The following is a 69756-nucleotide window of genomic DNA, read 5'->3' on the forward strand; positions in this document are numbered from 1 at the left end:
GACAAGAAGAACTTGACTGGCCGACATAGAGCCCTGACATCTACCCCATCCAACACCTTTGGGATCATTTGGAAAGCCAACTGTGAGCCTGGCCAAATCACCCAATCAGTGCCTGACCTCATTAATGCTCTTCTGGCTGTATGGAAGCAAATCCCTGCAGCAATGTTCCAACATCTATTATAAAACCTTCCCAGAAGAGTGGAGGTTGTTATAGTAGAAAAGGGTGGACCAACTCCATACTAATGGCCATAATTTTGGATGAGATGTTGAATGTCAGGTGTCCACATGCTTTTGGCCATATAGTATATTTCAAAACATTTCCTATAAAATACCAGCGAGATCAAACACCTGCTGGGATCACTAGCTGTCTAAAAGTATGTGTAAGAGATGGAAATATGCAATCCTCCACTCACTGTGGCAAACGGAGGGGAAAAATCCAGTAAAAACATTCAATTTTAGATCAATGCTCTGCGTGTAATGCAAGATTTGTGTCATATTGAATTATTTTCCTTGCTTCCAGTATTGAGGCTTTCGACATTCTTTAAAATCATCATTTCAATGCTTTTAATGTTCACTCACAGGAGCTACATTTTCAGAAATTGCAAAGGCACTAATGGCAGCAGGCTTCCAATTGATTAATATTGAATCTTCTCCCCCCAAACACCTTATTACAGAGACAACAGGCTGTCTTTGTTTCTGCTTTGATTCCCTGGAGGGGATTTGCTTTGTGAAGATCTCTGTGGACATGTCATTTTGTAAAAAATTTCAAATATAAATAATCACATTGATTGCTTTGTTATCATTATTATTGCGATGGTGTGTTTGTGTGTGCACATGCACATGTGTGCCTCTGAATGAGCGTGTGTTTCAACAGCTCGATAAAGGCAGACAGGTAGTTTGGTGCTCCACCGAGAGCAGTGAATCTTTATGACATACACACAAATCGGGGAACGTGCAGAGACGAAGGGCATGTGTGTGTGAGTGTGTGCGTGCATGCATGTGTTGTTTGTGTGGTTGTGTCCGTATGTGTTTTGCGATTGGTTCTACAGAATAGCCCACCTGTACACATGCAAGAGCTTAATACAAACAGAGGGGTCAACTCACATCTATGAGTGCCAGGACACAGACAGGACAACAAAGATCCATCCAACTTCTTTTTTTTCCCATCTTTCTGCTCTTCCTCCTCCTCCACCCCCTCCTCTTTCTCTCTGTTCTCCATCCAACACATTACCCGTATGTTACATGTACATATTCTTGGTCCCATGTTATTCAATTAGCACATGCTTCCACCAGGCACCATCATCCGCAAACATGGCATTAATTTCCATTTGTAATTAGATGATACCCAATTGTACTTATCCATTACCCTAGATGATGTTCGCCCCATTGACACGCTTGTGGACTGCATCAATGATATTGACACATGGATGGCTCATAAATTCCTCTAATTGAACAAAGATAAAACAGAGATCTTGGTCCTCAGGAATAAGAAAATGAGAAAGAAAGTCATCTCTTATTTAAGCTCACACTCTTTCAGGGTTACATCCCAGGCTAAGAACCTGGGTGTTATTCTTTACAGACTTGAACTTTGAGACCCACATTAGGAATACTATCAAAACTGCTTTTTATCATCTTAGGAATGTTGCCAAGGCAAGACCCTTTCTCTCAAAGGGAGCCACGGAGAAATCAAAGCATGTCTTTACTTCCAGTCGTCTCGATTACTGTAATGCACGACTGTCTGGATTCCCCCAAAAAAATTATTGATTATTCAGTCCGTACAAAACGTTGCTGCTAGGGTGCTACCCAAAACCAAGAAGAGTGCACATATTACCCCTATATAAAATCTTTACGCTTGTTACCAGTTGCTTTTAGAATTGACTTTAAAGTGCTCTTATTTTTTTACCTCTTTGTGGGCTAGCACCAGAGTGCATCGATGATCTTCTTATCACATATGTTCCATGGAGAACCCTCAGATCCACTGACTCCCTCTTACTAATGATACCGAGATATAGAACAAAAGCCTATGGGAATGCTGCTTTTAGTTTAAATACCCCTGGACTTTGGAACAGCCTCCCACAGGATATGATGGGTTGTGAAACAGTAAATCAGTAAATTCAAAAGGAACCTCAAAACATTTGAACTAAGAACTGCTTTTATTAACGTTGTGCTATATAATTTTATTTCTTAATTTGTTTTCTTCAGTATTTTTATTGTCCTGTCTTTTTCATTGTGTTTATTCTTTCTTAACTTTATCTTAGAGGGACATTGTATTCACTGTGATAAACTATACCCTTTATGTATTATTCCATATCTCTTTTTTATCTGAGAACTTTTACTTATTTTATCCAATTTTATTTTATTATTATTTTAATTTATTTTAGCATTTTTATTTAGCAAAATTTCATCAAATTCTGGCATGCGCTAGTCTCCGTCGTCTCATTCTTTTACGTTTCTATTCTTGTTTTATATTGTTTCTTATCAATCACATTTTCATTTCTATGGGAAGTACTTTGAAATGCATTTACTTGTATGACAGGTGCTGTATAAATGAAGTTTGATTGATTGATTGATTCCTGGCTACCTGCATTTTGTCTTCACAGACCACGGTCCTCACAGATTTCGGATTGTATTTGGGCGACGCCTTGGGTGGTATGTGCGACACGACAGCACACTAGGGATTCTAATGCTTGTGCCAGCGTGGAACCCAGCATAGTAAGCGCGACAGACCCCCCTGAAACGAAAACATGTCACCCGCATTTCAGGATATGGCTGTCAAAACAATCACCAGGGTTGCAGCAATTTTTCAAAGCTCTGATCATGTCTAAAAAGTTCAACAGTAAATGATTCTGCACACTCATATTCACTGTATTATTACCACATGTTGTTGTGCTCCGAGTATTTTCTGAATTGTTCTGGTACCTCCACCCCCCACGTCTACAAAATGAAATATGGCGCCAAATATCTGAAAATAATGGCGGAAGTCTGACTGCACCAAAAATTGAAGTCTGTGCTGTAATTTCCACCTCGCTCACCTCTCTCTCTCTCTCTGCCCAACCCACCCCCCATACACACCTTTCAACCTTTCTCTCTCTCACTCTCCTTCCCCTCTCTGCTTTTATCTATATCTCAAAAGAGGGAGGGACAGAGAGCAGCTGAGGGATTAGGAAAAGTGAGAGGGAGAAAGAGACCTAGAGAGGACAAAAAAATTAAGGTTGGGGGGAGAATATTATAGAGGGAATCAGAAGGACAGTCCTTGTAAGGGAGGGTGGGAGGGAGTGAGAGAGAAAGAGAGAGAGATCATTCATACCCTGTCACTAGATTGTGACTCACTGGTATTGCTCCACAGCCTTGATCCTGATTGGCTCCTTTCATGCTTGAATATCTGATCAGCCATAACCCCTGGAAGCCAGCTCAACACTGCCTCTGTCTGACAGAAATGACACAGCACACACACGTGCACACACGCACATGTGCACACAAACACGCACGCACACAAACACGCACACGTGCACACAAACACGCACGCACGCACGCACACACGCATGCACACATGCAGGAATGTTCACACACATACACATGCACACACAAACACACAGGAATACACACACAAATACACAAAAATACTCAAAATATGCACAAAATATCTGAGTTACCAGAGCAACAACACATCTCTAAACAAAGTGAATTCTCCCACATCGTGTTTCCTTTCTATAATTATCACTGCATGGGGGGGGGGGTTCAGACATGGCAGCCCAAGCTGTTCACACATGAGCTCTGCCAAAGAGGGGTGTACACCTTCCTACAGAATCTTGATGGGAGGGGGCAGTCAGAGCCAGAATACGAGTGCGCCCCCAGCACAGAGCTGTGTGTCCCTCACAAGCATCCTTCTGCATTCACAGCACCGCTAGATCCATAAATCAGAGGGGGGGGGGGGTTGAAGGAGGTGGAGCAATGTGCATTCAAACACTCATACACACACACAAAATCTGCATACAAACTCCCACTGCCATACACACATCCACAAACTCTCACACAACATAAAACTGCAATTTGTTTACATGAAAGCAGGAATTACTGTACATCAAATGATTAATTCATTAATTTGCTGTTGTCAACCTAATTAAAGTGTTTACATGAAGTTTAATCATTGTTTGCCTACTTATTTATATTTTCCGTCCATGAACTGAGTGCAGGCATTCAGGGTTGTCTTCCTCCATGCTCAAATGTGATTATTGTCACATTAATTATGTTACAGTATTTGCTGCCATGAAATGACCTGATTGTCATTTGTGATACCAATGGTTGTTTTCAGAAGAAAAAAAAAAAAACGCCAATCATCCAACCCTGGTCCCCCAGAGATACAGAGCTGCTGGGCCTCGCCATTGGATGTGCCATCCCAGATGACTGGTCTGGTGTACTTACCCAGAGGGCCTCAGCGCAAGTTGACCTTTACGAAGATGAGAAAACGCCAGTTGGACATCAAAATTCACAGCACTGAGCCAAACAGACTCTGTGCACAAAGACATCTCGCCCACCTGAGAGAGAAGGAGAGAGGGAGGGAGTAGGAGAGAGAGAGAGAGAGAGAGAGAGGAGGGGGGAGAGGGGAGAGACGGATGTGTTTGCAGGCAGTGAGAGGATGTCAGGGGCCCTGCAGAGTGCATTATGTAGGGCTGTGTGCTGGATGAATACCAACATCACCTTGTGTGTGTCTTATTGTGTGTATTCCTTCCCCCTATTGAGTAAGGAATAGGAAAGGTCCAGCTCTTTCTGTGTCAGAAACACACACACACACACACACACACACACTCACACACACAGCAACTCCTCTGAAGCAACCCCATTGAAAATTATCTGATAAATTAATAACGTGAAAATATTCTTAATGAAAAACTTTTTGACTGATTGTCAGATAGGGGAGCCTCCATTTGGATTATGGTTATCAGAGTGCATTTCTTTTCACCTAAAAACAGAGGCAAATAGATAGAGAGAAAGAGTGAACCACTAAGTTCTACCCGTAGCTGCATCAGTGTCCACTGGGTAGAGGATCAGATTGCAAACATCCATGTGTGGGTGATGGGCGCGCGTGCGTGTGTGTGTATACACACACACACAGTCAGAAGATCAGATCTCACTTGCTAAACCTGAGAAGCACAAAGCAAACAAACTCACAGCCAATGGCCATGGCTCTTCACCTGTTACACAAACCTGCATCTACAGTATGTGAGACACTGAGAGAGAGAGAGAGAGAGAGAGAAGTAAGGAGATGAGGTGAGAAACAAACTGGAGAGCAAAAAAGACAGGAAAATAGGGAAAGAAGCTAAATTTAAAAACAAAAAGGCAGAAAAGTCATGCAGACTTAGTACAAAGGAGTAGAGAAGTGAAGGGGCAGACAGGGGGGAAAGGAAATAGTGAGGAACGGAGTGATGAGGTGGAGGAATGTAATCCTCGGGTGCCCAGCCCCACCTCAGTGACCTTACAGCTGCTCCAGGAGTGGAGCCATCATGATGTGAGGGAGCGAGAGGACTACGCCGGAGCAGAGACACCAGGAGAGACCTCCACACAGCCCCTCGCTAAGGAGGTCCTCAGGAGGAGGGAGGAGGTGCGGTCAGGGAGGTTTGCGCGCTAGGCTCGTCCTCTGAACACAGCCAGGATGATGCAGCAGATCCTGAGGGACATGTTCATCGAGCCGGATCTGTTGGCAGAACTCAACGAGGAACAGAAGCACATCCTGTTCTACAAGATCCGGGAGGAGCAGGTCCGGCGCTGGACGGAGCGGGAGAGCCAGAGCGCGGTTCCGCCGGGCCCGCCACGGGGAGGTAGGCACTACCGGCGGGCGCCATGGAGACCAGAGGGGAGGGAAGACTGGGGGAGATAAAGGGGGAACTACAAGCCATGAGGACGAGAGAAAAATGTAGAGCGTTAATTGGGCATGAAAGTATTTTTGGTTGTTACTTTCCTTTAAAAAAAAACAACAACCTGGAAATGTGTTTGGTTTATTTTTAACTTTTTAAAAAATGGTAGAAAATTGGTTCAAAAAAACATGCAAAAATCCAGGTTTATTTAGAACATTTGGGACACTGCTTGTATGACAACTTAGAGCGAGTCAAGTCGAAATAATTAATTCTAGATTGATAGGAAATTACTTCAATATCCATCAAATACAAGTATAAGGCTTTAAATTGACTGGGAATTTCAGTGTACAAACTTAGTGCAGCTGGGCCAAGTATTCATTTTAATTATGTAATATGACCATTTAGAGGTAAAAAGAAATATGTATTGGGATAGTGATGATGATGTTGTCTTGGCTCTGAGTCTATGAACCATAGATATCACCAGATACTGCGTAGGTTCCCTGATGATGCTCTGCCAGGCCTGCACTGCCGCCAACTTAATTTCCTGTTTGTTTCTGGGGCATTTTGCCTTCAATCTTTTGTTCAGCAAGTGAAACACATGTTCAGCTGGATTCAATGATTGATTTGGCCAGTCAAGAACGTTCCACTTTTTGGCCCTGAAAAACTCCAACTTGGTTGCTTTAGCAGTGTGTTTAGGATCCTTGCAAGGTGAAGCACCACCAAATGAGTTTTGATGCGGTTGGCTGGACCTGAGCAGACACAATATTTCTGTTCACTTGAGAATTCATCCTGCTGTAAGCCAGTTCCAGTGGCAGCCATACACACACAAGTCATAACACTACGATGGTACAGATTACTGTTCTGTTCTTAGGGCTTACTAGTGGTTTGCAGCTTGTGTGGAACCCTCTGAGGTTGTGCTGGTGTAATCTTCTCTCTACGGTAGTCTTTGATGCATCTATCCCTACATCCTGAAGAGTGTTCTTGATCTACCAGACCGTTGCAAAGGGGTTTTTCTTCACAATTTAAAGTATTCTTCAGTCATCCACTTCAGGGGTATGACGTGGTCTTCCAGGTCATTTGCTATTGCTGTTTAACCTCCTAATAAGGTATCAAAAAGTTTATTTAGGCATTCCCAATGTTTTATGTCTCTGATCAATTGATTTTGATTTCTCAGCTTCACGATTGCCTGCATTATTGGAAAGGACACTTCTTTGGTCCTCATATCGAGAGACAAGAGCAAAAGACTCCAAATTTAAATTCCACACCTCTAGAATCAGTTCTAGACCTTTTAGCTTTCTTGTGCATGAACTAATGAGGTAATGACCCACAACTAGCCAAGAAATAGCTGAGCAGCCAACTGTCCAATTATTTTGCTCCCCTACACGGATCACCCAAATTCCCTCCAATTAAACCTGGCAGTCTGCACATAACCCCATATTTATTGTTTTATTTCTAATCCGACATTCTGGAATAGAGAGCCAAAACAGCAAAAATTGTTTCACTGCACAAATACTTACAGACTGCACTGTATATATAAACACGCCTGTGGATGCCAGAGGCTTTTTAGACACCTGCTACTTATTAACATAATGGTATTATGAATATTTGTGAATCCTGATGCTTTTTAAAAAAAGATTTCAGGAAACTGCATGACAGAAAATAACTTTTTTGGCACAAGACCAAGCCAGGGCTTTCCAAATGGGAATCTGGGGTTGACGAAAGCATTTGGGTTATATTCCGCCCCTTGCAGGTGGTGGTAAAGGGGTCCAGTGGCTGCTGGGCAGTGATGGGGACGTGTGGGTGTGGGTGATGGGCGAAGCTGCTGGAGACACGCCCTACGAGGAGATTGTGACGGAGCTGATGGAGGAGAGGGCCAGGAAACAGGCCCAGCAGGAGGCCCGGGAACTGTGGTCAGTACAGTGCTATGTGTATCTGTGTGTATGAGAGGGTAGTGAGGGGTGAGTGTGTGTGTGTGTGTGTGCGGGGGGGGTGTAGGGATAAGAAAGATGAGATTCGATTATAAGCATCTTGCTAATAATTTGAGCTGGTTGTGAAGGGGATGCATGTGGGCAGTGCTTGTTTTGGAAATGTTTATTATATGCACTTGGTTAGGTGAGGAGGACAGAAGCCGTGTGGGGATGTGTGAGGGTTTGTTGGGGTGTGGTCTGCCACTCTCCCTGTTCCCTCCTGCCATACCCAGGAAAGCGAAGGAGGCGGAAATAGAGAGGAAGTTCCGGGATGCAATGGCCAAGGAGAAAGCCCGCTTTGTGGCAGGAAAATGGAGGGAAGAGACAGAGGACAGGAAGGCAGCCAAACAAGAGGAAGAAGGCATCCAAGCGGAGCTAAAGGTGGGCTTGGCACCAGCGCCTGCGAGACAGAGTTTATCCTCCTTTCTAGTTCTGTTTCAACAATTGTGTATGAAACACAAATACTGATCCCAGATCAGGGCTTGGGGAAGAAGCTTCCAAGTCTTGAGATGGCCAGGACTGAACAGACAGCCTGGTCTATCTGATCCTGGATCAGCTATTGAGGACACTGTTTATCTGGAATGACAAAAAGTATCCTCTGGATAGAGATCTGGCATTGTGTGTGTGTGTGTGTGTGTGTGTGCATGTGTGTGAGCGTGTGCGTGTGCGCATGCATGCTTTTAGAATAGCAGTGTAGGGAAAAGGTATCCTCAGGAGCTTCAATGCCATACCTCTTTAGAGCTGTGGCAGTCCTAAATGATTTAGGACCCCTTAATGAGACCTCCTTAAGAAACTTGTCAGCTATTAAAGACCTAATTTATTTTCAAAGTACCCTCCTATTCAGCCAAGGTACAGATTCATTTTCCTGAATTCTGTTAATTCAGTTAGTTTGGGAGAAAAAAGGATGACACTATCAGACTCGATCCCGCTCGGTTCTATCTGGTTCTCCCACCTCAGTCTCATTCAGCCACAGCAGAGAGAGCAGGCTGATGTCCAGGAGCCACTGAGCACTCACTGACTCATACACAAATGCCATTAATCACAATCCTACAACAGCAAGTGCTGAAGGAGGCCACCAGGTAGAGAAAGAGGAGGGCAGTACAGCAGTAATGGGGGAAGAGGGGGGGAGAGAGAGAGGGCAGAGAGAGAGAAAGGTTGGGCATAGCTGTGAGAGGGAGAGGGGGTGGCGTATATGTGAGATACTTCATTTCTAAAATGTTATTAAAACAATAAGAAAATATGATTATCTTGCAGTTGATAACATAATTACTGTTGATTTACATTTTAAGTAAATGATGCTTTAGCAATACTGTGTCCATGCAAGGCAAGGTCATGCCAAAAGCTTATTTGAATTTGAAAAAAAGGGGAAATAAACACCTCGAAGACTGACTCACTCCCCACGCACACACACACACACACACACACACACACACACGTACACACACAGTGTGCCCGGTCAGCGCTGACAGTGCAGTCCCATACTCCACGGTGACCCCGGCCGCCTCCATTCTAATAAAGGAGAGTGATTATGTTTAACCTTTTCAGTGAGACGTGGGCACTGAGGAGCCTGACGTTAGCCCAGCTCATAAACGTCAGACTGCACCAGCAGCAGCCTTCAGACTTCGTGGTCCCACGGCGTTGTCTGTTTTCTGCTTCAGCTACTGCCTCCGCAGTTCTGTGATTAATCAGCTGGCTTCATGAGTCCAAATGATCATGCATGCCATGTGTTTAATGTCCCCGGAAGTAAGTGATTTAGCAGGACCTGTGACACAGTGTAACTGCAGGGTCCCCAAGCAGCTAGCCAGCACGCTGTTTAAGTGCGATACTGAACAGGAACCTCATGCAGTGTAGATACAGAAAAAATGATTATGTGTTTGTGTGTGTATATGCATATGTATATGAGTGTAAAAGCATGCGTGTGCATGTGTTTGTGTGTGTAAATGTATTTGTGTGTGTGTGTGTGTGTGTGTTTGTGTGTCTGCATGTTTATGTATGTAAATGTGTGTGTGCATGTGTATGCATGTGTGTATGTATGTAAATGTGTGTGTGTGCATGCATGCATGTATGTATGTAAATGTGTGTGTGCATGTGTATGCATGTGTGTGTGTATGTAAATGTGCGTGTGCATATTCATGTGTGTATGTGTGTAAATGTGTGAGACCCCCACTCAGCTATGTCATGCTCTCCCCTCAGAAGTGGGAGGTGGAGGAGAGGCAGAGAGAGGAAAAAGAGATCAGACGCAGGGAGGAGTGCAGAGCCAAGGAGCTGTACCTCTCCCTGAGAGAGGAGGAGAAGAGCGACGAGCAGGAGGACAAGGAGTGGCAGGAGCAGCGTGAGTGACTGCGGGATGAAAAGAGGAGTGGAGATTTCACTCAGATCTTAGTGTTGGTCTAGTCATGCTCCTTTCCAAATACACACCCCACCTCTTCTCCACCCCCGCCCCCCAGTGCGCCGCTCCAAGGCTGCGGACGAGGAGAAGCAGCGGAAGGCCCGCTGGGCGCGGGACGAGTACAGGCGCCAGTCCCTGCGGGCCGTGGAGAAGGGGCGGGGCGCCGGGCTTGGCGAGCCCTTCCAGAAGACGCAGGGCAACGGGCCGGGCCAGAACCGGAGACACAGCGATGTCATCGCTGCTCCCCCCGCTGGATCCGCCCAGGCTCACCACCACAGGGGCCTGCAGCCAGCCGCCCCCCCACTTTACCGCCGCCGTCACAATCGCAGGCACAGCAGTGTGGGAGTGCTGCCCCCTACAGACAGGTACTGTACATACAGACACACAGCTACAGACACACAGACAAGTACTGTACATACATACACAGAGGTACAGACACACAGCCAGGTACTGTACATACATACACAGAGGTACAGACACACAGCAAGGTACTGTACATACACACAGCTACAGTCACACAGACAGGTACTATACATACATACACACAGCTACACATACAGACAGGTATATATATACATACTCATAACCCTATACCTCTTTTATTCGGCCAGCCCAGCCTGGGTGAGACCAGCCCGACCCAGCTCACGCGAGTCCATTCTACTGTGGTTCCGAGAAGAACAGCGACCCAAACGGGCCGGGTACGAGCGCAACAGCAGCAGCATCGCCCCCTGGTTCCACGGTCGGTACTGCAGCCCCCTCAACAACCCTCCCGCTCTCATCTTTCCTGTAGCTGCCAACCGTCTGGCCCCACACCAGACTATCCATGCCCTGACTCCACCCCAGAGGCAGACTACAACCACGGCAACTGTTACAGAACCGTAACCAGAGAGCACCTGTAAACGTACCGGCTCGAAGGCTCAGGGGAGCGTCAGACCAGCTGGGAGACAGTGTGTGTGTGTGTGTGTGTTTGTGTCTGGGGAGGGCCAGAGACGAGGTTCTTAAATAATTCACAGCCCCGCTGGGGTAATTAGTGGCGAGTGGCCCTGTAGCTTTGTCATGTCAGAAAGGCTTGGAGTGTCTGGGCCCTGGATAAGTGACAGGGGGCCTGATTAATGGGCCTGTGACTGACAGAGACACAGCTGGGCCGCAGGGCACCACATGGGGCCTGTATTGTCCTGGAGAACAGGCTGCCAGCCACACACACACAAATACACACAGCTGTATTAGCGCTACTTCTACTTCTAAAGTTTAGCCCACTGACCGTCCGTCCACAGTGTAGTTGTACAGAGCTCCTATGAAAAGACAGGTCTGTCCTGTTTGGAGCCCCTGCTTCCCTCTCTATGCCTCCCGCTGCCTCTCTCTAACCCAGGCATCATCTCTCAACAGCTAACCTTTTTATTTTGCGGTTCTGAAACGATTTCTGTACTTCCACAGGCATAATCTCTCGCCAGGACTCGGAGGCCCTGTTGATTAACGCTGAAGAGGGCTGTTTCTTGGTGAGGGTGAGCGAGCGCATTTGGGGGTACACTCTGTCGTACCGCACGGCCGGCGGCTTCAAACACTTCCTCATCGACGCCTCGGGGGACTACTACAGCTTTCTGGGCGTGGACCAGAGCCGCCATGCCACACTGGCCGACCTCATCGATTTCCACAAGGTAGGCCACTCCCATACGCTGTCCTCTGTGCAGCTGCACACCCTGTGTAACTGAGCTCGATGTGTAAACATGCTCTGTGTTACTGTGCTTGCTGTGTAAACATGCTCTGTGTAACTGTGCTCGCTGTGTAAACATGCTCTGTGTAACTGTCTTGCTGTGTAAACATACTGTGTAACTGCATTTACAGTTACACAGTAAACATACTGTGTAACTGCACTCGCTGTGTAAACCTGCTGTGTAACTGCAGTCACTCTGTAAACTTGCTGTTTAACTGCACATGCGGTGTAAATATGTCCTGTGTAACCACACTCGCTGTGTAAACAAGCTTGTGTAACTGTGCTCACTGTGTAAACATGCCTGTGTAACTGTGCTCGCTGCATTAAATCAGGGCCTCGGGCACAGACACCCCTCACAGAACCCAGGCCGTCACCCCTTCCTGTCCTGCCGTGGCGGCTGCAGATGGCAGACTTTACACTGGCACTGCCACCAGGCTGCAGACATCTGTGTTATTCCAGAGCCATACGGCCTGCACAAAGAAACCGCTCCCCACATGCCCTCCCCTGTCAGCAGGGATATCCCCCCCCTCAGGTCTGTTCACATCAGAAACATGCTGTGGACCAACGTGGGGGGGTCCTTACCCCTGCTTACAGCCAGTCAACATCACACGCAAACCAGATAGAAATATCAGGAGGCACACACAGACCAGAAGTGTACAACATCATCGTAAGACTTACAGCAAGCAACGCAGCTTAGTTTTCACTCATGAAAGGGGTGAACACGAGACAAAGCTATCAGAATAACAACTGAATTAAATGCACGTAATCTGAGGGTACAAGGAATACGTGTTTGCAACAAGCTGTGTTCAAGGCCTACAAACACAGCCCAAATTTTGTTTTGGAGAGGACCCATATCCAGACACGCAGAACAAGCCACATCTCTCGAGAGTCATTGGTCTAAAGCTATGCACCGTGATAACAGCTGCAAACTGCAACACAAGTTTTGGGGTTAGAACCCCCTCTTCTTTCCTCTTCCCTCCTTCTGATGTTATGTTGCTAACTGTCCAGAGATGTCAGTACCATCTGTCTGTCTGTAGGTGGTAGGGAGATAAGTCTATTTGTCTGTCTGCAGGTGGTAGGGAGTAATGTCTATTAGTCTGTCTGTAGGTGGCAGGGAGTAATGTCTGTTTGTCTGTTTGCAGGTGGTAGGGAGTAATGTCTATCTGTCTGTAGGTGGTAGGGAGTAATGTCTATTTGTCTGTCTGTAGGTGGCAGGGAGTAATGTCTGTTTGTCTGTCTGTAGGTGGTAGGGAGCAATGTCTATTTGTCTGTCTGTAGGTGGTAGGGAGTAATGTCTGTTTGCAGGTGGTAGGGAGTAATGTTTATTTGTCTGTAGGTGGTAGAGTAATATCTATTTGTCTGTAGGTGGTGAAGAGTAATGTATATTTGTCTGTAGGTGGTAGGGAGTAATGTCTATTTGTCTGTCTGTAGGTGGTAAAGAGTAATGTATATTTGTCTGTAGCTGGTAGGGAATAATGTCTATGTCTGTCTGTAGGAGGTAGGGTGTAATGTCTATTTGTCTGTCTGTAGGTGGTAAAGAGTAATGTATATTTGTCTGTAGGTGGTAGGGAGCAATGTCTATATGTCTGTCTGTAGGAGGTAGGGAGTAATGTCTATTTGTCTGTCTGCAGGAGGAGGTGATCACCACGTCAGGAGGAGAGCTCCTGCAGGAGGCTTGTAGGAAGAAGGGCTCCTCTCCAGACTTCGGGGGCCTCTTTTAGTGAACATGCTGTGGATTCCTCACCCTATCCATCTCTATTGGCCAATACCCAAACCCCCTCTAACATTACCCTGTATCCACAATTGTCCAATCAGACTTTGCTAAAAACACATTTTCAAAAGACCTTTAACTCTTTAGACACTAGTTCAACAACAAAACAAAAATAAAACACACCTGCAGACCTCAAAACATTCAATCATACAACATAATTTGGTTCTGATAGTGGAGAAAAATTAACTTTAAAGTAATCATCAAGAATTATACTGGTGTCTTAAGAGTTCAAGTATTTTGTATAATTATTCGGTGTAGGTCTATGCCTAATAATACTACACTTTATTTCTAAAGTGCTTTAATGGAGAACACTGTGATGGTGGCAGCGGGGTGGGTGAATCCCACGTGGGTCGGCTGCCTGTTGCCTTATCCTCCCACAGAAACCTGAAGCCAATTTGGACCTGCAGCTCCTCGTACCTCCCGTCTCAGAAATCTCTGACTGCAAACATTATGGTGATTCTCTATGCTGCTCTCATACACAAAGCCCAGAGGGATTCCTGAAGTGGACAGATATTAGGTCAAAGGTTGAGTTACAGCTCTGCAGGGAAGCTTTGCTCGAAGGCAGATTCCCACAAGTGGAGAAAGGAGAATCCAGCCGGTACAGATTTGCATTGTTGTATCGGCGTTTGGTTCGGCCCATTGACTGCGGGCTAAGAGGCCGTGGGCTTCCCCTTCAGAACACTTTCCAGCAGCCCACACTGTGAATCAATCAGCTTGGAGCACTGTGCAGCAGGTTGTGCTGTGAATCAGCTCATAGGGCGATTCAGAGATTCAGATTCTGAGCTGCGCAGCAGTTCTCGCAGTGAACCACTCGCCTTGCAGCAATGTGCAACAGGTCGCACCGTACTCAGAGCATATCACTACAGTTTGCAGGTAGTAGCAACGAGACCGTCTTCAGTTTCCAGCTTGCTGAAAGTTTCAAGTATGCCTTTCCTCATCTCCAATGTGCACTGGGGAGATCTGGGATAGGAAAAGGTCAGAGACAGCTAGCAGCTTCGCCCAGGGCTCAACCGTACCCAACAATCACAGCAATGATAAGTGTCATTAAACAGGCTAAATGTTCCTCCTCAGGAAGTGAGATGGAGCAGAACAGCCAGTGGTTTGGTCTCCTGCCGTGTGGAAAAGATCTCGTTATCTCGTTTCCACGGAGGCGCCTCGTTAGTGCCGCTGGCGATTTTCCAGAGGAGATTGCCTTACCGTCTCCAAAGGGGGTAACCAGAGCCCCAGAACCACTACCTCTCTGCATCTTCCATCCAAACAGGACCGGAGTGCGCCCCCTTACGGCAAACAGTAACGCACAGGTTTGAGTCTCCAGGGGCCTGCGTGTGACCCCTGACACCCGCCCAGCTCCGATTTCCACAGGTCGCCAGAGGTTTGCATAGTTACAGGAAAGATAGTATTAAGGGGGAAAAAAAGTCTATGGTGCTGCTGGGGAACAGGAAACAGGAGCTGGAGGAAGAGCTTACCCAGGGATGAGTGCTCAGGTTACTGGCTGTGCATGACACCAGGATGGGAGGGGGGAAAGGGGCAGAGAGAGCCAGAACATCACTGTGGAACACAGCAGTTCTCTTCTTCATCACGGATTCATTACACGCTGAGAGACTTTTGGGATTTTTCCTACAGCTGAGCCAGACAGGAAGTGTTGATACGAGACAATTGGCCGTTTGTCAGCTCTAATTCTTCAGAGGCCACTTCAGCGTGCTCATTCGCCCCTAACGGAGACCCTTTTTACCACCCGTTCTTCTGGTTCCAAACCGGGGTTTGCTTGGTTTTTTTTCAGTGCAATCATGCAGTTTCCATCACCTTTAACTTACAAGACTACCAACTGAGTGAAGAGTGAAGAGTCGTGACTCCTCCATCAGGTCCTGCCAATCTCAGCACAGGTTCTGAGCTAGGATGAATCACAGCACTGGATTTTAAAGTTGCTCTGTGGAGAGACACAAACTGAACCATAAGCACCAATCAAACACCTACAGGTCAGGAGATACCACTGCCCTGAACTTGTAAATCTGCCATTTAACAAATATTTCTATTCTGTTTGGTGGTTTTTGAGTGCTTGGATGTTGAAATCATCCCAACAGCAACAAACAAAATGCGAACACATTCCACTCTGCTGCAAACAGTAACCCTTGACTCCCAGAGATGTCTTTCACAGTTTATGTTCTTAGCCTTCCAACAAAAAGCACACAATAAAACCTTCACTTAAAACATCTCAAACTGAGGGGAAAATTCAGCTTATTGTGAGCAGGTTCTCCCTCCCCACAGGTGCAGCAGCAGCTCTTCGTAACAGAAGAACAGCCTTCTGAAATCAATATCTTAACATTACCAGCAAGTTAAAAAAACACAATCTAAAAAACGGCATTCTGCAATAGACAATTTTGAACACTAGAGGGCTCCAAAACTAATTGACTTCAAGTCCCTAATGGCATGTTTACATTCTCAAGACTGTAAACTGCATGAAAAGCTGTCTAGCTTCTCAGCTGTACATTTAAGAAATAAAAGAAAATGCCATAAAAATGCCTGAATTACACTTAACTCACTTACAAGCATGCTGTTCTGAGCCAGAAAAACAAAGAAATTCTGCAATTATAAGCAGTGAGGGTTTGCCTGCTGAGAAAACCGATTTTCTGAATAAGTTGGGGAGTCCTAATTCTCACTGAAGCAGTAAGAGAGCTAGTACACTGTATTAAAAAGATAAAAGGAACCAAGTACTTCTGAGAAAAGCAAACGTGTCTTGATTTGTACCGTGACAACCAACAACTTTCCGTTTAACTGAAAACAGCAGCTACTCTTCGCCACTGGTAATAATAAACACTGGTAATAATTACATGTATACTCACAGCTGCCCAGTTCAGACAAATATATCATGAAAACAGGAAATGAAGAGGTACATTGAGGACTTCATTGCAAAAAGTGACATTATAGCCAAACTGACCATTTTCCACCATTCACAAGGCCAATAAAATCTGACTGATTTTATTGAAAAACATTAGCTGGCAAGAAATTACACAATTTGTATTTACAAAACATAAAAAAGTTATTACAAAAAATTGAACTAGAACTATTTTTTCTTTGTATAATTATAAATGTAACAAAGGTCCCTTTTTGTAAAAATTCAAGAGTAAAAGTTTTGCCTTGTGGGACTGGCACGCCCACAGAGAATCCTTCAGGCACTCGGGGTGACTGCAGGGCAGAATCTGGTACTGCGTGGTGTCAGGTTAAATGCAGAAGCGCTCTACAGGACATCTCATAGAGCAAGAGCTGATCAGAGTTCAAGTCCAGAGGTGCAGGCAACAACCCACACTTACACAACATCTGGACTTCAACCCCAATCATCGCTTATTGTGACATCTAATCTTCTAGCTGCTCATTACAGCTGTGACATGTAGGAGAATGGAGAGGGAGGGTAGGGTCTGGAGACGAAGAGATGACATTAGCTTGTACAGGCCTCCTGAGCACTTCGTAAGCACCCACCTATGTAGGATTTACACACAGAATTCACATTGCAGACATGGCAGGTTGTCAGGTGTATATCAGCGTGTGTGCACGTGTGTGTGCACGTGACTGGGGGAGGGTTCATTCATTGCTCAGTCTTCCCCTTTCACACAGGAAGGAGAGGTGGAGGAGAGCAGAGAAAGTGGCTTTATAACAGCAGAGGAACAAAAAGCAATTTGAGTGACTAATGCAGGTGGATTGGAGTGCACCTAAGCCACCATATCCTGTTAAGCTGGCTGGCCACACCCTCCCCCCCCCGTCTCTTCTTGTCTGGCTCATGGTTCCTGCCAGGTTCCAGGACCATATGATCTCTGCCCAGAGGTGCTTTGTGACACGGTGAACATTCCAACAGGCTCGAAATTAACGAACATTGATGAGGTGGCTTGTCCTCATAGATATTAACTTGCAATGGGGAGAGAACGGTATTGTGACAGCAGTCGTCTTTTCTTGGTTTCTCTCCATGACATGCTTTTGCATTTACACAATGACCCTTGATATCACCTCCAACCAAACCGCACCATATCCAAGCCATTAAACAAGCGTGCATCAACAAGGCCTTGGTGGCCATGAATTCAGAAGTACTGAAAGATTGCTTCCCCATCTGCAAAATAAAAAAAAAAGCTTTTTTTTGTTGTTTTTTTAAGGGATGCCACTAAGAAGGTAGAGGGAAGGAAAATGGCACCCACCCCCCAGCTTTCCAACTCGCGTTCCCTCCACGTCCCAGCCCAGTGGAAAAAGCACAACACCTCCTACAGTGAGTGAACTTAGACTGTCATGGCAGTCACAGCCCGCAGCACAGGGCTCAGAATTCAGGTGTATGACGGAATGTAATGATCAAGGCTGTGAGGTCACAACAGGACGAAAGAGGGCGTGTCTGATGTGTGGAACTGTAAAAAAAGAATAGAACCGGGGAGTTCACTGACATCATCCTTGCATCAGAACTCGGGGAGCAGGCTGGCGGAACCCCAAGTTCGTTAGCAGGACGCATGCCTTACATTGTTGGGGTGACCTCTGCCTCCAACATCTTCATTGTATTATAAATCCAAAAACAATTAATGAAACAACAACAACAAAAACTAGGCGGTTAATGCGGCCCTTGAATTAAAATCCATCTGGCTCTCAGAGAGATAAAATGATGTAAACTATTTCAGTCTGTCCCGCGTTGGTCCCCCTTCCTGCTGCGTTCCCCACTGAAACATGTTGACAGACAGACAGACAGAGGGGCGGAGCAGATCATTTGGTACTGGGCTCCGCCCTCCCGCTCTCCGGGCAGGCCCCAGCCAATGGGAGCAGAGGTGCTGGTGAGAGTCCGAACCCGAGACTGACCCCGCGTGGGCTGCGTCAGTAGTAGCTGTACTTGACCTTCTCGATGTCGCTGATCAGCGACCGCGCCAGGAAGATCCCCACCATCTGCAGGGAGGGAGGGGGGGAGGGGCCAAAATGATACTTGTAAAATTCTAACAGTGCCCGAACGGTGCCCAAACCAATACTTCCATTAAAATGAAGAGCAACTGACCACATTAAAGAATGTCTTTTTCACTGCAAACTATTTAATCGTTTCAATTTAATTGTTTGAATTATACTTAGAATGTACACTGTTAGCTAGCTTGCTAACGGTACCTGCTGTCACTGACGGAGTCCGCAGAGTGAGTGTAACGTTAGCTTGTGAAGGCGTGTGGCACCAAAACGGGGAACCTAAATCTGCACTGCCATTGGGTCCGTTAGCTACCAGTCACATGGGTACCGGAGCCACAGTGGTACTGGGGTTCGGTAGCCGACCCCAGCTAGTAGCTGATCACAGTAAACACAAACACAAGGACAGGTGGTACCTGCAACAGAGATATGACGATGAAGACTCCGGCTACGATGTAGATGTTACGCGGTAGCCACTCTTCCAAGGCCGGTATACAGCCCTTAGCGTAGATAGTGCTGCTCCAGTCTCCCTAGAACACACACGGGGGTGTGGACACGTCGCCAGAGTTAATAATCTCCATCCACAGTCTGAACCATGCATGCATCACTCCAAACACTCCTGAGAAGTGCATGCATCTCCAAAATGCTCAGCTACAGAGTAAGTATATAACTACTCACACCTACAGCAGAGCGTGTGTGTGTGTGTGTGCGCGCGTGTGTGCTCGTGTGTGTGCGTGTGCTTGCGTGCCCGTGTATGTGCGTGCCTGCGTGTGTGAACATGCGTCAGTGGGCGTGCGCCTGAGTGTGTGTGCATGCTTATTTACAGGTGACATGTACATCAGATTTTACTCAGATTCCCAAAATCTCCTCTTTACCTTCTGAGCCCGGATGTCGTAGCCACACTGAGTGTTCACCACTGAGTCCTGCAAACAGCAGCCAAACAGAGCATAGGGTCAGCACAGCCTCACAGGCACAGGGATGACACAGTCTCACAGAGGCGGCACAGGGTCACACAGTCAACGCAGTGGCAGCTACCCAGAGAAAGAGCATCCCAGTGATCCTCACTGCTGGTCCTGGGGAGCCGTGGGGTCTGCTTGTTTTTGTTGTCTCTCTGCACTTAAGTGACCAGTAAAAGCAGTTGATTGAGCAGTTAAATCACCTCACCTGGTTTCTTGAGCCGCGTTTCCACCAAAAGTACCCGGAACTTTTAGTCCCAGGAACTACTTTTCAAGGAACTAAAAGGTTCCTTCAGCCCATTGTTGTCTGTGTTTCGACCGCGGTCTAAAGTCCCGCGAAGATTAGGCAAATTAGCCCACTGACGTATGAAAAAACGACGTTGTCGTCGGTCCATCTGTCCTATGATTTCTTCTGTAACCCCATACCAACGAAGTAGTCTACATTATTTCCTAATAACCGGGACAGCCCGGAGGGGTTTATTCCACTTATATACAACGGGTTACCAATGACTATATATGGTTACTTTTGTATTTATTGATTTTTATCGATTTAATCACCTGGAATTGAAATGTTTGGGCATATTTTACCGTTGTCAAGCAAAACTGCCGTTGGTAGTTGGACTTGGACCGTTGTTATGCAACAAATAGGATATAACAGGCCAATAGTCAGATTGTAACTGTTTTATATATCCTCTCAAACACATTCATTATGTTTTTATGCGAAAACTTAAATTAACAGTGGTACAGCCACCGTTTGCTTTCCTTCAAAGTTACTGCTAGCCGAGCAGCGAAGTGTGCCCTCCAGATGCGAACCATGCACCATAAATTAGTCCATAGTCTTCCTGGTCTTTTTGTGGAATTGAAGAATGGCAGAGTAAAATTATTTACCCTGACAAAAAGTGCGGAAGGTGATTTCCAGTTTGCTTTTACTGAATTAAACCGTTTGAATGTTTTATGCTGTCCTAGCACGAATGCTTAACATTTTATAAAACGAATACTAAAGCAAGAAAAGAACAGAAGAGCACACATGTTATAATTCCAAGACGTTGGCAGGCTATAACCAAAAGTAGGCTACTGCGCCGCATAACATACAAGTTTGATTTCAAGTTATTATGAAAATAAATTGGTTTGAGGGTGCAGATTTTTAAAAATGGCGGTTGAAATAAAACACTGCGAGTCGTCGACCAATCAGAAATTTTCAGCGCTTGCGCAGCACCCCAAAAGTTCCGGTACCTTTGGAAAGTGCTACCCCCCGAGCAGGGACTTTTTTGGGGGTAAAATAAAGTCCCCGGAACTTAGACCCTAGTTCCTGCGGTGGAAACGCACTGAGTTCCTCAAAAGGTTCCTAGTTCCGGGGTAAAGTTCCTGCGGTGGAAACGCGGCTTTGGATCTGAACTTGTTGCTGATATAAAGGCAAAGGCAAAAACAAAAACTAGCAGACCCTGCGGACCACCAGGAACCAGAATGAAGATCACTGACGCAACCTCAACCAGACGGCAAGAAAATATATATGGACAGGACAGAAAGACAGACAGACAGACGGACAGACAGACGTGCGGGCAAACACAGACAGAAGGGTGGGTGGACAGACAGCCAGATGGACACACAGACGGCCAGACAGACAGATGGACGGATGAGCAGGTGGATGGACAGACGGACGGACAGACAGGTAGATAGGCAGACAGACAGGCAGACAGGCAGACAGACAGACAGACAGACAGTGGAGACGCCCACCGCAGGATCGCCGACGCAGCAGGAGAAGGGGACTCCACAGCGCTCCCTGCTGGGGTTGTGTTTGGAGCAGTTGAAGTAGACGTTCTGGTCCCAGTCATTGGGATCATTGGCTCCGCAGCAATAGTTCTGTGATCAGAGACGGTTCTGTTACGGTCAACGGGCATGAAGGGTTCAACGGCAAACGAAACGCACCCCACCCCCCCCCCGACCCTACAGGAACATCACCCTTCAGCGCCCAGACTGTGTAAATGTATGCATTTGCATTTCATTCAGCATGGAAAGGCCACGTGCAGCACTTTCACCAGGTGGGCTAAAATGATGTGATCTGTCCTGAGGGAAGCAGCATATGGTATTACTTCAATCTAGCAAGCATTCAAAATGGTAAATACAGAGGAGATAAACAGCTGTTACCCAGAATCCCATCTGCTCTCAAACACATTATCAACTCATTATTATTACGTAATTATAATATATACATACTTCTGACTTTATGAAGCTGAAAGTGCTTCACATATTGAAATAAATGGAGATGAAAAAATGATTGCTTATGTTCTGTTTTTAACAAAAGACAGATTTTAGATTAACCTAGAAGTTTATTGAATGAAATAAATTGGCTTGTACATAATGCGGCTCTAAAACAGGATGGCACAATTTCTGACTCGGCTCCCTCGAGAAACAACAGCTACCCCTAGAGAACAACTCGCTCTAAATCTGCAGATCCATTCGCACGAGCTCAGTGGAATCTGAGAGTATTGCTGGTCTATCATTCCAAACCCAGGTAAGGTTCTGTGAGGTTCTGCTCTCAGTCGGTCTCTGCAATCTGAGGTTCTGTCCGGTCTCACCAGTCTCTGTAAAGTCTGAGGTCCTGTCTCATCAGTCTCTGTAAAGTCTGAGGTCCTGTCTCACCAGTCTCTGTACAGCCTGAGGTCCTGTCTCACCAGTCTCTGCAGAGTCTGAGGTCCTGTCTCACCAGTCTCTGTAGTGTCTGAGGTCCTGTCTCACCAGTCTCCGTAGAGTCTGAGGTCCTGTCTCACCAGTCTCTGCAGAGTCTGAGGTCCTGTCTCACCAGTCTCTGTAGTGTCTGAGGTCCTGTCTCACCAGTCTCCGTAGAGTCTGAGGTCCTGTCTCACCAGTCTCTGTAGTGTCTGAGGTCCTGTCTCACCAGTCTCCGTAGAGTCTGAGGTCCTGTCTCACCAGTCTCTGCAGAGTCTGAGGTCTTGTCTCACCAGTCTCTGCAGAATCTGAGGTCCTGTCTCACCAGCCTCTGCAGAGTCTGAGGTCCTGTCTCACCAGTCTCTGTACAGCCTGAGGTCCTGTCTCACCAGTCTCTGTACAGCCTGAGGTCCTGTCTCACCAGTCTCTGCAGAGTCTGAGGTCATGTCTCACCAGTCTCTGCAGAGTCTGAGGTCCTGTCTCACCAGTCTCCGCAGAGTCTGAGGTCCGGTCCCCTCTCAGCAGTCTCTGCGGAGTCTGAGGTCCTGTCTCACCAGTCTCTGCAGAGTCTGAGGTCCTGTCTCACCAGTCTCTGTACTGAGGTCCTGTCCCCTCTCAGCAGTCTCTGCGGAGTCTGAGGTCCTGTCTCACCAGTCTGCGAGATTCTGTCCCGACTCACCAGTCTCTGTAGCGAGTCTATGAGGTTCTGCAGGTCGATATCTTCCCTGTAAGCCTTGACGTTGGTGAGGAAGAAGTCCTTGATCCACTCTTTCAGGGGTTCCTGGAATACGAAGGCGAGCACGGCCGCCGTCAGCTCCAGGAAGAAGATGAAGCCGATCACTCCTGAGAACTGAGACACAGGCCGCAGTTAACCACAGCCAAAAACCGATTCAGTCCCTTTAATGACCAAGCAACTGATCAGAGTCAAACACGGTTGAGACCCTTAACTGATGACACATTAGTTACGTCGATAACTAAGAATTTGAAAACACAAAAATAACTAAATTGCGTAAACAGAGGAAGAAACTAAACCATCGGCGGATGTCATCATAATACAGAGAAAACAGAGTGATCAGCGTAATTCTGCGGCTGATCAGAGGAGCTGTTCACCATGCAAGAGCTGCTGCTGTGAAATTAAACATACGTTACAGGGAATAGCCTAAATGTTCATTTTAATATCAGAGTGAAGTCCCTCTGTAAAATGATAGTTCTTTTTCATTATCCAGGTTTTAGTGTATTTGTTCGCTTTGCTGTGACCGTTTTTGTGCACAAGGAAAGATAACTTAGATATTTTTAGAAGCTTCTGATGACTTGACGGCTTTACATTGGCTGTTATAGGGGCATTCGAGAGTCTGTGGTCTCCAGGAAGAAAATTTACCTCAAGAAACTTCAAACCAGCTAGTATGGTTTGAGTGATGTTATGCCTCCAGAGGTCAGACATGTGTATCTTATCAGATTATACTTCAAAAAATGATGTTTAATCTTATTTTTGGCCAGAACTACTTCCTGTGATACATGCAACCTGAGACCACTGCACTCAGGGAAATTGCGGCATGGTTTCCGATTTCAGCATTACTACACAGGCCGCTGGACTGAAGAGCATGCGCTGCTCGAGAACTGAGAAGAAAATGAGAACAGACAGGACATAAAAACAGTATTTATTAATAAATGCTATTAACTCATAAGTGAATATGCACAGCCTCTGAAAACATAACGTTGCTGTACAAGCTGCTTTGGAGTAATCTGAAGTGTATTTTCTTGCTTTAGGCCACAAACTGCTGAAAGCTCATATTATCAGTCACTGTAAATCCAGCTGGTCCTCCTTCACTGTACACGGACAGTCTGGAACAATCGAAAACACACACTTAAACTGAAATAATATAAAAAATATAAACTACAGAAAGTGAACTCTCTCTTTAAAGCACTCTGGTCGAGAGTACGAAATCAGTCAGAAAACAGGATACGTCTGTAAAAATACGGTATACCATTTGGAGAAGGTCATAAATGTTTACAAAACTGTTCTCTTTTAAACAGACACGTGCAAATGATTTAGAACCATAATTATAACCAAAACGTTCATGTTAATGTTAATCACAACCTACGTCCCACACAGTCCCATCCCACATCATAAGTAACAGTCTTTTATACATCTAAACACACTACATTCATATGTTTCACACTTAAGGATTTTCAGTTAAAATATGTAGTGTCAAACTTAAAACTTTATATACTATAAATATTAACTATAAATAAATGCAAAGTACTGCAAATAAAGATTGCAGTCATCTCTATTAAACTGTATTCTCACAATGAAATGCAACATCATTCCTCATGTAATCAAGGTGCATTTCAAAAGCATTACAGTATAACACAGTATGCACATGACAGCTTTCATTCACTGTGTTCATTCTGCTTTTTTGTCATGTTAAAAACAGGCATGTCCCAAACCGATCCATAGATCCGTATTAGCTCCCAATAATACCGTATTTTTGGGATTGGGTAAGGGCAAGGACACGCCCGATCTGAATCTGATCCCGTCTGACACTACAATACTTTATATGCATATTAATTCTTGCCTGCAGCAACGCCTCCGTAATCTCTGACTCTGTTTACGCCAATTGCCTGAATGTGCCGTTGCTAACCCGCGAACAAGCTCTATCCATTCATCATCAGGAATGAGGCTGTTATTTATTAAACAAGGTGGTATCTGCTACACTGTCTGCTGTGTGGAACGTAAGTCCAAAAGCAATCCTACGGCCACTTGCACACATTTGCAATGCCAGCGCTTCAAGGGGTGGCATTAGCACAGCTTCTTAAAATACAACGAATGTGAAAAAAAGCATCTGAAGAAACACCACTGAAAGGAGTACGCCAACTTTTCACAGTTACGTTCCTTTATTGGAATGCTGGATGTTCATGCATAGACACCACTTCAAAGTTGGGCTGGGTGCTATAGCCTGCCTTATCTTTAGGTAGGCTATAAGCTAACGGTATGAGTTCCTGCAACAGTGTTTTGCAGTACCATCGTCAACGGTATTTCCAGAGAATTGTAAAACATTTGCACATTGCAACAGTCGGCTCTGATTTTTGTGACACAAACTTAAGGTGAATCATCCGGTTTACTGTAAATGAAACTTGCACCATTTCATTTTTTAAAAAGACATAACTTTGCAAACACGCACGAAGACGTTGGCAGAAACACATAATGGAGTCGGCGCCAAGGTGTGATTTAAAAAAAAGACTAAAACATACACCACATGGTGCCGCTGACTGTTATTATATGCTTAAAAACATTTGATAATCTCACCCAGTCTTATGTAGGAGTATATCTGTTCATTTAATCAGAAACCTAGAAGCTTGGATTTTTCCAAATTTTACATGATATGCTTTTTTTAAGACAAATAACAAAACATCTCTGTGTCGGAATGGTATGAGCCGATACTGAATGTTACTGTACTCGGGTCAGATCAGGACATCAGCATGTAGAAGCACAACCGACCTGCTAGCAGTAAGCCTGCTCTGTGAGCCACGCTGGCAGATGCAGGCCACATGGGAACGCTTCTCGCCGTTTCAAAGCAAAGCGCGACCATTCACAATGGGCCCTGGCACGGAATGGAGGACTACACCCGGATGCCATTACACAAAATGCCTTGCGGGTGAGTCACGGCCTCTCTGTGAGGCACTAACAGCGCAGGCCGCTAACAGACGGCTCCGCGGGCGAGTCTCCGCCTCTCTGTGAGGCACTTACAGCGCAGGCCGCTAATAGACAGAGCGCGCTTTATCGCTGTAACAGCACCGCCTCTCTCAAACAAACACCCGCTTAAACAGAGCCTGGGGTGGGGGTCTGTGTGAGAATACAGAGCTCTCCATTGGCACTGGTACTCTCCATTAAGCCTGGCTAACCTCGGTAACACAGCCTGTCTCACCGAGCGAATGAGTCGCCGCACGGCGCGAGAGCGCCAGCAGGGGGCGGTGTAGGGGAGTGCGATGGTGAACTCACAAACTTGAGCAGGCAGATGTTCTCCCGCAGGGCCCCTACGCAGCCGGCGAAGCCCAGGATGAAGGTGACCCCGCCCACCGCCAGCACCAGCCACACCGGGTCGAACCCGTGCAGGCGCGTCACCTGGGTGAGGTCCAGCAGCACCCCCTACAGAGGGCACAAGGTCATTACACTCTGGATACCAGGAAAGAGTCAGTTAAAAACGCTTTTCAGTTTGGTGCAATGTAGCCATCGGGTAAAATGTTAAATAAAGGGAGTTCTAACATACAAAGCTGAACCCAGCGATGTTCTATCATGTTCAAATGATAATGAAACAGAATAAACAACACAAGTATTTGATGAACCCAGTCGTCCCATTAACATGAGGGGGAAGATCTGGATGGACAGAAGCTTGTGATTGGCTATCTTACTACTACAGTGACAAAAATGAAGGAAAGCCTGGACTCACACGGACGTCTGATTCTCAGACAGCACTGCCCAATGAGCAGCAGTGTGGAAATAAAAAGAGACATTTTAACTCAGCTAGTTCGGGAGAGGAACCAGGGCAGCACTGTGGGGTGCTGTTTAAGGAGCTCAGGCTAGCAGCCATGTCTGGAACTTTGATTCCCTGGCTGGGCACTGCAGTTGAACCCTAGAGAAGTAATCGGCAAGCTGCTTGGGATGACATGTCCAAATAGCCTGACGTGACACTGCTGCACTTGAAGTAATGACCTGCTGGTGTGGGATAAAGAGGCGCACTGCAACAAATCCTCCACCCTGGCACTGCCTGGCTATTTAGCTTGTGAAGCCAGGCATAAAAACCATGTTAATATATCGTTAATAATACATTAAAGCGCATGTATTATTCAGAACTGGTGAAGCATTGCACTGTTAGACATCTAATAACAATGCAACAATATACAGAGATACTGAGATACTCATCCCTACTGTTGAGAAATGTTGGATGCACAGGACCAGCGAGTCAATCTATCAGCTCCACGGCTGGCTGGACCATTAGAGCCACAGTGAAGTACTCAGGCTGGTTCATAATTTGCACAAACAGCCACCTGTGGCTTGGCTGCCTCTCTGAGAATCTGCCTGCCTGACACTAAATGATTCTAAATAAATAAATGTGATAAATAAGTGAGTGTGTAGCAGCCAATAGATGGGGAAACCTCCACATCTCTGTCTTATCTGGTATGAACATTCACATAACACACACACACAATCACACAAACACACACGTTTACACTGACTCATACAATATCACACTCTCTTTCTCTCAGACACACACACACAGAGGGTAGTTTACCACCGCTGTGAAGATCACCTGGGGGGGGGGGGGGGGCGCAGATTGCATCTCACAGACACACTGTCATCAAATACACTTTTAAAAATAAGATTTTTTATTTTAATAAGCTCACCTTCTCACTCCAGGCCCAAAAACCGATACCGATGAAGGCCGCCCCAGCCAGCTGTAAGATGAAAACAGAGCGTGAGATTAGCAAGGAGAGCGCCGCACAGACCTCATCTGCACACACTGCAAGGCACTACACCGTCAATAAAACATGAGCTTATTATCCGAGAGGACTAAAAAGCATGGAGCTTATTAACTGAGAGAATCGCTAAAATGTACCACGAGGACCAATGAAATATGCGCTTCCTAACCAAGAGGACCAATGCAAACTGGGCTTATTAAACAAGAGGACCAGGAAGGTTTGAGCATATTAATTCAACCAGTGAACCTATTCTCCATCTGTCTGCCTAGCACAGACAATAGCTTCATTTCCATTAGCCGCTTGGCAGCCAGCTCTCCAAAGACAACACAAGGGAAGAGTTAAAGTCAGGATAAAACAGCCAACGCTTCATGACTAATTTATCAGCGTGGCTTAATTAGGAAATTATTTTTGAAATGTTAATTATTTACACTTAAATGGTTCGGTAATTGCAAACTGGCCTGAAGGCGCCATGTTTTCTCGGCAACAACGGCCTGCTGAAGAGGAGCCCCTGACTGCAGCAGAAACAGGTGCAGGACGGTTATTGCAAAAACAGGATATGCGGCTGACAGACAGTCACAGCGGTTAGTGCACGCCCGAGGCCCGCCCCACTGTAGGTCGCAGTTTCTACATTTCCTGTTGATGCAGACGGGAGGCCGACAGGAAAGGGACCGTCGTCAGCGACGCCCTGTGCACTGCGCCGAACAGGAAACGCGCGCCCTGCGGTTTCATCTGCCTGCCTGGCGTAAGCAGAAAGAGGCCCTGGACTAACCAGCGCCTGAGTCACAGCGCACTCAAACCAGCACGAGTCACAGCGCACTCACACCAGCGCCTGAGTCACAGCGCACTCACACCAGCACCTGAGTCACAGCGCACTCACACCAGCGCCTGAGTCACAGCGCACTCAAACCAGCACCTGAGTCACAGCGCACTCACACCAGCGCCTGAGTCACAGCGCTCTCAAACCAGCGCCTGAGTCACAGCGCCTCAAACCAGCGCTGAGTCACGGCCTCACACCAGCGCCTGAGTCACAGCGCTCTCACACCAGCGCCTGAGTCACAGCGCTCTCAAACCAGCGCCTGAGTCACAGCGCACTCAAACCAGCGCCTGAGTCACAGCGCACTCACACCAGCGCCTGAGTCACAGCGCACTCACACCAGCGCTGAGTCACAGCGCACTCAACCAGCGCTGAGTCACAGCGCACTCAAACCAGCGCCTGAGTCACAGCGCACTCAAACCAGCCCTGAGTCACAGCGCACTCACACCAGCGCCTGAGTCACAGCGCACTCACACCAGCGCCTGAGTCACAGCGCACTCAATCCAGCGTCTGAGTCACAGCGCACTCAATCCAGCGTCTGAGTCACAGCGCACTCAAACCAGCGCGAGTCACAGCGCACTCAAACCAGCGCGAGTCACAGCGCACTCAAACCAGCGCGAGTCACAGCGCACTCAAACCAGCGCGAGTCACAGCGCACTCACACCAGCACCTGAGTCACAGCGCACTCACACCAGCACCTGAGTCACAGCGCACTCACACCAGCGCCTGAGTCACAGCGCTCTCACACCAGCGCCTGAGTCACAGCGCACTCAAACCAGCGTGAGTCACAGCGCACTCAAACCAGCGCGAGTCACAGCGCACTCAAACCAGCGCGAGTCACAGCGCACTCAAACCAGCGCGAGTCACAGCACACTCAAATCAGCGCGAGTCACAGCGCACTCACACCAGCGCCTGAGTCACAGCGCACTCACACCAGCGCCTGAGTCACAGCGCACTCACACCAGCGCCTGAGTCACAGCGCACTCACACCAGCGCCTGAGTCACAGCGCACTCAAACCAGCGCGAGTCACAGCGCACTCACACCAGCACCTGAGTCACAGCGCACTCACACCAGCGCCTGAGTCACAGCGCACTCAAACTGTAGGAATACACAGCGCATGAGAGTAAGAAATGAGCACTGTGCTGGACAGAGCAGGGAAATGTCCTGCATGCAGAGAGACAGTGACAGCCAATGGAGTGAGCCCAGCAGAGACTGACAGCAGCTTGGGTCTAATCTGTGTGTGTTCGTCCAGGGATACGGGGTGGGTGTGTGTGTGTGTGTGTATTTATGTAAATGTGTGCGCTTTTGCGTGTGTATGCATGTTTACGAATGTAAATGTGTGCGTGCCTGTGTGTGTGTGTTTGTGTGTGAGAGGTCATAGAGGTTAGGGACCTGGCCTTATAACTCAGGAGGCACCAGGTCTCATTCCCAGGCCAGGCACAGCCAGTTGTACCCTTGAGTAAATGGAAATTAACCCAAATTCCTTCAGCAAATATCCAATGTGCATGTGTGTCTGTGTGTGAGCCTGTGTGTATGTGTATGTGCGTGTGCGCTTGTGCGTGTGCATGCGTGGTGGAGAGGGATGTAGGCCTATATTTTGCAGTAGCATTCCAGCAGTCTGGTGTTGCTTCCATGCCAAGAGGGTGATTTTCGCCAGGGTTCACAGAAGACAGTCACATTCCATAACACTCAATAGCTGAATAACGTCCACACGCATAGCTGCCATATGACTCTCGTTAGCACGTTTTAGCTCCAGCTTTGGCCGGACTCCTGCCACAGATCATCTGCCAAACCAGGCTTCAGATCCATTCAGCACTCATGGACCCGACCCTAACCCCATCTCCTGAGCCACACGGCTCTGAGGAGAATGCACAATCTGGCAACCGCGGCCATCACAAACACATGACCAAAAGTGCAGGAAGCTGCTCGCGACAGTACTCTTTCCTACGAGAGCCACCATTTTAAGATCCTACGATCCACTGGCAGGGCCGACTCAACATCAGCCAATAAGATGCTGATAAGTCTTGTCTCTATCCTCCACATATGACATGGTTAAAATATTTTCATTTTTCACGGCTAAGCCTAAAGTCTGCCTCCTACGCTGCAAACCGTCAGTTTAACATTTTGAGAAAACAATTTCATATAAAATGGTTCAATGGAGGGTTAGCAATGTTAGCAATTGCTGGCAGTAATACAATGCTTAGGGAATTGAGCTTGCAAATCCCAGGTTGTAGGTTCATTTCCCAGGAGCGGAACGCCCATTGTACGCTTCAGCAAGGCACTTAACCTGAATTGCTTTGGTAAACATCCAGCTGCATAAATGGATTTTTTGTAAAAGAATGAAAGCTTGTAAGCTGCTCTGGATGAGTGTCTGCTAAACGCCCTAAAAGTAATGCAATTCAGTGTTTAAAGCAAACACACTTAACATCCCAAATATACTCTGAATAACATTTACCAGATACTAGGTGTAAAAAAAAAAACATGGCTAACATGGAAAAGAAAGGAAATAACCCAAAGAAAAAAAAACACTTCTGGGAACCTGAGTCTTGACTGAGAGAGACTAACTGAACATCCGTGTACAGCGTGTACACATTTTCAGTTATCCACAGGCCAAAAAAGTACGAAAACCATTTTGCGATGACTGGCAGATAACGTGTGATGTGAAAATGGGCGGAAACAGAAGATAACATGCAGCAATGTGGGTTATCATTCTTCACCAGGAAAACCTCTCAATTTTCCCCTCCCATCCCCGACTACTCACCCAGAAGATGATGTTGTAGCTGAACATCAGGTACTTAAAACAGCAGCTGACCTCCGCGGTCTCATAGCGGTAATAGTGCATCTTTCTTCCCTGCGGGGACAAATGGGGGGGAGGGGGGAGGAGGGAGGGGGAGGAGGGGCAGGATGGAGCAGGAGGAAGGGGAAGAAAGGGAGGAAGGATGAGTTTTATTTTTATTCAGTCTTTCCATTATTGTTCAGCTCCACATTTCCAGCGGAGGATATTCTGCTCTTGTGCAACTGTGCGACCATGCTGCACCATCTGTAGCACACATAGGCTACTCGCACTGGGAACACAACTGTCTGTCTGACAAGCCAGTAAAACAGATAAAAATAAAACTGCAAACTAGCTGTGATACAAAAAGAAAAAACAACACCTGATTACAGACACAACATCTGAATTTAGCAAGATGCGAGACCTCAGTTCCTTTCTGGTGCAACCAGTACCGAACTGAAATATGTGCAAAAGAATGCAGGCAATTTCACTGAAAAAGGAGTGGTGTAATAATGTTAACAATAATGATTTCATTTTTCCCCTGACAGCTCTGAACTTGCGGTGAAGAGCACACCATACAGATGGTCAAAGGTGAAACAGCACAGCCTCAGTTTTAAAAGACAAACGTGCAGATCAAAATCTCCCTAATGTGGCGTTTCTAAGTTAAGAGGTTTAATGTCCCTAAGTATGTGCAACCGTGGCTCCACTACGGAGTACATCATTCTAGCTAGACTCAAGACAATCTGCGCCCAAGATGCAAAATCCAGTGACAGCCGAGACATCAGAGCGACACATCCAGAGTAGTTCACAGAGATCTTTCATCAATGAAACGTGGGGTGTAAAGGCTGCTTCATACTTTCTGTGTCCGCGTGACGTAAATGTCGTCATCCGCCCATGTCCGGAGGGTCCGCGCGGACCCCTATGCGGACATCCGTGCGCAGCCCAAAATTTGTGACCGCGCGGACTGTACGCATAGCAAGCGCGCCAACTGCGCATGCTCCAGATAACAAAATGTAATGGATGCTTGTTTTGAAGAGTTGTGCGAGGAGATCCGATGTACATCATGTCTAATTTTGTTTTTGGAATAGCGTTTTATAGGTCAGCGTAACCAAAAATTTTCTTATCATCGCATTCAATTACACATTCGCTCTGAGGTAATGGAACTGGAATGGAGTGTAGATCAGGAAAAGCGCATGCGTGGAACGCCAGACCGACGCGGACCCTCAATTGTAGTATGAATGGAACCGCGTGCACGTCCGTGGAACACGGAAAGTATGAAGCAGCCTTACGAGCTGACATCAACTAATTGAGAAAAACTCCCAAACCAATCATTTACAGACTTAAGTGCAAATCTTTCCTAAACAGCACCCTCAGCCGTGAACGAGCACAGTCATGCAGATTCCGTCGAGAGTTTCGCTTGTTTGCATTGTGCGGTTGGGCACTGCGTAGTCTTCCTGGAAGTACACAAGCAAGTCATTTTCACAAGTATGCATCACACTAAGCGTCACAGGAACTCTACTCACATATGACGTATATTCATTTACAAAGAAAAATGAAGTATTTTGGACATTGATTCCAAAGTTTTGTCGTTTGTTTGATTAACTGTGCACTCGTGACCCACGGCGATAAGCATGAACACTCTTGAGTGCTGTTAAATGTCAAGCATGGTGAAAAGCATGACAGGAAAACAGAGGGCAAAAAAAACCAACACAACCCGCTTATCAAGACGAAAACACATGCGAGCCCTCGGTACGCTGAAGGCAGAGCCAAACCAGCCACCCTACATCTGAGGCTGGAATAATTAATGAAACCCAAATTGTGCGTAAAGGAAAAATTCACCCCGCTTTATTGGATGTGCATTCTGTCACGAACGTCTGTTACTTGCCAACAGCTTGGTTCTTTTCATAAGCTTCACATTTAAAAAAAAAAATTCTCCCAATTCTGTCATGCGCCTCAAAAGCAGTCTACCAATTTGGCACTGTAATACAATTCCCATCCAGCTCTTCTCCAACATCTCACAGACATCAAAGGCAAATACTTTGCAATGCCCTATGGGAGCTGGAGGCAATGAAAACATTAAAAATGGCAGTGTACACTGTCTTTTAAGATAACGTTTTGGATTTTTTTAAGTACAGACACACCACCTTGTTTGGCTGAAGAGGACGTGTACCTGTACATGTGAATATATAATGGATTTTGAAACTGTCGTCAAGAGAATGAATGCCAATGCATATATTTTTTGTTTTTTTAGTAAAGTTCTTCCCAACTATGTCATATGGAGTATTTTTCTTTTCTTTTTTTTAAGAAGCATTGTCTTCTACCACCGGGCATTACACTATGACAGTAAAATGGCCTCTTTTTTTAAGTGTATTTTCATTCAATGCATCTCCTTTGAATCTAAAGGTCTTTAGGTATCTGGTCTTGTAACATACAGGTCACAGGTTCGATTCCCGAGTAGGACACTGCCATTGTACCCTTCCGCAAGGTACTGAACCTGCATTGCATCAGTATATGTCCAGCTGTATAAACAGAAAAGTTGTGTAAGTCGCTCTGGATAAGAGTGTCTGCTAAATGCCAGTAATGTAATGGCAGCAACACCTGCCTGTAAAATGTCTATAAACTAAACACGTAAATTTGAAATTCTGATTTTCTGCACAAACACACGACTGACAATACATGCTTCTTCAATAGTTCAGAGTACACAGCTGTCAGGCTCTGTGAAAACCAGTGAAATGATAGCTCAATCAAACCTAATTAGACCTCACAATATCTTTGCTAACAAAGCAAATGCAGAAAAAATGCCTCTAAGAGTCCTTTAAAATGTTGAGGTCGAACTAGTCAGCTCACCGCATTGTGCTGTCTCAGAGTGACTCAGAGTCTGAAAGAACAGGCACCTCAACGCCAAGGAAAAAATCACTCGGCACAAATTCACCACTACAAACCGTTCCTCTCTCGTCCTGACCTGCAGTCAAATGCACAGTAACGGACCAACCCAATAATGAATAACTTATCATCAGTAAGCCAACTGTAAATATCGAAAAACACTCACTGGCGTATATGTTCCCCCGACACCGTGAACTTTAGAGATAGCTAGGTAAACTAGTTAGGTTAACTTGCGAAATTAGATAACGCTAATGTAGTTTAGAGTAGCGCATAAGTTGCAGAAACTGCCAGTAGACATCGCTGAACAACAAATTATGGAAACTGGCTAGCTAGCTGGCTGCTAGGTCGTAAACAAAGTGTTAGTTAACAAGCGCCAGCTAAACGAAGTTTAATAGTCCGTGGAAAACTAGCGCTAGGTAGATAAGCTAGTCTATTGGGTAAGGTTTATTGTATTTCGGCTCTGAGTTTCAGCAAAAGCAGACAGTGTGTATTTATCCTCCCGAAGACAACATCAGCTAAGTTGTCAGTAGACTTTGTTGATTCAGAGTGGCTAACGTTAGCTGGCTAATGTTAGCTAAAGCACAGACCGACACTCTTCCATCTTGTCCCAGCTAACTAGCTAACGTTAACGTTACTCCGTTCTCAGGCTAATTTAGCCAAGTTCTTTAGCAAACTCCGCTTGGAATGCCTTGTTTCCCACTGCCCCAGACAAACAAAATAGAAAACCTTTCGTTTCCCCACAACATTTACTATAAATATATATATATGCCCTATGTTTGTTTTTGTTGTTTATTAAAAAATCCCACTCTGAATACTCACTGCTTTGTTCAGTCACTCGGCCTTTCAAGTGAGTTTGAAAAGTCTTCGGAGAGTTTCATTGCCGTGGTGACGCATTCTATAAGAGGCGCGCCCATATATTACCGTAAAGCTGCTAATATGAGCTGTCCGTATTTCACGAACCCACCAGAGCAATACATTATAGCTCTTTAGTAACTTTAATTGTGTCATAGAGCTGAATATTAAGTTGTTACTATCAATGACCTCTGTTCAAAATAAATATTGAAATACTTACGTCTTAGAACACAGAAATAGTATTTCATTGGTCATTACAATTTCTTCAGTAAATAAAAAATATATATATATTTTAAAAGTCAGGCCATAGAAAAGAAAACACTAAGACCAGAGGAATGTATTAAACTAAACCTTCTTTTCCTTTCACCATCCATCCATTCATTATCTATGCCCACTTGTCCAATTCAGGGTCACAAGGGGCTGAAGTATATCCCAGCATGCATTTGGCGCAAGGCAGGAACAATCCCCAGACAGAGCGCCAGTCCATTGCACGGTGAACATGCACATGCAAACTCACACCTACTCATACCTAACGTACATATCTCTGGATTGTGGGAGGAAGCCGGAGTACCCAGAGGAAACCCATGCTACCATGGGGTGAGTATGCAAACTACACACAGAGAAGATTCAGGCTGGCCAGGACTCCCACCTCTTCTTGGGAAGCTGTGCCACCTTTCCCTTTACCAATATATTCAAAGTTTGAATCATGTTCCACTGCATCCAGGCATGTGGTTAATTTTGGGGCTGCAATCACAAGGAGTTCAACTGAGAAGAGGGAATTTTCAGACTATTGTCCCCCCCCCCCCCGTACAATCTGGCAGATTTCCAGTGTTCTCTGCCTTTTGTGTGTCTTTTAATTGCACACAGATGTCAGTATGATGTGGGAAGATGTGTGAACTTAATCAGGCCTGTACAATTAATTGCTCTTGCAATAAGAACCCACACAGACAGATGCTCATTTGCAGTGGGTTCATTAAACACTGCAGAATGTTATATTGGTTTTTACGAAATGTGTTTTTTAGAAACTAGATTTTTAATTTTACATCATTGGTTTACTTGAGATCAGTGATTTGGAGAATGTTTGCACTATAATGTTCTGAGTTTGGCATGTAAAAAGCAGTTAATCTTGTTACAGTTGAACATGGCAATGACTGTTAAAGAGATCCATGAATAATTTTAAGACGTATTCCAAAAATGCTCTTTGTGGTCTCTAATTCAAAATACATTTGAATGAAATAGTAAGGGACTATCATAACATGGATGTCAAATATGTTATGTTAGAACTGTGAACTGTGAAGTATGTAAGAGGCAGACAGTCAAAAGCAAGAGCGACCGGCATAGTCCTGCTGCATAATTGCCACCTGGTGGACAAAATCAGATAGCACAATGAAAAGGTCTGGTTGGGCATTGACGGAATACTACTCCGATTGAGTCAAATAGAAATTTGTAAATGTTAAATAATTTGCGTGTTTGTAGAAGTTCTGAAAGTGTCTATTGTCAGTACATGTGCAAAGCTGTACCTCCAGGCTGAAAAAGCAAAGTTAAAGGAACAATACAAAACATTTCGACAAACCCCACGGTGGACTGCATAACTGGAAGTGGGTATCAATGGAGAAGAACACACACATACAGCAACATATAAATGTACTCGCACACACACTGACACACATACACTCATAAACACATGCATATACTCATACAAACACAAGCACACTCTCTCACACAATGCCTTAAAGAATGGGATTAATTAATGAAAACATCCATCATCCCTCAGCCAGTATTGTTGACAGGCCTCCCAGAATGTGCAGTTCATCCTTCTATTGTTCTCATATCTGCTCTGTTTTTTCAAAAGAAAAAAAAATACTGCAGCACAGAGAGAGTATGAAACCTTTTGTCATGAAAACAAAAGTTTAGTACTTTTCTCTCACTTCCTGTCTCTGTTTCCTGTTCTTCTTTCGCAGTAGTTCTCCCACACAGTTAATACAACTCAGCTTACTGTTACTAGTAAACATGCTGAAGATAACAAATAGAAAGCTAGGGCAAAGCATCGGCCCCCTTGGTTCACCAGATAATTTCCATTGTTTGTGTAACTTTTTGAATAACCACAGCAGTCTACAATGAAGTTAATTTTACAAAGGTAGTGAAGTTACACATTTAGCCTGGGAGTTCATTATTAACCACAATCAGATGCATTGTTGATTTCTGTATAACTGTTGCATTTCTTTGTTTCACCTCCACAAACTGTGGAAATGAATGAGTGTTGTGGGAATGCAAGGAATGAAAGAGGATGACTGTGTGTCCTGATGGTGGTCATGGATTGGTCAAGTTCCATGTGATCCTGGGGGGCAGGTCACACCTGGGTTAGTTATAGCTCACCTGCAGATGAATATAGAACAAACAATTATATTATAACCCCGCGGTTTGGAGGCAGGACAAACTGCGAACTCTTATTGGAGAACTTGAGGTGATGAGGCTCCCTCATCCGGCTATATTTAGTGCTGGATGCCCTTGTTTTGGATTTCTCTCCTCACAAAAACTGCACAGGCTATTTTCCCTTGTCAGTCAGCTCTTTTTATCTTTTCCTTTCTCTTTCGCTCTGTCTCTCTCTCTCTCACACAGATACATAAACAGAAAGACACACACATACACACACAGACACACGCACAAACAAGCGCACACAAGCACATATATACACACACATCTAAAACGTACACACACACACACATACACAGCTGGCTAAACCATCTGGGGGTTCAGTGGGTTCAGCAGGCCACAGACAGTGATACACGCTTGTCCAATGAGAGTGCTGGCAGCGCACAGGCTTATTTTCGCTTTGCAACTGTGTGTCCTGGTGGTGGTTGTGGATTGGTCAAGTTCCATGTGATCCTGGGCACTGCTGAGCAGCACCGTCGGTGGAGGAGGAGCACACTTCAAATGCTGCTGGAGCAGCCAAACTGCAGGCACCAAAACAAAATCACTTGTACACAACAACTCTTCTCCCTGTCTGGCACTACAGCTAATCCTGCACCACCCCGGGGGGCTGTTGGCCATGACAATCAAGTTTCCACACCATCCTGTTGAGCGCGTCCATAACCTGGAGACTAAGGGTTATAGCAGGACGAGCCTCCCCATTACAGGGAGGACAGTACTGCTGTTGCTATTGTACACTGGAATGATAAAACAATGCAATATCCTGGCCCAGATGAATCTCCTATGGCAGTTATCGTTCCCCATCCACCTCACTACGAACCTTCTCCTCACGCACAGGACTGTTGGCTGATCAAATCCAGCTGGACAAAACATCTCTGTCTGCCCCACCTCCCTTTCTTCTCTGTCTCCAAGGCTCTTTCAAAGAAAACTTCAACTGAAATTCAAAAATCGCGAGCTGTTCGAAAAGAGAGAGCAGACAGTGGGCTCAGAGGATACGGTATACGCTTGAAGTCGGAATTGAGGTCTTTGTTCTTGGAGAATAAAAGCATTGAGTCATCTGTGGTAACTCTTGCAAAATTTGTGTTGTGTTCCTCTGAATTAGTCTGTTGAATTAGACTTTGGTAAACAAACACCAGAAGCAAATGACATGTGTAGACTTAGTCCTCCATCTTTCTAGGTCACCTGAGGTGCACAGCCCTATTGCTAGACTGCCAAAAGCCTTCATTCATTAGGAGTGAAAGAGGAAGAACAAAGAAAGTCAGCTGTTCAGTCTTCTTGCTGACAAGGACCCACCCAATAAAGATGCAAATCAATTTTCAGCTGGCTAGGTAGTAAGATTGAAAATGCATTGGGCTGGCTAGCTTGACTGGTTTATTTACAGGTTACTGGCTAATAAGATTGAAAGCTGATGTATCTAGCCAGGTTAGGTTGTTTTGTGAATTTACAGATAGCACAATAATGTTTAAATGTACAGAACATGACACATAAATTAATAGTTGCCACCTGGTGACATAGCTCAGGAGGTAAGAGCGGTTGTCTGACAGTCGGAGGGTTGCCGGTTCGATCCCCCGCCCTGGGCGTGTCGAAGTGTCCCTGAGCAAATCACCTATCCCCTAATTGCTCCCAACGAGCTGATTGGTACCTTGCATGGCAGCTTTTCACCATTGGTGTGTGAGTGTGAGTGTGAGTGTGAATGGGTGAATGAGAGGCATCAATTGTAAAGCGCTTTGGAAAAAAGGCTATATAAATGCAGTCCATTTACCATTACCATTTAAATTAAGAAGCTGTAAGTGAACATGTATTTTCTCAAAGAGAACAGTTCAGCAAAGCTTGGCAGTGCGACTGTGTCAAGTGAACATTTTTAATGTCCCACCCACTCTCATCCCCTGGCTGTTTTCTTGCTCACTTGGCCCATATGATGATGTCAGCAAAACAGCATAGAGACGGGTACTGGCATGAAAGAGAGAAAGGAGGTGCATTGGGACACAGCTGAAACTCATGCAGTCACAATTTAATTTATCTTGTGGATGAAGTTATGGCTCCCACTCCAAAGCAATCCTCACAAAGCTTAAAGCAATGAACACATTCAGGAAGTGCTGTTTATATGTGGGGGATGTTTAGAAATGATAGACACATTTTCCTGCTCTCTATCTTTACTGAGAACTCTCTAGAAGGAAGCGATCACTTTATCGGAGGGGTTGGGGCCTGTGAAATTCTGGCTTGTTTCCTTGTCTAAGTGTCATTTAATCTCTGGGAAGCCGGAGGTAAGAATGTCACAATTACTGTCCAACAGTGTTAATATACGCATATTTATTTGTATAAAATACAGGTGTGGATGTTTACAAAGGTATCGCAATCATGTCCAGTTGTAGTTCTCGCATCTTAAATACTCAAGCAAACAATAACAATTTCAAAACAAAAAATGATATATATTATAAAAAAAGGTTTATTGATATACAAGTGCAGAAATAAAATTTAAATATTCCTCTGATATGCATGTCAGTGGGAAAATATAAATAGCAATATTTGAATTTACCCTCAGGGTAGTAATTTAACATAGACGAGGACCCTCACCCAAGATAGAGTAACTCCCCACAGACATACTTGCTGTCTAGTTCACCCACCCTCTTTTACCCAACCAATTTCATACCTAACCACCCCAAACAGACAAACCTGTGGCTGAGAAACACAGTTCAATGAAGGAACCTATCCACATTAGTCCTACATCCCCTACAGACTGTGATTCAGCGCCTATTTACATATTATTTGGTTAAAAACTTGTAAATGGTAATGTGTTTACAATTGTGATGTCATTACAACTTTGTTTTTTTAATATAATATTAACATTTAATAATCTACAATAATTCAATTATCACAACATTACCAAGGATGTATAAAGAAGAAATATATGTTGTTTCTGAAATAGAGTTTTTGGAAAGCTTGGTGTGAAGAACTTTAGCACGGTTCGCTATTCCACTCCAGTCTAGTCGGTCTTCAGCAGTAAATAAACTTATCCTCTGCATGGACGGTAGCTCCACCACTGGGTCTCCACCAATTGGACTCCGACTCCAGCTCCCCCAGGATCTCCTGCAGCGACTGCACCGGCAGCTCCGGAAGTGGGGCGTCCAGGTGGGTGGGCAGTCCCGGGATTTCCAGGTGATGCTTGGAGACAGGCCCACCCCAGCCTCCACTGTACTGGGACATCAGGCCGGCAGGGGGCGTGTTCTCCTGCCCCAGCTCCCAGCACCCAGAGTCAGGCGAGGAGGGGCCCCCGGGCTGGGAGGGGTGGAAAGCGGGGTTCTCGCACAGATTGAGGGGCTGGGGGAACAGGAAGGCCTGTCGGAGCCGGTGGTCATAGTCTCTGGCCTCCAGCGGAGGGGGGCTCCACAGGGAGTCCGGGGACGTGTGGTTGGACCCCGTGCCCCAGCTGCTTGGCACCTGCTGGTGGGGTGCTGGGCTCTGCAGGGGGGGGCTGGAGCTGGTGCCTGGGAGCCTGCTATGCCGTGGCCCACAGGGGGGGTTCCAGTGACCAGCGTCTCCCGACAACCAGGTGGCCTCTGCTCCTTTGGCGTTAAAGGGCAGGAAGTGACCATAGAAGCAGCTGTCCTCCACTTCCTCCTTCACCTGAGCCAGGTACAGAGCCTGCAGAGGCTGGGCGTGGAGCCCCGCCTGGCCTGGCTGTGGTCCCCGGACCCCTGTGGTGCGGTGGTATGGGGGCGGAGGTGGGGTTTGGTCAAGGGTACAAGGGCTGAGCTGGGGGCTCACTGACTCCCCCCGCCAGGAGAGCTTTTTGCCAGTTTTGTTCTTCAGAGTCCTGGCTCTCCTGTTCTGGAACCACACCTGGAGGAAGCAAGCAAGCAAACAAACATTAGGCCTCCAGCTGCATATAGTCACTCTTTTATAGGAATGATAAAGCTTTCAAATGACAGGTTAATCATTTTTCAAGTGATTCACAGCGGCTATACAGAATACAGTCTGTGTCTAATCTCTCAGCCTGTAGCAGCCATTTGCCATCATGTTGTCAGCCTCTAATCTCCCAAAACAGTTGATAAAAACAGAAGAGCGCACATCGCCTGGTGATAAACAGAATAAATGATAAACTCGACAAACAGAAGCCTGACAGGCTATCAGGTGCCACACATTTCCGGGGTGCCCCAGGACTCGCATGCGAGCGCTCACCTGGATGCGGGACTCTGGCAGCCCAGTAGTCTGGGACAGGTTCTCCCGCAGGCTGATGCCCGGGTATGGGTCTGTCTCAAATGTGGCCCTCAGCAGCTCCACGTGCTCCTTGGAGAAGCTGGTTCTCTTTCGGCGGTTGGCATTTCTAGACGGGGCATCAGCGGCTTGCTGTCTCACAATTTCTGAATCAAAGAACATGGGACACAAGCCACATTAGAGCACAACTCACAGTGGGAAATTAGAAATAGTTCAGCATGAATGCATATGAAGATATAGGCTTCCCATTGCTACTGCAGGCCTAGTTTATCTGTCTATATTTAGTTGTAACTATATTACCGTTATTTTTGCACATCCCGATTTTGGAATGCTGCACCATATTAGCCAATGCAGTATGATCGCTGCACATTATTAATTCAGGAAGGCTCGTACATCTTTCAATGCGCCTGCAGCCAGCCCTTGCCTCAACCTGAATATAAACTGTAGTTGGCAGAAATAATTTTGGTTGTCAAGAAACAAGTTATAAGGATCACTTAAGAATTTGATTACTTCTCACAGATTCATTAGAATTTTTTTGAATAATTAAGGACTTCATAACTTTTGCCAACTTGTCACAAAAGGTTTTAGTTAAAGAACATCACTGAGTGTTCTCTCAGGACTGGGATTAGTGGAATATGAAGCAGAAGCCTGAAATTGCTTCCACAGAGCCATATTCCACAGGTCAAAAGTTGGCTGTGGTAACTTCATTTCTTTACAGCATGAACTAGTCCTTACCATTGCAAGTGTCCTTCCACATGGTGCTGTCTGTTAGGGTGTCTTGGAGTAGTTGAGGGAAATGTAGTTCTCTCTGTGTGTAGACACACCTCTGGTGTTCTCTCAGTCTGGAAGCACCCCTTTTTATACAAACCCTCCTCACCACCAGCTAAGTGCTTTTTGAGTGCTGGGGCCTTTGTAGGGATGCCGATGGGTTGGGGGTGGGGGTCCCTTTGAAGGTCAGAAGGGAAGATCACACTTGGCCGCCTTACAAATCTCCCAATCCAGCCCCATCAACGCATCACTTCCCCCACACCTCCTCCAACTGCCTCCTTCAGAACATCACCTGGTGATGCAGGTAACAAAATGTTCTAATGAGAGGAACATTCTAATTATTATTATTTTTTAAATAATTATTCTAACCGTGCAGAAAAAAGCTCACTTCTACAGGTGCCAAAACAAACTCTCATGAGTTCTTTGTCAGTATGTGTACAAGTGTAAGAATTAGTAACTTTAAACACATTTGACAAACAACCAGATTATTTATTGCTTTTGTGAGTCACTTAGTGTGAATTTACATATTTTTACATATGTTTGTGTTGTTTATTCAGCTTTTTGCTTTTATCACATGCTGTGGAAGGACTGAATCATTATGTGCATACACAATAGTGCATACATTAAGGAAGGCATTCATATGCCTGTTGATAGTAAATATGCTATAAAATAATGATGACCATTTTGTTAAAAATTAGGAAAACACATTATAGATAAATATTGTGACAAATTAAAATTACAATTACAATAGTATATCGGCAATATAGGCATAACCATTCATGACAAATGTGGATAGAATTCATCTTTTTACAAACAAAACTATAGTGTGTAAATATATTACTTGCAAAGGTTGCATGACAAATAAAAGATTTAAACTAACCAGTACTAATTTAAAATTAAACTAAGCTGTCCCTCGTTACAAAGATTTACACTTGTGAAAAGAGTTCAATGTCATGCAAAAAAGTATTTCATTATAATTACTCTGTAAACAAGTACCCTGAACCATTTTAATCAATAAAACAAAAGCCTTACAATTATTAACTCAATGTAAGTAGCCATTTGTAAAATGTTGCTCACTAATCAGTGTAAGCAACTTGAATACAACCTTTTTGCTACTTCTGTTTCTCCCCTATTCAAATACAAAACAAAAGATTCAGGCAATCAAAAGTGTTAAAACAGGGATAACTAACTCTGGCATTGTCACAACTTGTGTTCACTGGCAGTGTGGTCCCCCTTCAGCTGGGAAAACAGAGGGAGCTGAGAGGCACTCCCAGCCAGGCCCAATGCACAGAAACCTGGCCTGTCCGGACATGTGCAGCCCCACTGCCATCGCAGCCAATGAGCACACATTTACTCAACAGCATTCATTTCATATAAATAAATAAATAAATAAATACAAAGCTGAAAACAAAGGTGCTTTTTATTCTCTGAATTTAACAGAAGGAACAGTCTCCACTGAATGTACCTGGCTGGATACCTCTGGGGAAACAGAATTGCCATTTAAAAATCAAATCTTGCCTGACACAGAGACACTATCATAAGACCTGGTGTAGCTTAACAGTGAACCAAACACAGAATCTTTAAAAAAAAAAAAAAAAAAAAAGCTCATTCCCTATGCCTATAAAACACTGAAAATTAGAGTTGAATCTAGAGCTGAACAGAGAGAACTGAATATGTTGGGGCCTTAATTTACTAGAATAGTACCACAAACTTGAAATACAATCTATAAACTATAAAGCATAATTGCAGTTTTTGATTTCTAAAGGGAGAATTGACTAATGTCTAAATTGGTTGTTTCTGCTACTGGCAAGATAGATCTTGCAAACACAAATTGATTTCCTTGAGCAAACTATGAAGAATATCAACTTTTATTTATTTAAGTATTTCTTTATCATTTAACATAGTGTGCTTACATGAGTGGTTATAATTATAATTCAAATATCTGCCAACATAAGTTTATCATAAATAGTTGCTAGTTCATAGATTGACAACCTTAAAATACAGCTAAAATTATGCATATTTTATCATTACAATTATTATTCATGCAGGCAGGTTGTTAATTTTTTATTTGAATTCATGCATGAAGTAACTTTTTATTTATTTATTTCAAAATAAATCTTCAATATCTCAACAAATGTAAATGGCGAAGAGGCCCACTTGTTTGAATATATGCCACTGAGGGTATGTTAATATAGTGGTTTCTCAGTGTAATAAATTGTTTCAGTTTTTCTAGATAAAATGTGTAGACTAAGTGCTGTAGGACAATCGACAACCTTGCAAAAAGCAGAACAAAGTATTAATCAGCAACCACTTCACACCGAATAAAATATGTCTGTTCATATTAAAGCGGTGTAATCCACTCATCAATCCTCGCTCGTCCAGAACGATTTATAAGATCGTTAGCATTTGATTCATCGTATTGAGTGGGTGAGTGTGTTCAAAAGCATCATTTTAAATCAACACTTTTTTAATCCCCGTTTTTATGCAAGCCTCATTATGCATTTTCTGTGTCAATCACACTGCGATCACAAACACGACTACTTCCAACATGGAATTTAGTAGGCTACTCCCTTTTATAAAAATTGTTTCTTAATCGTTGAGGCCGATGTATTTACAGTAGCAATTTGACAGCCTGCTCTAGACGCTTGCTGTAAGGCGACGCAAGTTTAACAGGTTCAAATTCAGGCATGTAACTTGGGAAATGCTACCAACTTTGGCCCTATTGATAAACAAATAACCCGATAATGTCACATCGGAGAACAGATTATAAACACGAAAAACAACGAAGTCGGTTGTCATTGCAACTTCGCTTTCGCCCCTCATTTTCTTTACATCACGTCATCATTAGGCTATATTACTGGTAGCCTAATAAGGTTTTTTTGTATAAGAATAAGAATTTTTTGAAATAGTAGTAGTTTTATGCTGTACTGTAGGCTACGATGATTTACTAGACATATCTACCAGGAAATAACTACAAAAAGATACATTTTGTTTTTTAATAATTTTTGTTTATTATAAACATAATTTAATTTTATAACCTATGATCTCGTATTGCAATTAGCCATGTGAGACAAATTGTAAAAACTGTTATGGAATGTGTATGTAATGCAAGGGGATGGGGAACAAACAAAATAAAAATACTTTTTAAAAAGATCAGATAAAATAAATCATTAAAAGATAGCCTAGCAATAGGCTACAGCCCTGGTTCATATGCATTTCCATATCTGCATCGCTGCACATTAAATATCAATAATAAATTATAAATATCCATGTAATGGCCAAACATACACAATGCAAAAGAATGCACCTATGAATTGTCATTTCTAACTATGCACTGTAAAATAAATGATATTTTGATATTTTGGGTTCGTCGGCGCTGTTCATATAATTGCACATCGAGCATATTTGGCAGTAGGACTGCATCGCTTGTATAACCCAGAGACTGTAAAAAATAACCATGGCGAGGACTGATGCATGTGCGTATTTCAAGAATCCAAGTCTATTTTGGATTTCAGTAATCTTTTTCTCCATGGGATATTACACGGTAAGATCGTTGGACCATCGTAAAGTTAGAACGCATTTTGAGTTGTTTAGTGTCTTTAGAGTGTGTGCTTGCTTTGGTTTGTTGCCTTCGTAAGCTAACTTGTGTCACCACAAACAGGTTCCGGCTGGCGCGAGCCCCATCGTACAACGCCAGCCAGCACGTTACTGTAGCTAATTTTATGAAGATTAATTAAATAAATAAATAAAAACTGTGACATGATCGGATTCCAAAAGTATACATCAACACGTAGCGTATCACACATAGTCGGATCGCCATTGTATTTTCTAGCTGACTGTTTTATTATGGCAGGTCCATTCAAATATAGTGCATGGAGTAACAGTAGACTAGGCTTCAAATGCACATTATTTGTAGATTTTTAACAGGTTGTAACACAGAAAGGTAAAATGGCAAGTCGAAAATGTCAGAAATAAAACCAGTCATTTTCTTTCTTTTTTTTAAATAAAATGAAATGTACACGTGACAGACGATTACAGTTTTTGTTCTTGTACAACTTTTCAAGCCGTGATATCCCATTTATCCTAAATTGGAATGTATAGGCTACATTTCATAGAATGAGAATTTTTCACGTTTAATATGTGTCTGCGCTGAATCTTTATGTCTCTATAGACAACGAAATCTTTTTTTTTTCTCACGAAATTCAAGCTCAAGGTTTTTTTTTTTTTCAAATATTGGGAATAAGCAAAAGTGTGGCGGTGTAACTTTTGTGATCTTATTTAGCACTGTTGTGTCCTTCTGTTCACTTGCATAGCAAGTTGTTTTCTTCAAGATTAATGTGTGGAAATGAGTCTGAAATGAAAGAAATCAGTACATTGTAGCACAGCTGCATCACATGGAGCTTAAAATCCCTGAACATTTTACTAGTCTCCTCATCTTGCAACAGAAAATTGCTGAAGGGATTTCAGTGGTTGGTGTGCAAGCACAGGGAGTTTACCTCAGGTGGTATTTGACTGGAACTGTGTCCATGCTGAATATAAGTAGGCTAGACTTTGATCTCTGATTGATCTGTGGACATTGATCACATAGCTACATTGTTAAAGATCTGCAGTTATAGTGAGCCAGGTTCAGTAATCCCCTGCTAGTATGAAGGCACTGTGATAACTGCCTTGGGCCATCTGTGCATTCAGCGTCCTGAAGATTGTGGAGTGTTGTACTAATCAGAAGAGATTATTTTCCCCGCTGAAGGATCTGCGCATATCAGAATGTCGACTCAAGTCTCCTCGCTTATCTTGTCGGATAAAGGTTTATCTGTTGAATAAGTGTCAGACAGTTTGTGCTGGAGCTTTTCGCTGCATGTTTGCCTTTGTATGGGTGTTTCTGTAGGCATTGTACAGAGCTGATGGTGTGTGTGTGTGTGTGTGTGTGGGGGGGTGTGTGTTCTAGTGCACAGTGTTTTGGCCAGAGCAGATACCCTTTGACATGCTGGGTCCCCTGGGATCACTGTCCAAATACCTGCTTGAAAATCACTACCCTCTCCTGTACACTGGGTGAGTGCCTGTCTTAAAAATCATACCACGCTGCATTGGGTAGCCTATGTGTGTGCATATGTGTGTACAATAATCACATGTCATATCTCTACATAGGCTATTCTTTTTCACCAAAGAGGACTGTCTTCAGTACGGGCCCCTTTTTTTGATGTCAGAATTCAGGGACACAGTGCCACACCAGTGCCACACTCCCAGGCTCTACAACAATAGAACTGTCCTACTTACTGTAATTTGTTAGATTTTAGATGTTAACATTAGTTAGAGTGACCTTTCCTCTACTTATCACATTTGAAGTGTCCCGATGATAACATGGATTATGGTCTGACTGAATGGTAGCAAAGCATTCCGTTCATTTTTTACAGTTCATGTTTAAAACCAAGACAAAGCTGGTGGAATGTTGGGAACATTTGGAATGTGGCGAGCTACCCTGAATGGGAGGGTGGCGTTATGATGTCATAAAGGATCCATAAGCCTGGGGTTTGACTGCTGCTGTCCTATGTTGCAGCTGGTGGATGGCCTGGCTCGTGCATGTGGCTGAAGCCCTCTACAGCCTGAAGGTCTGCAGGTAAGGCTCCCATTCCGGAGCAAGCCGCTCATTATGGCGCGCTGCACCCCACTGCCCCAAGCCTGTAGGCTACTGAGCAGCCCCCAGTTTCCTGTCTGTCTGGGGTTGGCCACAGTGACCACAGATGTTGTTCTCACAGTGAAGTTGTGAATAGAATGCAGATGCATCTGGTATCAGTCATCTTCAGAAGCAAAATGAAATAATGATTAAATGAAGTGAATTACTTTGACAAGATGAACGGCCTTACACAAACCTGCTACTGTAGTACATGTACTGCATTTATATGTATCTAATTATGAAAAGTTACATTGGTTTTATGCTTCAGTTGTCAGAGGTGGCTGTGGGGGTCAACTTGTGTACGTTGAAGAAAAACCTGTTTTTTTAAATGAATTGTTATTAATTGGGTAAAAAGGACTCCAAGCCATTCAGAAGGATAAATTAATCAAAAACTAATTTAGTTTGTACCACAGGGGGGCATGGGAGAGTAGTAATCTAGTTTTCTGCAGCAGTTTTTGTTTTTGGTGGTAGGGAGCATAGAGATAGTGACTGTTTCCTGTTTGCATCTCCACAGTGATAAAGGAGTGGACAGTCTGACGACTCGAGCCCTGTGGTTCCTGCAGACCTTCCTGTTTGGCTTTGCCTCTTTGATCCTGCTGCTAAAATACAAGCCCGATCCCCGCCCCAAACGGCAGTGAGACCAGTGGAATCCTATGGGTCCAAACACTGACCAATCAGTACCAAGATCAGTGAGGCCACTCTGAAAGCTTGACCAATCGGTACCGAGACCAACAAGACCACCCTGATTCATCAACCAATCGGTTCCAAGATAACTGAGCCAAGTACCAAGGCACCCTGAATTCTCAACCAGTTGGAACCATGGCCACCAATACGGTTTGGCCAATAAGTATGCACACACATTCTCTCCCCGTGGAGGGAGTAGCCACCTTTTTACATGTACCAGCAGGACACTTTTAGGAGCCATTCCTTATGTACTGCTTGAGAGCTTGAAGACACTGCTAAAGATTCCCCGAAAAATAATTTTAAAAAGTATTTTAAAAATGATCCAACAAAAATAACACTAAACTTTGGTGTAAATTGATGACAAGTGTGTTGATTGTGTGAATTTTGTTATTTCATTTTATGTTTAAAAAAAAAATTCTGGTAGCTGTAGGGCTTGAATAAAGACCGGATGCTGTGAACATTCAATTAAAGTGGATCTTATCTTTAAGCAGTGGGTCTTAGCATTTTCACACAACAATGACCGTTAGTGCCTACCCCTGCCTGCATTTATCTCTGAACACCGATGTCCAACCGGAACATAAGGTCTGCGGCGGAAAAGCCATCCAGTAATCGTCAGCGAAACCTCTGCATGCGTTTAGCTTCAATACGCCCTGCAAAACTGAGATAGCACAAAGCGCTCTTTTAAGGGGTTGTCTTATTGACTCCCGTTCACCAGGCCGCTCAGTGAAAGCCTCTTACCGGCTGTCTCCTCATTGGTCAGCTACACGGCTCCCTGGGAGGCCTCTATCTGTGCGGGCCCAGAGGTGTGCTCTCACCTGGATGCCGCGGCGCAGTGCTGGACACGGTAGGCCGCGTGGAGAGGCAGTAATCAAGCTAGGTTTGCAGACCATCAGGTCTCAAGGCCCAGTTCCACTCTAGGCTTCGGCTACTGTCCCAGTCTTATACATGCCTTGGGTGAAAATAATTCATCATTCAGAATCAAAAGCAGCCTTTGCCCAGTAATAAAATATGTTAGTCACACTGTCAACAACAAATTTTCAGCTCACAGTCTTTTGAGTGCGCCGCTCAGTAGAGGCAGCATGTACAGAATATCAGCACATTTTTGGCTAGAGCACTTTCTGCAGAAATAATTGAAGCTCTTTACCAGCATCGTTGCTAAAAATAGATTTTCAAGACCACAAGGTTTTTTTGTTGGCTATTGTGCTAGTGGCTCCAGTGTGACTGATTCGCTGGGTCGAGCTGCGGTTGCATGGTGTGGAAACCGCCTTCGCCCAGACCAGGAAGGAGAAGCGGTGATCTGTGCTCGGGCACTACGCACTAAGACCAGCAGGGTCAGGTCGTCCTTCACTAACAAACTTAGGGGAATTAGTCCCCGTTAATCTCCCATCTCTCGCTCAGCACTGTCTCCAGCCGTTAATCGGAGGGATGGTATCTTCAGCACAGGTAACACTTTTCATTTCAGGCTCGCTCTCTCTCTCTCTCTGCATCACTCTCCCTCTCTTTCTCTCACCCTCTGAAGGAGGTAAGAGGATCAGCCAGTTGGACCATGGCCACCTTTGGCTGGCTTGTTTCTATTTCAGTACCTGTTTCTTTTACCACTGAGTTGAACAGGATAATGTAAGTAGGCATCTTGGTGTCCTATCACCCACTGCAAGTTACAGGTTCTGATGTCCTATAGTAGGCTATATCCTTTTTGCATGGAAATCAATTTTCAAATATCTTCAGTAATTTTCCTTATTAAATGGCAAATCGGTAAATAAAATACCGATAACAATCTACAAACTAGAATATATTTATATTTTCTTTCCAGCACACACATACAAACAATAATTATGTACAATGCTTTAACATAATAATTCCTGTAAAAATCTGGAGTGTTTCCTCTGCAATTTCAGGGGCACTGTAAAGTGGCGTGTTTAACACAGTAGTTTGCATCAAATTGTGTCCCTGAGTCCTGACATAAAAAAATGTGGGCCCATACCAGATTTTACAGTAACTTGCAAAACAGCATTATGCCACAAGAAACCCCAAGATACACCCTCTATCCTAGTCTCACATATTTTTTTACAATGTCCACAAAATATTTTTATGACAGAAAATCTCCTGTTCCAAATAAAAGTATACTGAGTAAATGCAAATGTCTGCATTATGGTCTCTACCTAAGAGTATTTGACTGCTCTATGCACATGTGCACATGCCTATTTGTGTGTGTACGAGAGGGTGTGTGTGTGTGTTTAGTGCTGTGACCTTCATTCCTGGTCCTGGCGGTCCTGGTGGGTTTGGTTTTCACCTTAATACCAGCAACTAATTCAGATCCGAGAAACCAGGTCTGGTGAATTAATTGTAATTGACTGCTTTAATTGATTGACTGCACTAAATTGAATTAAGTGCTGAGTAACAAAAAAATTCAGCGGACCCTGCGGCCTGTCAGGACCAGGAATGAATATCACTGGTTTAGTGTGAGTGTGTTTTGTATGTAAGCTCTCTGTGTATGGACGTTTAGTGTGTGTGTGCCCATGTGTGCACATGTATGTCTGTTTAGTGTGTGTGTGTGCCTGTGTGTGTATGTGTGTGTGTTTAGTGTGTGAGAGTGTATGTGTGTTTAGTATGTGTGCTTTGTGCATATGTGTGTATGTGTGTCTGTTTAGTGTGTGTGTGTGTGTGTGTGTGTGTGCGTGTATGTGAGTGTATGTGTGTTTATGTATGTATGCTTTGTGTATATGTGTGTGTATGTGTGTCTGTTTAGTGTGTGTGAGTGTATCTGTGTCTGTTTAGTGTGTGTGTGTTCAGTATGTATGCTCTGTGTATATGTGTGTGTTTGTGTGCACAGTGTTGAACACCCAGAGGTCATCGATCCAGCCAGCACAGGGACGGATAACGCTCGGAGAGTGTGGTTCGCAGTTGGGAACTCTGTGTTTTGTCCCGCATCTCGACCACGCACTCCACCTGTAAAACAAGCATCTCACTCAGTGTTCAGTCAGATCGCATCCTGTTCTCCTCCACCAAACACATCAGGCCTGGACTGGAGGAAAGATTACTTCATTACTTCCTGTCTACACAACTCATCTCACTGCACCAACTTAGCCCGCAAATTAGTCACAGAGTCAAATGGCTGCTGACCCTGGTTTCCATAACGATAGAGGGGTCACAGAAGGAGGAGTGTACCCTCACCTGAGCTTTAAAGAGATTGGATCTGTCGCTGTGTCTCCGGTGACACACACTGAGCAACCTGAGAAAGAGAGAGGCACAGGAATACGCAGATAAGAAGGGAGAAGAAAGAGAGGGTGATTGGGAAAGAAAGATGGAGAAAGAAGACCGTGAGATTATGAAGAAAAGATAGGGGGAGGGGAGAAGGGAGAGGCAAAGAAAGTTAGGAATATAAAGAGATTGGGAAAATGATTAGGGGAAGGGGTATGTGATGAACAGGGAATATAGCTACCCCAGTGCTCCTTCCTGCTGGCCATAACATCAGGCTTACTTCAGCATAATGTTACCCTGCTTAAAACAAGCCCTGCTTCAGCACATCTTTGACTGCTGTAGCACCTGTGGTTTGAAGTGATGCAGTGCAAGAGGAAGGCAGAGCAGAGAGCCCTGGACAGAAGGGGTCAGGGGTCACACGAGGCAAAGCTGCAGCTGGGTCACTGACCGAGCGCAGCCTCTCACACTAGCAGATGCTTCTGTACAGGGCTTGGCCAACAGAGAGGTTCTCTAATCAGAATGTGCCAGAATGAAAAAACTTCACTCTTGCATTTTTAACCAGGTGTGTCATTGTTAATTGGCCACAAAAAGGTTATTATTTAACGCAGTGCTTTCTTATTAAATAAGGGATCAGACCAATAACTGATAAGATTTCAGTGTGCTTTGTTGCACATGGTAACAAAATGTATAGTATGAGTATGTCTCATGTAAATGCTCACACTAGCCTGCCTCCCTACAGGACCTAATGCATGGTTAGTGCCATGGCACAAAGATGCTTTATTTTGGAAGTGAGGTAGCTGAGTTTCCTGGACTACATTGCACCCTTATCTACTGATTTATACCTGTTCTCCAAGTGCTCAGCTGTGAGTAAAACCTGGGTTTCCTGCAGGGCTATGTCTCTGTAGTTATAAATTTTCTTCTTCCAGTTCAGGATCTGATTCCGCTGCTACACCCAGCTTACCTGACGTCCTCTCTGGCCAGAATGTCCAGCAGCTTGGCCATGTCACCAGGCAAGTCCCCAAGCTCCACCGTAAACCGCACAACCTGCTCGTCAAGAACCAGGGCCCGCTCCACACACTTCCTGATAACGCCTAGCTCCATGTTAGCACTGCTCACTACCACTGAGACCCTGAGAGAGAGAGAGAGAGGGGTGGGGGACAGGGGGCAATGGAGAGGTGGACTTGATTCAGATGATCTCATATCATTTTCAGCCTGTTTTACCATTAGCATGTATCAATATCACAAAACATATAACTAAGGAAATGAACTGAAATAAAATATATCCACACCATAATTAAGCAGTATTGTCCATTTTAATGCAACACGTCAGTAAGTGGTTATTGTCACCGGTCTCACCTCTTTCCTTTGAGCTCGGGCAGCTTCCCAGCTAAGATGGCAGCCAGTCCAATGGCCCCTTCAGCGTCTACGGTGGACCTCTCGTACTCCTGGAACCGAAGCATGGCCACCAGAGCCTCCTCCTCTCTGCCGGAGACAGGCAGGGTGAGGGAGAGATGAGGGGTGAGCGGTTCCGGGGAGAGAGACGGCTCATCGGAGGGAAATGGGGTGCTGAATTGGGGTGGGGCAGTACCTCACAGAGACTACTTTGTCCACCAGCTTCTTGGCCAGCTGAAATGCATGTCCACCCAGGGGAGGATCCACCAAGTCTGAAGCAACAATGTGTGAGGAAAAGGTTGTAGGTTAACAGTCAAAGGTCACAGGTGAAAGCAAAAATCCAGCATCACAGATTCTATATTTTTACCAGATGGTCGGCTGCTCCATTACTGACCTATCCTTCCTATGTCTAAACAACAGTATGTTCTGGTTGGGAACAGGAGTTTTCAGTGCTATATAACCATAGTACAGAACACCCGGTGCAACAGTACTGTACTTGGTCACATCCCTTCATAAATATTCATAGTATACATCCAACTGTAAATGTTTAACAACAGTTGGGACTGATCATTCAATGTTAAAAATGCAAAGTATCTGTTGGCCTTATAGACTCTACTGGCATCAGCATTTGAGCACCCACAGAACAATCAGCTAGAGAAGTCAAGAGATCAACAAGCTGAAAATGTCAGCCGAATGCCAGTAATATCAGGCCAGAATGTGACAGCTAAACAGACCAAGTAATGAAGGGATGAAGGTGCTGAGGAGATTAGGCAGAAACTGTACCTCCATAGAGCTTCCTGTTGGGGGAGCTGTAGAGGTCTTTGACAGGACAGTCGTTTTTAAGAGACTGGAGAAGGACAGGGTAATCTTCCAGCTCAACTCCCTGACAGAGACAGGGGCACAGCACACAAGTAATATTTTACACAGAGACACAGCACACAGGTATTATGATGCACAGGTAACACTGCACACACAGGTAATATTTTACACAGGGACACAGCACACACAGGTATTGTGGTGCACAGGTGACGCAGCACACACAGATATTACAGTGCACAGGTGACACAGCACACACAGGTACCGTGGTGCACAGGTGAAACAGTACACACAGGTATTACAGTGCACAGGTGACACAGCACACACAGGTATTACAGTGCACTGGTGACACAGCACACACAGGTGACTCACGATGACAGCGATTCGGGGGTTGATGTGCTTGAGGGCTGCCGCAGCACCAGCCAGCAGGCTGCAGTTCCCTCCCACAGGCAGGATGACCGCATCCAGCCTGGGCACCTGCTCGTAGACCTCCATCCCCACCGTACCCAGCCCCGCCATGTACACTGCACTGTCATCTCTGAGAAAGAGAGAGAGAGAGAGAGAGAGAGAGAGAGAGACAGACAGAGAGAGGGAGAGAGAGAGATGGACAGAGAGAGAGCAAACACTTAAGAACGTACAATGGAGTGCGATGGAGAGGTATTCCAACAGCATCCTGTTCAAAAGAATTTGTGTGAAATGTAATGACAGCAATGAACAATGGAAAAGAAAGGAACATTAATTCAATGAAATTGTTAATTACAAAATAGTATAAATTCAAAAGGTTTGTATAGTATGTTACATGTTAAGATGGTTTTGTATAATTTTGTGTGTGTGTGTGTGTGTGCGGGTAGTGTATTGAGGTGCAGATGACAGACTCACTCCTCCAGGTACAGGTAGTCGTTCTCCTTGGCCAGGTGTCGGGCGTGGTTCTGGGAGTGCTGCGGCGTGCTGCCGTAGGAGATCACCATGGCGCCGTAGTCGCGGTATATGCGCAGCCGCGCCGGGGAGCTGCCGGCCGGCATGATGACGAAGACAGGGATGCGCAGGTCGGCAGCGTGGTGCGACACCGCCATGGAGAAGTTACTGTCTGTCGCCACGATCACCCCCTTCCTCTGCTGCTCCTGCCATTTACAGGACTCAGTCACTGCTTTAGTATGCAGAAATCTGCACAAACATCAGCACATCCCTGCCTGGCAATGGTGAATAAAGCAAGTATTTACGCATGTGCATCCATGTACACACTCACTGTTCAACAACACACACACACACAGACACACATGCACATGCACGTATGCACACACATGCACAGGTACACGCATGCACACACACACGCACATGCACGCACACACACACATGCACAGACACACGCATGCATGCACACACGCACATGCACGCATGCACATAATATGTTTTTGGGTTAATTATTAGCTTAGCAAAGCCCGTTTTCCAGAGAAGCATGCACTGTTTACATTTTATACCCAGGATTTGGATAGTAATTTTCTTTGCCACTGCCTTCTCAGTGGGACCTGTGAAGATGAAAATGCTATACAAACAAAACATAATTTAATTTAATTGATATTTACTGAAGAAACTGGTTAACCACTTTAGGTACTATATGTCGTCACTTCCATCAAATCAAAGTTCACAGGGGAAGTTAAGATTAAATAAAACTTTTCTGCCTGCATTCGCAAATGCAAAGAACTTTTCCCTCCTCGCATTTGGTGAATTTCCCTTCCAACAACAATTTACTTTCAAGAGCAATTTGCAGCTCGTCATCTGCCCTAGCTCAGTAATTGAAAAAACAGAACGGATGGAACTAATGATCATGGCTGTCTCTCTCCAGAACATTCTGTTCCTAAAAGGGATTGAAAGTTATTTATGGGAACCCTCCACCTGTGGGAGAGGCAATGGCAAGGCAGCCAAACCGATGCAGGAGTTAATCCCCAGCGAGGAAATAACTGAGCCATAGCGTCACGCCGCCATTTTAATTTAAGACCTGGGCACACGTAATGACCATGGCAGGGAGCAGAACCCCTCAGCTTCACTGGAGCCAGAAGCTCGCTCCGTGACACCTGCACCAGCAGGGAGAAAACTAGGAGGGCCATAAAGAGACCAGAAAAAACCAAAGGCTGCTGTAACTAGGCAACCCTCTCAAAGGAAAGTACATTTGGGACACGAATAGAAGCAGTGTTAGCATCATCAGTCAGAGCAGAAGCGCGAACATTTTGAAAAAAAAACAGGTAACTCTAAGTTTAAAGCAAATGCTACTATTCCATCGTGTGACAGTAAGGAGCACCTCAGGGTTTCTCAGGTGAATGGGGCGGGGCAGTGAGGCAGGCTTACCTGTCTGAGGGAGGTGAGGAGGTACAGCACCCCTCTCTCCTTCACAGACCCTGTGTAGTGCAGGTGTTCCTTTTTCAGGAAGATCTCCATGCCGTACTGCTTGGACAGGCGGGAATACTGAGAAAGAGGAGAAGGACAGGGATCACCTTCTGTCCGGCTGCTGTTACACAGAAACACAGAACTGCTCCCCTAACAGCCCAGCGGAAGGTGCGCAGTTTGCAGTGATTGGACAGCTCAGTAAAGGAATCACAGTGATTGGACAGTTAAGTAAAGAATCACAGTGATTGGACGGCTCAGTAAAGGAATCGCAGTGATTGGACAGCTCAGTAAAGGGAACAATACAGGGACGGCTGTGTATGGCATACCGTGCAGGGGGTCTTCTGTAGCCCTGACTGGATTTTGAAGGCGGCTGCACTGATATCCTCGAAGCGCAGGTGCACGGGCGGGGCCTCGGGCGGGGCCTTGGGCGGGGTCTTAGGCGGTGTCTTGGGTGGGGTCTTGGGTTTTGGTGGGGCCTTGATCTCGCTGTCCCGCTTTTTGGCAGGTTTGGGCGTTGACTTCAGCTGGGGCGCAAGCTGATCCACTACCTTGTTCTCCCGAGTCCGCACATCCCCGTTTAGATACTCCTCCTCCCCAAAGTCCTTCAGCCGCTCCGGGTGGATGGGCGTGGTCCTGCGGGCCAGGCAGCCATTCATGACAGATCCATCCTGATGGCCCCGCCCATCCAGCGGGGCACTGTTCTTCCTTTGGCCTCCTATTCGCTCCTCCACACTGGTAAAGGGAAGAAGAATGGAGGAGGAAAATGGGCGTGTACCTCTAACCCCATATAATAACTAATACATTTTATTTATTCTTGCACATTACAGATGTATCACTTTTAGGTTTAGTGGTTGCTTGAATGAATGCATGGATGCAAAATAATGAATGCTGCACAGTAACTGAGCTAAGGTTAAATGATTCTACCTTAAAATGATGCTGTGAGCAGATTTAATTAGAGATGCGGCACTCACTGCAAGACAGCCTCATAATGGATTCCTTGTCTTTCAGTGACACAACTCTGGTCCTCATGATGGCAAAAACCAATAATAGACTCCAAAGGCAATCAAAAGCCTAGAATCAAGACTAGATACTGACAGCTACCTTATAGCTGCACAAAGGAAGCAACTGAACACACCTGACTAATCAAAAACACCTCTGAAGCCATTTGTCCCAAATGTTATGGTGCCCTGAAATGGGGGGTTATGTATAAAAATATGCAGTGACTTCTACATGGTGAAACCAAAATGTATAACCCTTAAATCGTAGCTGAGAATGTGCACTTTAATGACATGTGAATTGGTTGATTACAAATATAAAATTATGGAGCACAGAGCCAAAAAATATATATATGTCTTCATCACAAACATTGTGGAGCTCATGTGTATAATGAATGAAAAGTCATGGTTGCTAAGCTAATGTCGAAGTGTATCTTACATGTATGTATAAGCTACATATATGTATAAGCTCTGTGCCTTGCCCCCATGATGATGTCACCAGGTCAAGCTCTAACCCCACTCCCCCCAGAGGCTTGTCAGGTCAGACAGTGATAAAGTAGTGAGCAGGAACAGGAGCATCTGGGTCCATTCAGTAAAAGAGCCTCTTTTCGCCATTGGTGTGTGTGTGCGCGTGAATGGGTAAATGAGAGGCATTAATTGTAAAGTGGATTGTGTTACCGTAGTTTCTGGGGAAAGCGCTATATAAATGCAGTCAATTTATTCTCTCCATTCAGCTCTCTCATTCTCACTCCCCCAGACAGGAGTCTGCTCAGTTCCACAGTTCAAGATTTCTGTTCAGTTTCAGGATCAAAAACCTTCCAAAATGTGATATGACTGAATTAACAAATAGTGAACAGCGTGTTCATGAAATTGGCCTGATCTGTCTAAATGAAAATGTCATATGACTAAGCTTTCATGTAAGAAAGAAAGATAACTTAACCATTGCAGGGAAAACAGAGTGATGATGGACAGGCATTCATTATACACACAATTGTTTCTTAGACTGTGTAATATGCATCAGTTCAGTCTTCCTCCTTTTTACTGTGTATGACAGTCAAGAGCATGTAGCCAGCAATACTAAAAGCGACCACAAGATGGAGTCCAGGGGACTGACTTCCAGTTGTAACCGGCCCATGTTTACGGTTCTGCTTTGCAACCTTTCCCCCAATGCTATTCTCGTCACCACCCCTTCTGTGTTCACTGCATTTACCCAAAACTTTTAGCCCCAGCCTTTCTTTTTCCACCACTCATTTTCCTCATTCACTCCATCATTCACTCCTATCCTATCTCCATTTTCTGTTGCTTCTCCTTTTATCTCTCCTCTCTTTTTAGTACCTTCAACATCGCCTTTACAATTCCGACTCAGGCTCTGTTTCTGTCCTCTTATTTCCTGAGCTGGAGGTGGGAATATTTTACCTGCAGAAGAAGAGCAGGATGAAGGACAGGGCCAAGCGAAGGAGGAGCCCCACCAGGCTCTGGAAGGCAGGTAGAGGAGGGCTAGGCGTGGGGCATTGGAGGCTGTCCTGGGGGTCAGGAACAGCCTCTACAACCTCTGGAGGTGGAGGTGCTGCATCTACGGGTGGAGTTGGAGAAGGAGTACGAGGAGGAGGTGGAATCTCAGAAGGAGGAGGAGGAGGATGAGGAAGAGGTGGAAGAGGAGGATGAGAAGGAGGAGGAGGAGGAAGAGGTTCGGGCAGTGCTACGGGACCTGGAATGAGGGGTGCTGGGGTGTCCAGGAGACACTGGGGAGAGCGAAGTTCTGTGCAGTCTGGGGGTGCAGTTTCCCACCTTTGCCAGAAGGGGTCGCATTCTTCACTGTCGCTGAAGCTGGCCTTCCAGGGGGTCCCATCGCTCTGGAAAGTGTAGTAGAAGAACTGGGCAGCGAAGTTCATTCTGTAGAGTTCCAGGGGGATAGCAGAATGCAGTCCCAAACTCCTCTATCCTTCTCAAGCACACGTATGTGTGTGTATGACTCTCCAGGTGTGTGTGTGTAATGAGTCTCCAGGTGTGTGTTCCTGTATGAGTCTCCAGGTGCGTCTCCCTGAGCGACAATGTGGCATCTGCTCACGCTGTGAAACTGCCTTCCTGTTCATGGCTATTTAAGGAGGGATTATGGCAGACACATGCCGGGCAAGCAACCTCCCCCGTGTCATCCCCTCCGCCCCCCCGCCACCCCCCACACATACCCTATTCCTGTCCCAGACCAGGATTAAACTCCCGCTGACATCACTAAGGGGATGGACGCAGACTTAGCTCTTATGTAGGGCCCTGAGACAGAGAGAGAGATGCACTCTGGGAGATCAGGCTGGGGACCACTCCTGTTAGTCTGAGCTTTGTATTTAATACATGTCCATAGCCCTGTATCATGAAACAGGATTACTGAGTTAGCTGGATAACTGCACTGAGTTAAACCTGGAACCATCCCAAACCTGAGCTGTTCCAGGTTTTACTCAGTGTCCAGGTAACTCTGTAGTCCTGCTTTGTGAAATACCCGCCAGATTCTATATAAATCTAAATCAGAGATCACAACCCCTGCCCCCTTACAGGTGAACCGTGGTTTATCTGCTGAGGTAAGATCCTTCTTGGATGGCCGACAAAACATTCACTTTCCGAGGTTGTTAATCCCCTTCCTTCCATTTGACCCCCATGGCATCCAAGCTGTCTGTCACATCATGGGCCAGGGTTACAGCTTGATGGACAGCCAACGGGGGCCATATCGCCCTCCAGAGTTTCCGTTAAAGTGCGCTTAGCAAGCAGCAAATCTGTCTGTGTTTACCTTCAGGACCACAGGGCTTTAGTGACATTGTGATTTGTGCTCAACCTTTTAGCTGCCCTGCCCCCACAGGGCTGAGTAACCAGCATGATATACTAGTGCACTGTTACACACACAAGCACGCACACACACGAAGGTGCACACACATAAATGCACACACACACACACAGCTGAAAAATATAGAACTTAAAGAAACATTTTTATGCTTAGAAATCGGTAAACGTAGTTATATGTAAGCTATATATCAGAATTATATGGTGCCAAGGATGTGTCTTCTCAGGTACTGTATCTCACAGCTCAGAATTTGTGTTCCTTCCCATGTGGGATAAGAACGCTAAAGAAATATTGTGTAGTTATAGCAAAGTCGTGATGTAGTTTAGCAGGTTGGGTTGAAGTGTAGCCAGGGTTTTCTAACCTGTGCAAATGGCTTAAGACTGATGTCTGATAACTCAGCATGACATCGTCTCTCCTGCTAGGGGAGTTCCTTCCCTCTTTCCTGTGTTTCACTTCCTGAACGTCCTTCACTTTCATCTCTCTCTCTCTCTGGTTTCTATCCGTCAGAGTTACAGTACCACACTGTGTGCTTTGTGCACTGTATCCACCACAACCCCTGGAATTCAATATTGCACTGTAAAATACTGCCCTGTATTCTGACATTCCTTCTTTTGCTAGATTTAGGTTGTGGAGCATTTTTTATATTTTCAGTAATAGTAGCTGTACACGTTAGCCATTATTCTGGTAGGATTGTTTTTTTTTTTTCGTTTTATTTATTTATTTATTTTTACTGCGGTTAAGCTTCATGGTCTGTGAACTGGAAACAGGATCCACACCTCTTTACCACCACTCTACCCATTTCCCCCCTCTTTACCCATTTTATATTTGGGGCTGAAAAATATTCAAGCCCCTCCTAAATCCTCTCATCGTTATGCAACTGCGTCGGACAGCTCCCTCCCCCCAACCCCTCCTGCACCCTCCAAAAAAGGACACTTTTGTTCTTCTGGGCTTACTGTTTTCATTAGAGAACTTGGCGAAACATGGACTGAGCTTGCTCTCTCTCTCCCCTCCCTATCCCTCTCTCTCTTTGTGTCCCTACTCTCTCTCTCTCTTTTTTTTCTCCTTCTTCCTGCCTCTTTCTTACAGATCCAGTGCCCGCTGTGGTTCATTCTTCTTCTCTCCTGCTGCAGGGACTAACGCCCGGGCTCCAGGTCTTCATCATGGCCTGGCATTCCCCCCTCTCATTCGGACTCTTTCTCCTCCTGATTGGCCAGGTGGTGACAGGTAGGACATTGGACAGTCCACTCCTGGGTGTGGCCACAGCACCTGGGCACCTACATAAATACAAAAATAATTTGTCAGTAAACCTTCATGTTAAAATCATCCGATAGCATAGGCTTTGTGTGCATTGCATGTATTGAGATATTTGTCTTTTTTCCCTTTTCCTGGTTTTTATGTGCATATTTTGTGTTTGTTGCAATGTTACAATGATGCAATTCTCTTTAAACCTGAGAATTGCATCATTGTCCAGTGATGCCTTGAAAAAGTTTTTATGTTCACCTGAAGCTATGTGTGTGAATGTGTGTGTGTGAGTGTGTGTGCGTGTGTGTGTGTGAGTTGTTCAGGGGTGCAAAATATAAAATAGCCCTAAATTCTGGTCCATGATTCCTGCTCCGGGACATTACCTCAAACTGCAGAGAGCTTGACATCACCCAGTGTAATCAGTCAGATCTACGTGTATTTCTGCATACGCTGTAGTGATTCCACTGTCATCTGTGTTTACCATCTTCCGAGCTATTTAATGACCATTACAACCTTCAGCAACCACGACAACAAAATGCACAAAGCTCACATTCACATCTCCGTTCAATGACCTTTCTGAGAAAGTGGAGATAAATTCATCACTTTGACAGTTTGAGTGACCTCACTCTGCGGGAATGACAAAATATAATTTAAAACACAAACAGTTTGGAGCAACATTATACCCCCTCCAGCTGCAACAATATATTAACCCAGGACATGCCCAGAAAATCTGAGCACACCCCAAACCCCCAAATCCCTGAACCCCCCAGCAGTTCTTCCCCAGGCTGAGGCCCATGGGGAAAGGCCCCTGTGTGGGTGAACTCCAGTCCATCAGCCCCTGGGTTAATCACGCTCCAGTGGGCTGGAAGTGGAGCGCTGTTGCTGATGACTGAGCCTCGCTGGGCTGCGTGCTTTGGGCTTTACTCACAGTAAACGCAGGCTGCCATGTTTTAATTTCCTGTGTCTCGGGACCGGTGTTTCCCAGCATCCCTGACTGCTGCAACAGACATGCCCACACACACACACACACACATGCACACACCCATAAATACAGCACAAACACACATAAATGCCACACACACACACACGCATAAACATAAACACATACACACACACACACACACCACATGCACACATACATGCACGCAAACAAACACATATAAACACGCAATTATGCACATGCATGGCCACTTCGTTGCTCTATTGAAAAGTAATTTAGTAATTTGTTTAGGCCTGCCTGTCTTTTGTAAAATGTGTGTACAGTTTATCTTAAATATATCAAGCTGCTAGTTGAACCTGGTCTGTGAATGTTAATATATATATATATATATATATATATGACCGTTTTTAGTCATATAATCACTGTACAGCTAATAGCAGGCACAAAACAAATGTGTCTTATGCTTAACCTTTAGTCCCTAAGTCACAGGACAGATACTATTACTACAAGTGAGCCGATGTTCCGGTCACGCATGTTGCATGCAGTATGTATAATACAGCAACAGTGTGGTGATCCACGGGAATTGCCTGTAGAAAGTTTCAGTGTGCAGTGCTTGTGACAGAATTCAGACTGAATGAGAACTGCCAGCCCAGCCAGGAAATTATTAATACAGTCGCCTTAATAACTCTCTTAAGGAAGACCGCCTTCTCCATCAGAAATCAAATCCAGGGAGCAAGCAGTGAAACACTAATGACTTCAAGGACAGAATGTTTAATCAAACACAGAGCAAAGATAAAAATCTGAGCGCTCCACTGCCAACTGGACAAACAATACCTCCATTTATGAGTCACTACTAGGCTCCGCCTACTGCCCCACCCACTTCCTCGTCTACCCTTTGTCTCCAGTTCTAGAGATAAAAGTGAGAGCAGGCAGAAGACTGGATCAGCTTCAGTTTTTTTCCACAGTAACTGGGAACAGAGCTGTGGTTGGGAGAGCTGATCCTGGATCAGTCTTGTAGCAGTGTGACCGAGGCAGAGTCAGCTGTCAGAGCTTCAGGACTAATAGGAAACACGTGAACAGAAATCTGTAGCAAAGAGAGTGTTGGTGAGGAGAGAGAGAAAAAGAGAGAGAGAGAGAGGAGAAGGACGGAGAGAGGAGGTCTTCTAACCAAAGAGGCACACGTGTTATCGCCTCTGGTTGTCACATGGACTCAAGATCTGTCAAAGTACCTGCTCTCCCCATTCAACCAAGCCGCTCACTCACTCACTCACTGATCCACTCACATAGCTCCCCTGCTGGGATTAGGCGTGTCCAGAAGATGTGTGATTACTGCTATTTCTCCACATCAATGAGCCTTTTTATCTCAGCTTCCATTTGAAGAAGGATCTAAAGAGTAGGTTTTAACAAGCAGTACAGAGCTTAGAACCTTGCTGGTGTTTACAACTGCCTGTATCTCCTTACAGACACACACAGTGCGCACTGATACTGTCAACACACACAGAGCACACTGCCCTCTATAGGATGGCACAGGTACACCCCAGGATCTGTTAGCGCCACTACACAGTTGCAGAATGCCGCCGAACACCTCACTTCCATGACGCAAGTGTGTCCATGCAAGCCCAACACAACCCATTTTTTTGATTTGATCAAAATTGAAATATTTCTGTTCTCACATATTGGTCCTGGATCACATTTTGCATCAGTAGTCTGGGATTATGATTTAAGTGAGCTGATCCTGGGTCAGTTTTGGGGGCATGGGAACCACCAAGAGAATCTGCTGGCATTACTGTCTGCAGGTTATGGGTAAAAACCTGTTAAGGAGATCTCATGCTAATTGGTATATTCAGAGGGATAGAAGAAGCCTTGGGTTTTATCAGCTCAATGGCTTACTTTCCTTCTCTAAAGCGATCACTGCCTTTGTCCTTTTAAAACACAATGTCCATTCCTTTTTCAAATTTTTAAAATTTTTTTATTTAAACCTTTGCACCTTCCAGACAAAATTTTCAGTTTTTACAATGGGATGTCCCATAAAAATAAAGTTTTAATAGGCACCCACGTTTAGCATATATCTTCTTTGCAGCTGAACTACGATTTCATCACTGCAAACATATTATAGCCTGTCATCTCCTGACCATTTTTTACACTGCAGGACCCCAGTCTGACCCCTTACCCAGGCCTGACCAAGTACCTGTGTGTGAAAAACACAGTAGCCTCCACGACAGACTCGATGTAGTGGAAAAGGTAAATGCTAATGCTCTTCTCAAGTAAACACACAGTTTAGTATCACAGCACTGAACATTACTTAAAATAATCTCAAGGACCAAGTTAGTATCATAAACCTTGCATGTGGGCATATATACCTTATATGATGCATATAAACAATCCTAAATCCACAATGCTAAATCCACCTCCCACCTTGCAAAATGATTAGATAAACTTCCAATAATTTGTTTAATTATAATTAAAGCCAAAGGCTATTTTGAGTCAAGATTATTTTTAAGTATAACTCATCTTTTTGTGTTTTTGTAGGTAGAAATTGAAAAAAAAATTAATACTTTGGTTTGTTATTCAAGAGATACTCATAAATTAACAGAATTTGTCCCTACCTAGGTGGTCTAATACTCTTGGCTAGTATTGTGTGTATGTGTGTGTCAAGAGAGGCAATGTTTCATTGCACACTTGAACAAACAAACACAAACCACTGGGGTGTTCATTATGAGAAACATATTTTCAGAACCACTGAATGTGATGCCTGACAGCATTGCCCCCAGATCTCAGCTCCCCCCCCCCCCCCAATTCAAAGCAGCCCCTCTTACAGTAACACTGCTGCCCTGTGTGCCCTTGTGTCTGACAGCGCGTGGAGGACACGGTTCACAAGCTGGAGGAGGAGCTTTCTCTCCTGCTGGATGTTATCGAGGGCCCTGAGTGGGGCCCCCTGCTGGACACTGCTGCACCCATCATAGACATTCTTAACAGCAAGGTGGAGGGAGCACATTCCTGATATGAGAGGGAGAGAAACAAATCGGTGGCAGAGGGGAGACAGACTGAGAGAGAAGGGGAGGAGCCCTGTTTATTAGACAAGTACCTGGGCTTGTATAGGGCAGGAACATTTGAAAAGAGCTCAACATTGACAACCAAAGAAACCAAAATTTACTTACCTTACAGAGAGCTAAGACAGTTAACTTCATTTTTATTCCAAAAAGTGTTTTTTTTAAATATCATTTTTATATTATTTCTCAAGTTAATACAGTGCAGATCACATTTTATGTTCATTTGCATCAAAACAAAAGATATGCTGTGACTATTACAAGCAATAAAACGGTGACATTTGTGATTATGGATATGTGTATCCCACCTCAGTAGTGACATCTAGAGGCTAATGAGTATCACACTCCTACCACAATGTGATTGCTGTGTCCACCCACTGGTTATTCCGTGGATATGGGTACATCCACTTTAGCCTCTTTCATGATTTTAAATGAAACTAATGAGCAAAATGTTAAGTTTTCAGTGACATATGCCAGCATGTGAAACCTGGAATTTAATGTTGAACAGTTCTGGCAAGAAGACCCCTATTGGGGATCAAAGCTGACTTTAGTGGTATTTTCAAACCTTGAAAATGTTGATAATGCATTCATATTTTGTCATTGCCATGTTATAATTACGCCTTATTGGGAAACTATGAGGATTTACAAAATTTTATGCATTTACTGTCTGATTAATCTGGATCAACCCAAGTGTTGAGTAGAGAGACATATTAATACTGCAAATTTATTATGCATTGTTTTGTATGTGTATTTGTCTTTTTTTTTAAAACACAGCAGGTGTGATCTTGAGAGATTTCAGTAATGTGGAACATGTAACATCCAGTTTGATCAACAACTTAAAAATTTCAAAATCAAAATTGACAAGACAAGAAGAGTTACAGGAACATGTTTATTTCCTCATCAAAGCAATAAGAGCAGTTTGTTTAAATACACATAGCACTTTGTATAGGTAGAGGGTAAATACAGAATAACTGGACTTGCAAGTGTATTTAGTAACACTGATTTTACTGAAAATATTACTGTGATTTTACTCAAAATATTATCAATATGCAGAAGATGAGGAGAAAATATTACATGAACATTTGTTTCCCTCCAGAACTAAATTCTATAAAGAGATGGTTACAAGATCAACGCAATGCCTGCTGTGTAAAAGAATACAAACATCATCATCACATAATTAGTTCTGGAAATCTAGTTTGCTTAATAACCAGGTAGACTGCTATTTTTGAGACATAGCCTATCTGAATGCAGATAAAAATAGCTTTCTTTACAAACTTCACATTCAGTGCTAAATCAACGCTAAATAAAAATTTTCAAAGTTTTTATTATGCTGCAAGACCTTCATTCCATACCCACAGGCCCATCATGCATTATAAAGCACATATAGATCATATAGTCACAGAGATATGCAGTGAAATCCATACGTTTTCTTGCTTTGTTAAATTGCCAGCCATTGTTCCAGGAGGGGTGGTGCTGGAACTTCCACCTCCTTATGAACAGTCTAAACGCGAGATTCCAAAACAACTGCTTATATTTAAACACCATGCGACCGACACCACGTTGGGAAAACAGCACGCACCTCATAGGAACTATTATTTTACCGTTTACGGAACCTAAGTGACGTGATGCGGTGTGGAACGTGGGACAGGACTACTGCTGAACTCCCTAAAAACCAAGAGCAGGAACACAAAATCAACGATCATGCCGTACGTGCACATCGCAGTCTTTCACACATGCTCAGTTGGAGACTGTTTCACTGACTACCTAAATCGGCTTTCAGTACCTAAAAAATAGTGGTGCGTGCAAAACTAAGTTCAACTGGACACTGCTGATGCACATAATTTGAAGGTCTCCTAAAAAAAAAAATCATGGATCCTTCAACTTCTTTTCTGTCTGTCTCAAAAGGCTGATCTTTTTTAAGACCACTTGAGTTTAGTTTCAGTTTTCCCAAAGCATTCTGTGTTTGAATATTATCACAATAATTGTATATTTACAAAATGCAAATATACTCACTTGCAGAAAGAAACATTGATCCTACACACAACAGGAAACATACAGTCAGTTTTCCTTATAAATGACTATGCAAATGGTATAAAAGCTTTGGCGTATTTGCCTACAAGTTGTGCCTGCACACTTGGAAAAAAAAGATTAAAATAACACTGTATGAAAATTTGGCTTCATACTTTTTTTTCTTTTAGACAGAGTTGATAATGATTTCCACATAAAACTGTGGAGAAGGATTTATGCTGTTAATATTTACATATGTAATAACATTAGGCTGTTGGATCTCATGTGACATTTTCCCAGACATCCATGCTGAGAATACAAGCGTCACCTTAATTTTACAGCTACACGTGGGTTTGTTTTGATTTTCTTTTATCCTGAATGTGTCCTTATCTGTATTCTAATACTCCTACATTACACTAAATATAGCCCCTTACATTATGCTCGGGGGAGTGGTCTAAACAACGTCAGATTTAAATACAATCATGTTTATGTTTGTTTTTTTTTTTAAACCAAGGAAATACATTTGTATCATACATGTTCTATAGAGTTTAACGAAGCCCATTCCCCAGAGTAAGACAGCATGTTAATCCTAACAGATAAGATACTAGCTAACGTACACACCGCACCCACATCGACCCTAGTGGCGGTGCAGCAGTGCTAAATACGAACTAAGCACATCCTGGCAGCCGGGTCTAGGGAGAAACTCGTCCCCAGTTGCTTTTATTCTGGGCTGCTTCTGAAGCTACACTTGCATAATATTACTCGTAATGACAGCATCTACAAAGTGCACACCCTTCTAATGTCACGCAAGAGATGTCCGTGCCCGAACTGAGCAGAAATGAAGAATAATGATGCGCTTTCCCTTTAAGGTCAGAACCCTCAGGGGATTACATGAGATACCCTGCCTGCCTCCATCACATTAAAGGACACCAGATATGCTAACGGTATGACCTTATGCCGGCAGGCCTACATATGCATGCATCTTGCTTGAAAATGCATGCGGATTCAAACCAGCAACCCTCTGGTCCAGGCCCATCGCTAAGAGGCCTAAGTGCTCACTGATTCGGCAGCTTGTTGTGGGAGTGGCTTGGTCCCCTCAGGTGAGTGGGCGGCGTCTAGCCGACATGCAGCCTGTTATATTATTATTATTATCCCCCTGCTAGACTGATTTAAAAACCTCAGTGGCACAGACACGCTCCTGACACTAGGTGTGCTTTGACCTGCTAGCGACTGTCCTGTACGAGAGTCACTACTGTGTGAGACTACCTGCAAGGTACGGGATGCAAAGTGTGCCACAGCACAGGGATTTTCAAACTCAGGCCTGGGGCCCACTGTGTACACTGGCTTTCCTTCCTACCATAATTGCAACCAGCATTAATGAGCTGTTAATTGTTCCAATTAGACACTTAATGTCTGTTGAAGGATGACAAATTTATCCTCTTAAGGTCACATTATGCCAGAAATAGCTCTGTACACAATGAGGAATAAATATTCCACATTCATATCCCAGGAATTTGAATCTGTCAGATAAACAAATGGTTTAACATAATGCACCATATGGCTATTGATTGCTTCAGAAAGCAGTTATATTTCTGAATTGATTAAATCATAGACTGATTGTTGAAGTCACTGGGGTCCTAACTGAGACAAGTATGGTCAGCTGGTCACTAAAACTAAACTATTCATGAAAGATTAAGAGTCCAATGACACACCAAATGGCAAAAGAGCCAAACCTGCATTAGGTTTGAATGTGTGAAAGTACAAAATTATATCAGCGCATTCTGGCAGCGATTTCACATGACTAAGATCCCGGCTACAGCAGGGATCAGCGCACACAGTAGGCCTCCAGAACTGGGTTTCAGAAGCACTGCTGTAAAGAGTAGTCGCTCGCGGGTGTCCGTGGTAACGCACTGACGCGCTAGCGGCCCGTGGGTCAGCACGCCCTTCCTCCTGGATTAAATCTGGTGTCATGTCTAATGTTGCATAGAAATGAGTTCCAGTGTGTAGTGTGGGAGGCAGAACCTGGCGGTCCCCTGCCACGGGTCCTCAGGTGCTACCACACGCTGCTACAGAGGGACGTGTCATTTCAGTCTGAGTTACAAACAGCAGGCTTCAGAGCG

At 44.7% G+C, this 69756-nt stretch overlaps 6 protein-coding genes and 2 long non-coding RNA genes across 9 annotated transcripts in view; 4 read left to right on the forward strand and 4 right to left on the reverse strand.

Moving 5' to 3' along the window:
* The first annotated feature begins 5419 nt into the window (after positions 1–5419).
* sh2d4ba (SH2 domain containing 4Ba) lies at positions 5420–16190 on the forward strand. Its single transcript, XM_064316802.1, has 8 exons — positions 5420–5816; positions 7603–7762; positions 8053–8200; positions 10013–10151; positions 10267–10573; positions 10820–10947; positions 11643–11863; positions 13551–16190. The coding sequence occupies exons 1-8, from the start codon at positions 5651–5653 to the stop codon at positions 13638–13640; spliced, it is 1359 nt and encodes a 452-aa protein (XP_064172872.1). The 5' UTR covers positions 5420–5650; the 3' UTR covers positions 13641–16190.
* Positions 16191–16650: 460 nt separating this feature from the next.
* LOC135244480 (tetraspanin-14-like) lies at positions 16651–35102 on the reverse strand. The gene is made up of 9 exons (XM_064316801.1): positions 34990–35102; positions 31276–31365; positions 27625–27675; positions 26222–26368; positions 22901–23071; positions 21289–21414; positions 19474–19521; positions 19015–19128; positions 16651–18595 (listed from the first exon to the last, which is right to left on the reverse strand). Exons 2-9 carry the CDS (start codon positions 31354–31356, stop codon positions 18527–18529), a joined length of 807 nt encoding a protein of 268 aa, XP_064172871.1. The 5' UTR covers positions 31357–31365; positions 34990–35102; the 3' UTR covers positions 16651–18526.
* Positions 22095–22366, forward strand: LOC135244483 (uncharacterized). The gene is made up of 3 exons (XR_010326976.1): positions 22095–22150; positions 22215–22246; positions 22279–22366. It is a non-coding gene; the product is annotated as an uncharacterized LOC135244483 (long non-coding RNA).
* Positions 35103–39793: 4691 nt separating the features above from the next.
* mxtx1 (mix-type homeobox gene 1) lies at positions 39794–42424 on the reverse strand. Its single transcript, XM_064318152.1, has 3 exons — positions 42403–42424; positions 41632–41813; positions 39794–41292 (listed from the first exon to the last, which is right to left on the reverse strand). The coding sequence occupies exons 1-3, from the start codon at positions 42422–42424 to the stop codon at positions 40447–40449; spliced, it is 1050 nt and encodes a 349-aa protein (XP_064174222.1). The 3' UTR covers positions 39794–40446.
* Positions 42425–45886: 3462 nt separating this feature from the next.
* Positions 45887–59661, reverse strand: LOC135244821 (L-threonine ammonia-lyase). 2 transcript variants are annotated; one of them, XM_064317406.1, is made up of 11 exons: positions 59362–59661; positions 56905–57310; positions 56540–56656; positions 55076–55311; positions 54569–54734; positions 54164–54263; positions 53577–53652; positions 53345–53470; positions 52950–53117; positions 51962–52019; positions 45887–51736 (listed from the first exon to the last, which is right to left on the reverse strand). In XM_064317406.1, exons 1-11 carry the CDS (start codon positions 59463–59465, stop codon positions 51638–51640), a joined length of 1656 nt encoding a protein of 551 aa, XP_064173476.1. In that variant the 5' UTR covers positions 59466–59661; the 3' UTR covers positions 45887–51637. The 2 variants fall into 2 exon arrangements, with proteins under 2 accessions (XP_064173476.1, XP_064173475.1); XM_064317405.1 differs by having other exon boundaries at positions 55076–55317; positions 59362–59660.
* Positions 45892–48891, forward strand: tmem254 (transmembrane protein 254). The gene is made up of 4 exons (XM_064317408.1): positions 45892–45979; positions 47381–47484; positions 47990–48049; positions 48621–48891. Exons 1-4 carry the CDS (start codon positions 45893–45895, stop codon positions 48742–48744), a joined length of 375 nt encoding a protein of 124 aa, XP_064173478.1. The 5' UTR covers position 45892; the 3' UTR covers positions 48745–48891.
* Positions 59662–61361: 1700 nt separating the features above from the next.
* On the forward strand, positions 61362–65921 carry LOC135245311 (uncharacterized). Its single transcript, XR_010327193.1, has 3 exons — positions 61362–61624; positions 64732–64823; positions 65437–65921. It is a non-coding gene; the product is annotated as an uncharacterized LOC135245311 (long non-coding RNA).
* A 583-nt stretch (positions 65922–66504) lies between these two features.
* LOC135245309 (serine/threonine-protein kinase 32C-like) overlaps positions 66505–69756 on the reverse strand; it is a 68918-nt gene continuing 65666 nt past the window's right edge. Inside the window, exon 12 of the mRNA XM_064318297.1 lies at positions 66505–69756. This exon is cut by the window's right edge and continues 459 nt beyond it. The gene's annotated coding sequence lies outside the window, so the exon portion shown is untranslated.

The sequence above is a fragment of the Anguilla rostrata genome, chromosome 18, assembly GCF_018555375.3.
Source record: "Anguilla rostrata isolate EN2019 chromosome 18, ASM1855537v3, whole genome shotgun sequence".
NCBI lineage: Eukaryota > Metazoa > Chordata > Actinopteri > Anguilliformes > Anguillidae > Anguilla > Anguilla rostrata.

What these genes read in the sequence shown, in the direction of transcription:
- mxtx1 (XM_064318152.1), bottom strand. Translation starts at nt 42,424, where the DNA reads ATGTGGAAGGACACTTGCAATG. An exon ending in GTGGAAGGACACTTGCAATG is followed by an intron (nt 41,814 to 42,402) that starts GTAAGGACTAGT and finishes TCTTTGATTCAG; the next exon opens with AAATTGTGAGACAGCAAGCC. An exon ending in TGCCAGAGTCCCGCATCCAG is followed by an intron (nt 41,293 to 41,631) that starts GTGAGCGCTCGC and finishes TGCTTCCTCCAG; the next exon opens with GTGTGGTTCCAGAACAGGAG.
- tmem254 (XM_064317408.1), top strand. Translation starts at nt 45,893, where the DNA reads ATGGCGAGGACTGATGCATGTGCGTATTTCAAGAATCCAAGTCTATTT. An exon ending in TCTCCATGGGATATTACACG is followed by an intron (nt 45,980 to 47,380) that starts GTAAGATCGTTG and finishes TGTGTGTTCTAG; the next exon opens with TGCACAGTGTTTTGGCCAGA. An exon ending in TACCCTCTCCTGTACACTGG is followed by an intron (nt 47,485 to 47,989) that starts GTGAGTGCCTGT and finishes CCTATGTTGCAG; the next exon opens with CTGGTGGATGGCCTGGCTCG.
- LOC135244480 (XM_064316801.1), bottom strand. Translation starts at nt 31,356, where the DNA reads ATGCACTATTACCGCTATGAGACCGCGGAGGTCAGCTGCTGTTTTAAG. An exon ending in ACATCTGCCTGCTCAAGTTT is followed by an intron (nt 23,072 to 26,221) that starts GTGAGTTCACCA and finishes CCTGTGTCTCAG; the next exon opens with TTCTCAGGAGTGATCGGCTT. An exon ending in ACGACATCCGGGCTCAGAAG is followed by an intron (nt 19,129 to 19,473) that starts GTAAAGAGGAGA and finishes TGTGTGTTCTAG; the next exon opens with GGAGACTGGAGCAGCACTAT.
- sh2d4ba (XM_064316802.1), top strand. Translation starts at nt 5,651, where the DNA reads ATGATGCAGCAGATCCTGAGGGACATGTTCATCGAGCCGGATCTGTTG. An exon ending in GCCGGGCCCGCCACGGGGAG is followed by an intron (nt 5,817 to 7,602) that starts GTAGGCACTACC and finishes CGCCCCTTGCAG; the next exon opens with GTGGTGGTAAAGGGGTCCAG. An exon ending in CATCGCCCCCTGGTTCCACG is followed by an intron (nt 10,948 to 11,642) that starts GTCGGTACTGCA and finishes GTACTTCCACAG; the next exon opens with GCATAATCTCTCGCCAGGAC.
- LOC135244821 (XM_064317405.1), bottom strand. Translation starts at nt 59,465, where the DNA reads ATGAACTTCGCTGCCCAGTTCTTCTACTACACTTTCCAGAGCGATGGG. An exon ending in CCCGAGCTCAAAGGAAAGAG is followed by an intron (nt 53,118 to 53,344) that starts GTGAGACCGGTG and finishes TCTCTCTCTCAG; the next exon opens with GGTCTCAGTGGTAGTGAGCA. An exon ending in CTGGCCAGAGAGGACGTCAG is followed by an intron (nt 52,020 to 52,949) that starts GTAAGCTGGGTG and finishes TCTCTTTCTCAG; the next exon opens with GTTGCTCAGTGTGTGTCACC.